The 71,415-nt window shown below is 50.1% G+C and overlaps 1 protein-coding gene across 1 annotated transcript; it reads right to left on the minus strand.

Annotated features, from left to right (window-relative positions):
• Window positions 1-6,146: 6,146 nt before the first annotated feature.
• LOC130017145 (tyrosine-protein kinase HCK) lies at window positions 6,147-55,516 on the minus strand. Its single transcript, XM_056107848.1, has 13 exons — window positions 55,319-55,516; window positions 38,881-38,995; window positions 34,949-34,991; window positions 34,444-34,540; window positions 33,549-33,647; window positions 30,209-30,312; window positions 25,065-25,214; window positions 24,680-24,832; window positions 16,147-16,326; window positions 15,071-15,147; window positions 10,829-10,982; window positions 7,664-7,795; window positions 6,147-6,629 (listed from the first exon to the last, which is right to left on the minus strand). The coding sequence occupies exons 2-13, from the start codon at window positions 38,992-38,994 to the stop codon at window positions 6,427-6,429; spliced, it is 1,506 nt and encodes a 501-aa protein (XP_055963823.1). The 5' UTR covers window position 38,995; window positions 55,319-55,516; the 3' UTR covers window positions 6,147-6,426.
• Between the last annotated feature and the right edge of the window lie 15,899 nt (window positions 55,517-71,415).

A 71,415-nucleotide genomic window follows, 5' to 3' on the forward strand; every position in this document is an offset into this window, starting at 1 on the left:
AGAAGCCTTTCTCTGGCCTCACTGCAGGCTGAGAAAAAGCCAGTTCACCCAACGTTCCGTTCCGGGAAACACTCAAGTTGAATGGTGTACTTCAAAACCCAGACCAGGCTACACACTGCGGACTCCAGTCAGCCGCAATTCAAGGCACGGCTGGAAACAAACTTCCAATTTCTCTCCAATTTTATCTGATATCATTTTTTCCCACCCTCACTCCTTGCATCAGTGCCTCAGTGTTTAGTTCCTGGGACATACCGAGCTCATTCCCGCCTCTGCCCTTTCCTCTTCCCTTTCCTTTGCACATTTCCTATTTCCCTTTCACTTCTAGTTCCTATTGCTGAACCCTTTTTGTCAGTCAAGTCTCAATTCATGTCACCTTCTCTGACCAGTTAATCTAATGTTGCCTCCACTACAACATTTCACTTCTCTGTATTCATGGGACTAACCACTGACATTTTTTTTTAATGTATTTACTTGTTCACTGCCTTTTTTTTTTTTTGGTCACACCCGGCGATGCACAGAGGTTACTCCTTGCTCTGCACTCAGGAATTACCCCGGCAGTGCTCAGGGGACCATGGGATGCTGGGGATCGAACCCGGGTCAGCTGCATGCAAAGCAAACACCCTACCCGCTGTGCTATTGCTCCAGCCCCCACTGCCTGTCTCTTCAGATAGAAAAAATTCCCCAGGATGAGGACCTTGAACCTCTAGTTCACAACTACATCTCTAGGTCCTGGCAGAGAGCAGGGACTCAAATATTTGTTGATTAAGCAAATGTGTACCAGAAATAGGGCAGGAACTTCCCAGCAAAGTGAGATAAATGCCATTTTATTGAACTTGTCCCCATGGCAATAAAATTGTGACTTTCCCTATTACATTTTTACGCCATCCTTGTCCTGAAGGTGCTCCACATAAAGAACTGGGTCTCAACAAAATACTTTGGGGACTTTTTCTCCCACTTGCGGTTCAGACCAAAACTTAGAAACCAGGCAAGCCCATGATGCTACCCTGACTTATGAGGTTAGATTCTAAATAAGCACTCGCTCACCAAACTAGGACAACCTGTTATCAGTTCCTACTGGAGTCAGGTTATGGAGAAAACCAATTCCAAAGGAATTGAAACAAAGAATTTCCCTTTGCTAAGGTCAATGCCACTTCCTCTTCTCTCCATCTTCCTTTGCATTCCCTCCCAGAACAAAATGATCTGTCGGAAGTCACACAGGAAGGGCAGGCTGTGACTCTGGGCTAAGAGACTTGAACGGTGGTTCTGGTCTTCTGACAGCCACAATGCGGGCAGACTGAACTTCCGGAAGAGAAGTCCTTCCCGGGTCTACTTCCTGGGTTCAATACCAGTAGGCAGCCTGGTCTGACCCACTCTGGGGCATAGCTTTCACCTTGCAAACCTACCTATGCACTCGGTGCTTCTTGCTAAGGAGCCTGCAACCCAGATGGGCTGAGCTCCTACAGAGCTGTCAGAAGGGAAAGCCCCTGAGCGGCGTTATGCACAAGGTCCTGCACGGACCAACACCACGATGATGTCTAGGTGACAGCACCAGAGGCAGAGACCAAGGCAGAAGCGAGGGTTCTCTGCTGACCCAGTGGCCTCCCACCAAAACGCTGGTCGCGCGCCAGGGCAAAGCTGGGAAGGGGTGTTTCTAGGCGTCCTTCAGACCAGAGGCAAGAGATCTCAGTAGTGCTTGTTTAAAAAAAAAAAAAGTATAAAACCTTTGGGCATCACCCGGCCGGCGAATCCCTGGGAGTGGGGCTCGGGGAAACTGCATTTTAAATAGAAAAAGGACCTCCCCCTCCAAATCTAATGCATAGTAAAGTTTGATTTGGGGTAACACCCCCCCAAGAAGGGAGGCAGAGAGGAGACCAGAGACAGGGTTGGCGACGACGGCGCCGAGGTGATGAGAACATGCTACGGGTCCGCGACAGTCAGGCCAGACCCCAGCCCCCACTGCGTGCGGCCGGCGGCGGGGAGGGGCGGGGGCGGCGTCCCGGAAGGGATCAGGCGGGGCTGAGGCTGGGGGGGTGGTCAGCAGAGGGGTCGCAGGAGCCGACCGGCCGGGCGGTGGGGAGGCGGGGGGTGACGGGCACAGGGTCTGGAAGTGATGCCGGAGGAGCGAGGGGGAGGACCAAGGCGGCTGAGAGGGGGGTTGGGGGGGCTCTTCGGAAGGGGCAGGGCTGGGAAGGGGAAATTGGGGAACCGGGCTCGCCGGGGGCGGGGCCCGGAGCAGGACTAGGAACCGGCCAAGGCGGCGGCGGGGCTCGCGGTTCCGACCCGGAGCCTCCCTCCCAACTCCAGGCCCTGACAGGCCGGAGAGCGGCGCCGAGGCCGCGAGACGGGGCTTAAGGGAGGGAAGTCTGGTCGGGGGCGTCCCGCAGGCCCGAGTCGCGGGCGTGGGGGAGGGCTCGGGCCAGGCCCGGGCCCCCCCGCACGCCTGGGGACCCCCCGGAGGGCGCCCCGCTCGGGCTCCGGCTCCCGGAGTCTCCTTCACTCACCATCGCCGCCGCCATCTTGGATCCACGTGTCGCCGCGGTGACGTCAGCGGAAGTGGTCGGGGATGCCCGGAGTCGGCGATGCGGGCGGCGCGGCCCGCCGGGCGCGGGGCGGCTGGCTCTGCCGCCCGTCGGGCGCTGGTCGCGGGCCGTCAGGTCGCGAGGACGTGGAGAGAGAGGACAGGGGTCGCCACGGGAACCATAGTGACTCCTGGCAGGGACTGCGCCTCCCCTACGCGTCCACTGCATTGTGGGGAATGCGGGGGTGTAAGCGGGCGTGTGCTCTGGGCGCCATTTTTACTACTGGCAGGAAGACCCGTTGCCAAGGTTACCCGGGACCCAGGTTTGGGGAGGCTGGGATCGGTACCAGGGCTCCCAGGACTGCCCTACTCGAGAATTTTCAGTCTTTGCATGGCCATCCGGTAGCCTCTCCGATGGCATGCGGATAGAAGCTTGACTTTTATTCACCCTCACTCTACCGCACTCTCATCTGTATAATGACATCAATGCCTTTGTCGTAGGCTTAAGATGAGGTTCCAATGAGCGAACATTCCAGTAGAATGCATTTAATAAATAACTTATATGCCTATAAGAGATTCCTCCTTTATACTCTTTTGTGCACATAGTAGGTGCCCAATAGACTTTTTTTTTTCTTTTTGGCTTTTTGGGTCACACCCAGCGATGCTCAAAGGTTACTCCTGGCGTTGCTCGGGAACCATATGAGATGCCAGGGATCGAACCTGGGTTGGCCACGTGCAAGGCACACAAGTCCTAGCCCCTGTACTATTGCTCTGCCCCCAATACACTCTTAAATGATTGAACCGTGTGGTAGGTAGTGGAAGGAGACATCTTTGAATGGGAACCTCACCATGTGCTAGTTAAGTGCACCTTCCTAAACCTCAGTTTCCAATCCCCCTGAAAGGAAACTCAAGGAATCTTGATATTAAAATTGGAAGAGTCTTGAAAAGTTCATTTGGTCCATGGCTTGATTCTCTATGGATATAGTACCAGGAATATATGCAACTAGTTCTAAAAGAAACAGTTTTTGAACAGTTTTATTATTCAGAATAATGCTGGATAATAACTAGCTCTTCCAGCATTGCCACCTGAGCACTAGCCATGTGATTGAAGGCATCTTGGATATAACAAACTATGCTGACCCATCAGCTGAATGCAGTCAGTTTCATAACCTCATCCAACAGCATGTGGCGCAGAAAAGTTGCTCAGGTGAGTCCAGTAGTGTCAGATTTTGCAGAAGGTTCTCATGCAGCAATGGACCATTAAAATACATACCTATTAATTCTTGTAACTCATACACTTAGCCTTATGATCAGCAGCACAGATAATATCCCCAAAAGAGAGGAAGCAAGATAGAGAAAGAAATGAGAAAAGTTCAATGACCGCCCCCCATTAGTCCTCTTTTAAGAATGGATCCTGGTTGGTATTACCACACTAACCTCCACTTATAGCTCATTGAGTGGAAATTACTCACGTGTGCCCATACTTCACTGCAAGAGGGAACACGACGTGTCACTGTCATTCTGGATAGTCACATGACTCTGAATGAAAAAAATTTCTATTGCTTTAAAAGAATTGGGGATGTGGATAGAGAAATAACTTCATATACTACCAACTTCTAAAAGGAAGGGCTGCAAAGAGAATGCAAAGTGATACAGCCTTCCATCAGAATACATGACAAAACTGAGAGCCCAGGTAGAAGAGGAAGGCAATTTTATTCTAAACCATAGGGAATAAATGAAACAAGTGCTTTCTCAATATTTAAGCTCAAGACCACAGCTAGATGTTAGATGGACACAAGCTACCCAGATCTTAGAGGGGGCACCCCACCCTAGCCCTCCCTTGCCATCTTTCAGGGAGTAAGTGCACTCAGGTTTCCTATAGAATGGTTAGCATAAGACTTATTGTTGTTGGGGACAGAGCAATAATTTGCCTTGCATGTGCCTGACCCTCATTTGATCCCTGGAACTCCATATAGCCCCCAAGCTCACTCAGAGGGATCCTTAAGGATAGAGCCAGGACTAAGCCTTGAGCACAGCCCAGTGTGGCCCAAAAACATAAACAAAAAGAACAAAGGTTTATTGCTATGTTTTTCATTTTTAGAGCAGTTTTGGGTTTGTTGAAAGATGACTAGAAACGGAGCTGGAGCTATAGTACAGTGGGTAGGACATTTGCCTTGCATGTGGCCGACCCGGGTTTGATCCCCGGCATCCCATATGGTCCCCTGAGCACCGCCAGGAGTAATTCCTGAGTGCAGAGCCAGGAGTAACACCTGAGCACTGATGGGTGTGACCCCCCCCCCAAAAAAAAAGAAAAGAAAAATGACGGGAAAGTACAAAGTTCCCAGATACCTCTCCAGGCCCTTCCCTTTATTCTGCTATCATTTTTTTATCTTCATGGGTAAAATTGTACATATATGTTACAGTTGGTATTATTACTGACTTAAGCCCATGATTTACATTATGGTTCACTATATTATAAACCCAATTTACATATAGTTAGTTTTACAGGTTACAAAGATGTGATCCACCATTAGGAATGTCAGACTAAAGAGTTTCACTTCTCAGAAGTGCCCTATGTTCCATCTGTTCCTCCTTCCTTCCTTCTTGCCAACGCCCTGGCCAACACTGATAATTTTGAAGGGCAGGTGCATCTGTCTTCTTTGCTTCCTCCCTTCCACTGAGCTTCCTATGCAGGGTATCAGCCATCCCTCAGCAGCCTCACCTCCGTACCACAGGACCCTTGCAGATGTGGATGCCAGCTTCCCAACCACAGTGCCTGCCTGCTGGTGGTCGAAGTCCCCAGCCCTAGAACTGATCTGTACCAACCTGTTTGCATAGTGCCATGCCTTGGCTTTGCAGAAGAGGCAGGGTCCCCAATCATGAGAACTCACACCTAGCATTCCAGCAGAGCCAGCTCCCAGGTGGCAAAGAACCCCATGCAGTGCCCTGTGCAATGTCAGTGTCCTAATCCCTGGACCCTATAAAAATATTGCTATCCAAAGGAATGTCTCGGTATGATTGTGTGTCTCCAGAACGAAAGGGTAGACTGGGTTAGCCAGGTGGGTCCTTAGAAGTGAAAGGAGGCAAGAGGATCAGAGTCCGAGAAGGAAAGGTGACAGACGGTTTGGAGTAATGCATAGAAAGGACTTTGCCTCCAGGCCACACAGAAAGGATTCTTCCCAGAGTCTTGTCAAAGGGCCCTGCCAACCCACTGTGGACTTTGGACCTCTGAAACTGACAGCTGAAACATTTGTGTTACTTTGATGCTATAACATTTATTTATAAGCACCCAGTGCTGCTCAGGGGTTACTCCTGGCTCTGTGCATAGGAGTGACTCCTGGGTGCCTGGGATCAAACTAGGCACCATGTTGGAGGCATGCAAGGAAAGCACCTTAGCCCCAATATTATCTCTCCAGCCCCTAAATCTGTGTTGCTTTACCCCACCAAGTTTGCGGTGATTCCAGCAGCTATAGGAAAGTGATAATTTGGGGTCAGTGAGGAAGCTGCAAGCATGGGACCTCACTCATTAGACTACTGGTCTCTGGAAGACTCGGTCCCGCTTTCTGACTGGTGGTCCAGCAAATGGACAGAGAGTCCACAGTGAAGCCTTTGGCAATCATATCTTTTATTTTTTCCCCCATTTTCTTTAAAGTTTCCCATGCAAGGCATGAACTGAACCAGAATCCGTTCCGGCTGTCCCAGGCAATAGAAAAATCAACTCGGAGTCTTCTGAGGACCCCAGCTTGTGGATTGCAAGAGTCAAAGAGAGATTGTCCGCAGACTTGATTTCAGAGCCAAAAGGATTGCCCTGCGTAATGGCCCCACTGGGCCGGCAGGGGGCGCCGTGGCCGGGGTGCACCGGGGGCCCCAGGGCAGCTGGCGCGTTGGGCCGTGCAGGTGCTCGGGGCTCACGGCTGCTGTTGGTACTGGCTCTCGGTGGCCGTGTAGAAGTCTTCCAGCACGCTCTGGATGTACTCGAAGGTGGGCCGCTCCTCGGGGCGGTTCTTCCAGCAGCGCACCATGATGTTGTAGAGCTCCTCCGGGCAGTGCTCAGGGCGCGGCATCCGGTAGCCGCGCTCCAGGGACCGGATCACTTCGGGGTTGGACATTCCTGGGAAGGAGCCACGGAATCAGAAGGGGGTGGGGGGAGGGGGAACCTGAGCCCAGGGGTGCGGACCCTGCTGCCCCCTCCCTGCTCCTCAGTCCCTCGCCTCCTACTGAGGGCACAGAACAGCCCCCCTCCACGCCCAGAGCCTGTTTATGAAAAGCCCCCCCCCCGCCCCAATTCTCACCCACCTTCAATGTGAAAAGAGGATCTGGGGTCGGGGTGGAGGAGGGGGACACCCCAAGACAGTAGTGGAGGGAAGAGGAAACTGGCGGTAAAGCATGATGGAGAGGTAAAGAAAGGAAAAGAAAAGAGAGGCCAGAGTGTTAGTACACCTGGTGGGGGGCTCGCCTTGCTAATGGCCAACCCAGGTTCGCCCCATGTGGTCCCTGAGCGCAGAGCCAGGAGTAACCCCTGAGTATCTCTGGGTGTGGCCCCAAAACAGAGAGCAAATGAGGAAGAGGAGGAGGAGGCTGGGAATTTGCCCTAATGGGTCATGAGAAGCCATTAAGGCATTCGAGGAAAAGGGGCAAGATCAATACAGATTTTTTAGGAAACCCCTCGGGCTCCTGTGGTGACTGGCTCGGGGAGAGAGGGGACAGGCAGGAGGCCACTGGGAGGTGCCGTGGAGGAAAGATGCTGTGGGCTGGAGACGAGAGGACGGAGGTGGTTCTGGGGGGGTCAGGGGTGCATTTATCAAATGGACAGAACCCTGTGTGTTGTAGCTGCCTGGTAAGGGGTGAGAAAAACGGAAGGGCTAAGGGCAGACCCCAGTATCATATGGAAGAAATAGGGTGAATGGCGAAGCCCTTCCTGAGTCGGGGCCGACAAGAGGCATTTGGGCTGAGGATCAAGAAATCAATGCAGCGTGTCCCCATTCTGGAATTCACCAGTATCTCCACCCCTCGCCCCCTCCTGCCATTTCCTGAATGAAGATCTTTGACTTAAAAGCCCCAGCAGATCCGAATGGACACAGGATGCAGGGAAGACACCAGGTGGGGCCGGCAGCAGCCCCAGGAGGGCGGCTTGCCCTGTCCTACCCGGGTAGGGGATGCGACCGTAGGTGACGATCTCCATCAGCAGGATGCCAAAGGACCAGACGTCAGACTTGATGGTGAAGGAGCCGAAGTTGATGGCTTCCGGAGCAGTCCACTTGATGGGGAACTTGGCCCCTGTGAGGTTAGACAGAGCCAGGTCAGGGAGAACAGGGACGGTGCCTGCAGGGGTGAGGGGTGGCGTCCTGGCAAAGCTGGCTGAGGTGGGGAGTCTGGCAGGGTGCTCCCTCTCTGGGCCACTCCTTCAGGCCAACGGCTACCCCACAGGCCTACAGCCCTGCAGGAGTGCGGTCCTGTAGGTCTATGGCCAAGGGGACTTTAGGGGACCTTGAGTCCAGGTCATAGTCCAGGCCGCTGCCCTCCCAGCAAGGGGGGAGGGAATCTTTATTTATTTATTAATTTGTGTCTTTTGGGTCACACCTAGTGATGCACAGGGGTTACTCCTGACTCTGCACTCAGGAATTACCCCTGGTGGTGTTCAGGGGACCATATGGGATGCTGGGAATCGAACCCGGGTCAGCCTCGTGCAAGGCAAACGCCTTACCCGTTGGGCTATCGCTCCAGCCCCAAGAGGGAATAGCTTGACTCCTGTTCCCCCTGCTCCCAGGTTTCCAGCACTCTCTGGGGTTCCCCATCCTGCCTCCCTGCCTTCCACCTGGTCTGGGGCAACTAGTCAAGTGCTATTCCACAATTTCTCAGTTTCTCGCCTGCGTGGCTCACTGTGCTTGCAGATGCCCTTGAGGATGCGTATCCAGGAGTGTGCTGAGACCCGCTGATGTCCCAGCACACAGTCACCTTTTCCCAATGTTCTGTGTGGTTTTTCTCCTCCTCCTTCCTTCCCGGGGAATGAAAACTTTGCTGTCTTCCCGCTTCTCTTCTCCGGGACAGCAATCAGCTCCTCCCTCTAGGGTGGGAGCTGAGAGTTCTCATCATAACTAATAAATGAAGGAAAAGACACAGATCCTTCCTTGGCAGTGGCAAGGGGGTCTGTTTCTTCACATTGCTGTTGGGGCCGTGCTCAGTGGAGCTTATGGGGGTGAGAGAGCCACTGCTGGGGGCTGGGGGGCGGTGCTGCATGTCACACCAGGGATCAAACCCAGGGGCTGGCAGGGACCAGGGAGGTGGCTCTGTGACAAGGCACAGGGCTGGAGCGCTTGCTAGAGTTTCAGGTTCCGTCCCCGACACGACACTGCCGCTCATAGCCCCCGCCCACAGGCAGCGAACCCGGAGCTTTGGACATGCCTCACCTATCCCTTCCCATGGGAGCTGCACCCAGTAGGTCTGCGGGGTTTGGGTACATGTACACGCCCCTGAAATAACCACTCAATGGGGGAACATTTAGCATCTCAGAAGACGCTGCTGCCCCCTCGCTAACCGCCCCCTTTGCAGGAACCTCTGCTCACCTCCATTGCTAGAAATGACTTTGGCTTTTCTTCAAGAGTTTTATGGGGCAGATTTAGAGACCAAGCAATTCATCCATCCCAAGCATGCAATTCCGGGAGGCTGAGCTGTGAATGTTAGCTGTGCAACACCCCCTGCCCACAATACCCCCTTAGCAATCCCTCCCCCATCTCCCCACCTTATTCCTAGGCAACCACTAATCTACTTTGTGTCCACGGCTTCCCTTGCTCTAGACATTTCATATAAATGCAGTTTTGCAAAATGTGTGATTTGCGTCTGGCTCTTTTCACTTAACATAATGGTTCCCGCTCTCCATATTCAGCAGGGATCCGCACGGCTTTTCTTGTTGGCTGAGTGGCTTCACGTGGTACAGCCAGACCACAATCTTGTTGACTTGTCGGCTGATGGACATTTTGGCTGTTCTGAATAACGCTGTTCTGAACATTCCTATGCGAGTTGGCCTGTTTCTCAATGGTATGTAAATGAAACCGTCCATCGTGTCACTATTTTTCTGGTCTCTTTCACTTTGATACCAAGCCTGTGAGATTGCATAGAGTTGGATTGCATAGAGCCTTGGTTTGTAAGTCCCCATTGCTGAATGCTATGAATAAATCACAATGCAAAAGGGCTATTCAAGCTTTATTTATGGATATTTGGACTCTGCTCAGCTTTGATCTATTACGCCTACAGCTCTTCAAGATGGATTTGTCAAGACTCAATATAAAATTGAGGGGGCTGGAGCGATAACACAGCAGGTGTTTCTTGCCTTGTATGTGGCCAGCCTGGGCTTCATCCTCCCTGGCACCATATACAGTCCTCAGAGTCCCAGCAGGAGTGATCCCTAAGCACTGAGCCAGGAGTAAGTCCTGAGCACCATGGGGTGTGGCCCTCAAACAAAACAAAATGAAGATTTAGTCAGAGTTACTCAGTGCAATTGCTCTGGCCAGGCGATATATCCTGGTAGGTGCCATTAACCTTGATGACATACTGTGCATATTGGGACAGAGATTTGCAGGTTTTCCTTTTTTCTTTCTCCCCTCCCCCCCCTTTGGTTCCAAGCCTGGCAATATATGTGGCCCAAAAAGTATTTCTAAAAATTTTAGGCATTTTCTTTTTTTCTTTTTTTTTGGGGGGGGTCACACCTGGCGATACACAGGGGTCACTCCTGGCTCTGCACTCAGGAATTACCCCTGGTGGTGCTCAGGGGACCACATGGGATGCTGGGAATTGAACCCGGGTAGGCCGCGTGCAAGACAAACGCCCGCTGTGCTATCACTCCAGCCCTCAAGCATTTTCTAAAAATTTCAGAACTCAAGCTGACTCAGGCCCCGAAGTTCCCTCTATTCTCCTGGCTCTGCACTCAGGAATCACTCCTGGAAGTACTCAGGGGACCATATGGGATGCCAGGGATTGAACCTGGGTCAGCCACATGCAAGGCAAATGTCCTACTGCTGTACTATCACTCTGGCCCCTTGCACTTTCCAAAAATCTTGTTCTATTTTAATATTCTCTTTGGCTTTGGGACCACATTTGGTGGTGCTCAGGTTGTTCTAGGGTTGCTCCTGGAGGCTCTGGGGGACTATGTGGTGCCAGGGATGGAACCGTGGGCTCCTGCCCGTAAAGCACAACTCCAGCCCTTTAAATCATATCCCTGACCCCATAAGTTTGCGTTTCGTACCGGTCACTTTTCACAGGTATGGACTCTCAACACACAGAGAGGCATGCAGGTGCCTCAGCAGCCTTCCTTACCTTCCCGAGCCGTGTATTCATTGTCCTCGATGATCCGCGCAAGCCCGAAGTCAGCGATCTTGCACACCAGGGACGCAGAGACCAAGATGTTGGCGGCGCGCAGGTCTCGGTGAATGTAGTTTCTCCGCTCGATGAAGGCCATGCCCTCTGCAATCTTCACCCAAACGGACACACCCTCAGCCTATGACCTGGCCCAGGCCAAGACAGATCCCCCCTACCCCACCTGTAGACACTCGTGGGATGGGAACTCATGTGATAGCAAAATCCCCGGCACTCCTGGCATTTCTTACTATGCAGATAGGGGGACCCTCAGGGCCCGAATCAGCTTGAGTTCTGAAATTTTTAGAAAATTGTTGAAGAAAAAGCAATGGTCGGGGCCAGAGAGACAGTAAAGTGGGTAAGGCACCTCTTGGGGGCCAGAGCAATAGTACAGTGGATACTACATTTGCCTTGTGTGTGACCCACCCTGGTTCAATCCCTGGCATCCCATATGGTCCTCAGAGCATTGCCAGAAGTAATTCCCGAGTACAGAGCCAGGAGTAACCTCTGAGCATTGCAAAAAGAACAAAAAACAATTAAAAAAGGGCACCTACCTTATACTTATACATGGCCAACCTGGGTTAGATCCCTTATGGGGCCCCCAAGCCCCACCAGGAGTGATCCCTGAGCACAGAGCGTAACCCTTGAACATCGCTGGGTTGGCCTAAATACACCCCTCCTCAAAAAAAAAGGGCGGGAAAACCCAGAAAAATAAAAACAATGGCACGATTTTTCCAGGAACCTTCCTCCCCTAACACACTTTTCCACCCCCAGGACACCGTGAAGAACTTCCATTCCTAATCTTCTTTCTGGGTACAACCTAGACTCACTCTGATAAATTTCGCATGCCACCTTCTTTCTCAGGCTGCGTAGGGAATTTATTGACTTATTCATCCAACAGATATCCATTGTGTCCTGTGAATGCCAGACATGCTACTGGGACAGGCAGTGAACCAAGCCAAGCCCTCGAGGCAGAAATAAGTACTAAAGCAGGTGAAAAAGCAATGTGTGTGTGTGTGTGTGTGTGTGTGTGTGTGTGTGTGTGTGTATTCCTCAGGGACAGCTGTTTAGAGCAGGTGACCTTTTAGCAAAGATCTCAGGAATGATGATAAATAAGGGTGTCCGAGAAGGTCATTCCCAGCAGAGAGAACCCCAGGAGTGAAGGCCTGCAGGCAGGAATGAATGTGGATGCTCCGGAGAGCTGAATGGAAGGGACAAGGAGGGGGGCGGGGAGCCGAGCCTGTAGGGAGGCAGCGAACGAGGTCGGGCTGTTGGATGAGCACAGAAGGCAGCGAGCAGAAGGTCTGCACAGGACTGTGACATGTCTGATGTCTGCCTTGTGTCAGTGTGGCTGCTCTTTGAACACCGGGCTGTGTGCAGAGCCCTTAGTCACAGTGGGGCAGAGGTTGGGAAAAGGGGGTCTCTAAAGCCCTGGTCTCCCACTTTGAAAGGTGGTATAAAAGTCTCTTATGGAACAGGAGAGATGGTAGAGCAGGTAAGACACTTGTCTTGCATGTATCTGACACGGGCTCGATCCCTGGCATCCCATTTGGTCCCCCAGGCACTGCCAGAAGTGATTCCTGAGTGCAGGGTCAGGAGTAAGCCATGAGAACAGCCAGGTATGGTCCAAAATCTCCCCCCAAATAAAAAAAGCCTCCTAGGATGAGCACTTAGTCACCCCAAAGTAGAACTTTAGTTTGCAAACTGACCTTGGAGCCCCTTGAAGCAGGGTCACCCCATCTCTGATTCTCAGAAAACTGGTACTTAGTCTCGGTCACATGTGAAAATTATTATTGTTGTTGTTACTATTTTTAGGCTTCCAGGACCCACATGGCCATGCTTAGACTTACTCCTAGCTCTGTGTTCAGGAATCACTCTTGATGGCGGGACCAGCTACATGCACAGCAAGCACCTTATCTCCTTAGCCCAACACTCATTTTTCATTTCATTTCATCATCCTGTTATTCGTCGATTGCCTCGAGCAGGCCCCAGTAACGTCTCTTTCATCCTAGCCCTGAGATTATATTCAAGGCTCTTTAGGAGAATGAGACCCATCATTGTTACTGGTATGTGGCATATTGGGTACGCCACGGGGAGTTTGCCAGACTCTGCCCTGTGGGCAGGCTACATTTGATAGCCTGCCAGTTTGTCCAAAGTAGGAATGAGATAATAAGATGTCATAAAAAAGATGTCCAACACTGGAAATGGAAATTTTTTTTGGTTTTTGTTTTGGGGCCACACCTGACAATGCTCAGGTCTGGCTCTGTATTCAAGAATCACTACTGGCGGTGCTTGGGGGACCATATGGGATTTCGGAGATGGAACCCAGTCAGCTGTGTGCCTTACCCAATATACTATCACTCCAGCCTTGCAACACTGGAAAATTCTAATGTTGGACTCACTGATATTCTAACATCAGTGCCCCAGGCTGCCTCTCATTCGTCAGAGCACCAGTATCTGGAGGACAGAAGCTGGGTGCACTCTGGGGAGATTATTAGGGAAAATGGGAGGTCTACCTATGCAGTTCAAGGCTGAGGGAATAGGTGATGCACTTTCACGAAGTGGCCAGCAGGGGACACCCCAGAGCCACTGGAACTGAGCTCCAAGCAACAGCCATCCAGAAAGCCTGATGACAGGTGAGTGAGATGCTGGGTATGGTCCTGGGGAGCAGGGGAGATTTACCAGGCATCCTGACACAGCTAACAGTGGCCCTTATGCAAACTGCAGACACTGTTCTTTATTCATTTATTATAAAATTACACTTACATAAATTACACTTACTTAAATTACAAAGGCTATTTACTTTGTGTGGGGGTTGGGCATTGGGGAAGAACTATCGCTCTCGGGCCTGCTTCACAGTTGAGAAAACCGAGGTTTAGAGTAATAAGTAGCTGGCCCAGGAGGAACCCTGGGCTGGAACTCAGGTAGTCCAGTTCATTACTCTACTGAACTTTGTTTTTGTCTGGGAGCCGTACTCGTAGCTCTGTGCTCAGGGATCACTCCTGGCAATACTCGGAGGACCATATGCCGAGGGTCGAACGCGGGGTTGGCCTTCTGTAAGGCAGATGCTGTAAGTGCTCTAGTATCTCTTCAGCCCCATTGGCCTGGCATCTACTCACCCTTCAGAGCACAGACAGAGGCACTTCCTGACAAACCTCCTCTAATTATTCTCCCCCAACAACAAAACCCAGGCTAAGTGCTCCAGCGATGTGCTCCCCAGCACTGCTTTCCTCCCATTTTACCATAGTGGGGAGAGCCTGAGAGCTCAGAGAAAGGGGGGGGGGTGAGTCATCAAGCTGGGGGTCAGAGAGGGTGGGAAGGTGAGAGAGAAAGGGGGTGCAGGAAGAGAGCTGCTACGATGTGGGCACAGTATTCGGGGGATGTAGGGTTCTTTTACCCTGACTGAGACCGTTGGGGTGTCTGAGCTCGTGAGAGACCGGGGGTTCCCCTTTCTTCCCCTCTGCATTAACCCCTCAAAGGAACAGGTTCCCTTTGGCTCCTTTGCTCCAACTTCAAAACGGAGCTGTCCCCTGGCAGGTGCCTGGCTTCAGGGGCCCAAGTTTCTCCCCTGTGCGCGGCTGTTCTATGCCTCCAACCTCTCTTCCGTAACCATGGCCCCAGGATGCATGTCCGGGTGTCCCTCCCACACCAGGCTGGCGGGATAGGGGCTCCCTATATGCCCAGGCCGGTAGGCTTGCCAGCCTCCTGGGACTTTCCGTCTCTTTCTCTCTCTGAACCTCACCCACACACGGCTGCTCGATGCCGGTTGGCTCCTGCAGGCGGGGCCCCACACCGAACGAGAGAGAGAAGGAGCCGCCATCTCGGACATCCCAGCCCCATTGGGCGCTCAGCACCCACACACGAGGCTTGGTTCCACCAGATGGAAGAGAAGAAACTCCCAGCCGACCCGAGCAACCCCCCAAACCAGGAGATATAGCCTGATCCCTGCCATGAGGGGTGGGAATGTAAGATATTGGGCAGGGACAGAGGCCAAGGTTGCACCCTAGCAGGTCGGGTCTGTAACCAGAAGGCACACACTGAGCATCTACTTTCATGCCGAGCCCCCATAATCTGGGCTTTGGTTGTTGCCACTGGCACTGCAAGTGATCAATAAACATGGGATGGGGAAAAAATGGAGTTCTGGTGCCCCGAGTCCTCCCACTGCAGCTCCTCCCCCTTACCAAGTCCCCATAAGACTCTTACCTGGGCTGAGAAGTCAATGAGTTTGGGCAGAGGCTGCCTGCTGCCCTCATCGCTTTTCAGGAAATCCAGCAGGCTTCCTGGGTGGGGGGGGGGGGGGAGAGGAAGGAGAAAATGGTATTACCCTCCCTGCTAATGTGCTGAAGTTTCTGTCTATGGAAACCCGGGTAGGAACAGTCATTACCCTCTCAGCTGACATGAAGGGTCTTCAGAGAAAGTGTCTAAGTTCAAACCTTTACTCCTTGGCGGATAACATTTGTTTGTATAGGGGTCACATTGGTAGTGCTCAGGGCTTACTCCTGGCTCTCTCTGTGCTCAGGGATCACTCCCAGCAGGGCTCAACGTGTGTCTCTCTGTGTGTGAGTGTATGTGTGTGTGTGTGTGTGTTGTTTTGTGTTTAGATCCACATGCTGCTGTGCTCAGTGGCTATTCTGCACCGTATTTGGGTCACCATGAGGGGCTGGGGATTGAACCCTGGCCTCCTGCAACACGCGCTCAGCCCCTGGGGCCTGGTGCCTGACCCCAGAATTGGAAGTTTTTTCCAAATGAATTTAGGATTGCCAGACTGGTTCTTCCAGACAGCTTTCCGGGCCTGCACCAGGGGTGGGGCCTGGCTCTCCAGGGGCCGGCACAGTCACATCTTTAGAAACGCAAAAGCTCAGGTCACACTACATGAGGCGGCAGGAGAAGCTTCTGTCTGTGGAAACCCGGTTGGAACGCACATGATCGTGGCCTAACAACCTCAGAGGAACCCTGGGTCATGGCCAGGCGGGGAGGTGGGGGATGACCTGGCCTGGACAGAATGCTCAGCTGGTGTGGGAGAGGGTCACCCAGCCTCTAGAGCTCTGAGGGGCCCCTCCCGCTCACCCGCCGGGGTTATGGCCCCACTTCCCCTCCCAGGAGCCACAGATGCTCCGTAAGTCCTTCACCCATTGGCCAGAAGGGTCAGGCACAGGAGGAGCTCGATGGCGACCCTCACCAGTGCTCCTGGCCCGCCTGGGGCTGAGCCCAGTGGGTGGGGGTTGGGGGGAAGGCGCCCTTGGTGTGTGGGGGTCTGGCCACAGCCCGCCCGCCCGGACCTTTGGCCATGAACTCGGTGATGATGTAAATGGGCTCCTCGGTGACCACCGCATGCAGCTTCACCAGCTTGTCGTGCTGCAGTGTCTTCATCAGGTTGGCCTCCGCCAGGAAGGCCTCCACTGACATGCTGCCCGGCTTCATGGTCTTCACGGCCACCTTGGTGTGCTTGTTGTAGGTGGCTGCAGGAAGACAAGGGACAGGAAAGGGGTCAAGAGCCATGCTGCTGCCCCGCCAGGTGAGCACAATGTAGACCGGCCTCCCCAGAAGAGCCCGACTCCTCACTGAGAGGGGAGCGGAGAGGCGGGCCAGGGCGTCACTTCTAGCTGTGTGACCTCAAGCCACTCACTTAACCTCTCTGAACTGTGGTTTCCACACGCAAGTAGAAAGGATCAGCTCTGCTGCTTTGTTGGGTTTTGGTTTTGATCCACATCTGGTTCAGTGTCCGGGGGTCACGCCTGGCTGTGCTTGGGGACCAAGAGGTGCTGGGGATCAAGCCTGGGCCGCCCATCTGCAGAGCAGACTGGCTCAGCCCGGGAAGACGTCTCTGCCTCCAAACCTGCTCTAACAGGGCTACTTCAGGGATCGGAGCGAAGGCAAGGAGCTCAGAGACAGAGCCCGGGCTGGCCCGACCCCCAGAACTGTGTGGTCTCCTAAGCACCACTTTAGTGACCCCTGAACACAGAGGCAGGAGTAGCCCCAGAGCACCACAGGGCACTCAGGTGGGGCAATAGTACAACAACAACAACAAGAACACAACCCCAAACTTCAAAGCATCAGAAGCACGCATGTGCCTGCACGCACGCACGCGCACACACACAAACCTACACACACACACACACACACACACACACACACACACACACACCACCTTTACTTAAATGCTTTGATCTTAACCTTTTTGGGGTTTTGTTTGGTTGGTTGGTTTTGGGCCACGCCCAGCAGTGCTCAGGGGTTACTCCTGGCTCTGTGCTCAGGAATCACTCTTAACAGGGTTTGGAGGACCATTTGGGATGATGAGGATCGAACCCGGATCAGCTGTGTGCAAGGCAAATGTCCACGTGCTGTACTATTGCTCTGGTCCCACCATCTTAACACTTCCCTCAAAGTAAACGCCAGTCTCGTCATGGTCCCCCTAAAGCTTTCACCCCATTAAACACAGGGGCCAGAGAGTGATCTGGCCTCGCCATCCTTGTCAGCCTGGCTCTTTACCGGACTCACTCCCCTGCCTTGTGCAAGCCCATCACCTACATGCCCCTCACCCGCAGCGCCCAGATATCCCCCCTCACCGCAGGGACTTTGCACCTGCTGTCCTTGTCTAACCCCCACTTATTCGCTGCCGGAAGCTCCCAACCAGATTTGTGTCCCTGTAGTCAGTCTAGAGCGGCATTTCCCACTGTGAGCAAGAGGTGCTTCAGGGGTGCTGGAATAATCCAGGCATGGGGTGGGAGTAGTCTCGGGTATAAGTGTGGGGAGTTTTCTGTTTCAAAAACATGGATTTTCAATCATGAACAGCTTTGTAAGGGCCTATCTCACAGTGATTCAATAAAAAAGCTAAAAAAACAAAAAAAGAAGAATGTGGATTTTGCAGAGGGGTGGGGGTGATTTTTTTTTCTGAAAAGGGGGGAGAAAGCCAAATAAGTTTGGCTCCAAAGACATATACTTTTGCTTGCCTGACTTCCTTCCTTCCTTCCTTCCTTCCTTGCTTTTTTTTTTTTAGTGAAGGAAGATAATTTTTTTCTTTATTTATATTTGGTTTTGGGGTCACAGACAGTGGTGCTCAGTGATCATTCCTGGCTCTGCACTCAGGAATCACTCCTGGTGCTGCTTGGGAGACCATATGGGATACAGGGGGATTGAACCCAGGTCGGCCGCATACAAAGCAAGAGCCTTATTGCTGTGCTATCACCCCAGCAAGATAGTTTTTACTGAATGAAACTTACTTAAAAGATATGAGGCGGGGGGGGGGGGGGAAGAAAGAAAGATGTGTTCAAGGAAAATCACAGGCTTGAAGAGCAAAGTCTGTTCCTTCCATTCTTCCTTGTCCCGGGGATTGAACTCAGGACCTCACACATGCAAGCAAGGGGTCTACCACTGAGCCACAGCCCAGCCCTTTTTGTTTGGTATTTGTTTCTTTCTTAATTCCAGACCTGTCTGACCTTCTTCTGCATATTTTCTCTGCAGAAAAATCAGTGCCTGGCACACAGCGAGCTCTGAATGCAGTGGAAATACATGAATTTAAGCTTATTTCATTGTTTTCCTTCACTGTTTACCTCTCAACTGTCTTCATTGCCATTTGGAACGTGACACAGAAACAGCACAGGCCCGGGGCCAGGCCTTGTGTCTGCCCCTCAACTCTGCAAAGCTGCCAACCCTTTCGGAGGACCAAAGGCAGGCGGCCCACGAAAGTGCCAAAGTGGCATGCTGATTACTTTGAATAGAAGTCAACTGGACAAAAACAGATTCAAGAATGATGGTTTGGGGCTGGTGCAATAGTACAGTGGGTAGGGCTGACCTGGGTTTGATCCCCGGAATCCCATATGGTCCCTTGAGCACCATGAGAAGTGATTCCTGAGTGCAGAGCCAGGAGTGACCCCTGAGCACCACCAGGTGTGGGTAGCCCCAAAACAAAAAAAAAAAAAACAAAAGGGATGATGGTTTACTTAATTATCTGTGACCTGAAAAAAAAAAACAGGAAATTAATCCTCTCTGGTGGGCTTGCAGGTAGGACAAGGGCTTGAAAGGTTTGCTTTTTCCCTTTTTGGGCCACACTCAACGATACCCAGGGGTTACTCCTGGCTCTCCACCAAGGAATTATCCCTGGTGGTGCTCAGGGCACCATCTGGGATGCCGGGGATCCAACCCTGGTCGGTCACATACAAGCCAAATAAATGCCCTACCTGCTGTGCTATATCACTCCAGCCCTCCAAAGTCTGCTTTTGAAGTTATGTGGTTAATCCTGCTGAATTCCCCTTCGTCTGCTGAATTGTGATTTATTTTTTTATTTATTTATTTATTTATTTTTGAACTCAGACAGTCTCTCACCCTGTTCGTTCCATTCTAGGCCATGGGTCCCGATGTGAAGTTCTTCAGCTGATCTTCTCGGTCCTATCTTGGCATTAAAATCACCCACAATGATCTTGTAGAAGGTGTGGTCTTCTTTATAGAACTTCTCTAGCTCCATGTAGAACTTCTCGATTTCTCTTTCATCATGAGATGTTGGTGCGTAGACAACTAAGATAGAAACTGCAGGCAGTGAGCCACATCTATTCAAATGTAAATGTCCGATTCGGGTTGTTAGGCATTCGAATGAATCAATGCTCTTGGCCAAGTTTGTGTTGACAAGGACACCGACGCCTCCAACACCTCTTTTATCGCATGTTCCAAGGAACAATTCTTCTCCAGTGTCGAAAACGGCATGGTGAGATTCGTGCCTTCTTGTCTCGGTCGGACCAATGATGTCGTACTTGATCATTCGCGCTTGTACCATCAGGTCCTTGATGGATGCATCTGATGCTAGCGTACGTGCATTGAAAGTACAGACGATCATTTTTGTCTTCCTTCGTTGTGGCAGCCTAGGTCGGCCTTGAGATTTCGTCGGCCTCTCCTTTCTCATCCTTCTCAGTGCTGCCATGTCGGTGAAGCCTTCAGGGTCAGGTGAATGAGACCAGTTGTAGTTACTGGTTTTGGCATATCGAATACACAACGGATAGCTTGCCAGGCTCTTCTGTGTGGGCGGAATACTCTCGTTAGCTTGCCAGTCTTTCCGAGAGGAATAGAGGCTTTTGGGGCGACCTCTAATCACCCTTGTAGGTGTTACCATATTTGAACCCTATCAAATACGGTACGACAATTCCAGAAGATGGGTATTTAGCCGCGCGGGTCCGGAAAGCATCCTGGAGTGTGGCGACGGCTGGGTAGTGGAAGTAGTGTCGAGACTATCTGAGTTCATCATGTCGACCAAGACCATTCATGGTAACTCACAGTTCCAGAAGGCAGAATCTAAACGATGGACATGGGAGTCTCCCGGTGGACGATTCCACAACGAAATAGACCACATCATATTCAATCGATGGTTTTGCCTGACTGATGTCGCTGTTGTCCCAAAATTTCGAACGGGATCGGACCACCGTCTCCTTCGTGCAAAATTCTACTTCACAGAGCGGGGAGAAAGGGCTGCAAAGTTCAAAAAGAGAACTCCCAGAATGACCACCAACTGGGAACTCTTTGGTACTATTGCGGCAACATGGGAAGATGCCATTGTTGACAACATTGACGAGGAATACAATCGACTGGTTCAGCACCTCCATGAATGTGCAAGGAACGCCAAGAGAGATAGCCACAAAAAATCGCCTATCTTCGAAAACTCTTGAGCTAATTCGCCAGCGTGGTTTGGCGCATGCCTCAGGCAACCGCAAGCTAACGTCCGAGCTCGCAAAGCAGTGCAGAGATGCGATCAAGGAAGACCTCAAAGAGAGAAGAGCAGAAGTACTGGTAGATGCGGCAGAAGCCGGGAAAAGTATTCGTAATGCCCGCCTGTCCTTCGCCAACTACAAGACCAAGATGACTGCCCTCCGACGTCCTGATGGATCCATCACATCCTCCAGAACGGCAATGGAGAAGATTATCCATGACTTCTACTCAAATCTCTTCGATAGCCATGTCCACTTGCCGACATACCAAATTCCACAGGATGGATATGTCGTTCCCAACGTTCTCCCTTCCGAAATCCGACATGCCATTTCATCTGTAAAGAAACAAACAGCACCCGGCCCAGACAAGGTCAGACCTGAACACCTGAAGAACCTGCCGTCAGTACTCATCAATACACTGGCTCGGCTCTTCACTTGCTACCTGTCTGAATGCAAGGTTCCGTCCCAATGGAAAACCAGCAGGACCGTACTACTGTTCAAGAAGGGAGACATCCATGACATTGGCAACTATCGCCCGATCTGCCTATTGTCTGTCATCTACAAGTTGTTCACTCGAGTTATCCTAAATAGGATTGGCAGAACACTAGATGAAGGACAACCATGCGAGCAAGCCGGGTTCCGCAAAGGATTCAGCACCATCGACCATATCCACATGATAACCAAGCTCATTGAGGTTTCTCGGGAGTTCAAGATGCCACTCTGTTTAACGTTCATTGATTTAAAGAAGGCCTTTGATTCTGTTGAGACGGAAGCGGTCATTGAAGCCCTAGCCAATCAGGGCATTCAAGCCCAATACATCAGGATCCTCCGTGAGCTGTATTGCGGATTCACTACCAGGATCTCACCATTCTACAAAGAAGTGATCGTTGATGTCAAGAGAGGGGTGCAGCAGGGTGATAGCATTTCACCGAAACTCTTCAGTGCCACCCTCGAGAACATCATGAGACGACTGGAATGGGAAGGAATGGGAGTGAAGATAGATGGTCGGCAACTACATCACCTCCGCTTTGCTGATGACATTGTTTTAATAACACCAAACATCAGCCAAGCGGCACAAATGCTGGCCGACTTTGACCGTGAGTGTGGAAAGGTAGGACTACAGCTGAATCTTACGAAGACAATGTTTATGAGAAACAACCTCGTTCCTGACGCCCCATTCGCTCTCAATGGAACGACCATCTCCGAATGCAACAGCTATGTGTACCTAGGTCGAGAGGTCAACATGACAAATGACCTGGCACCCGAGCTGCGCAGGAGGAAGAGAGTGGCTTGGAACGCCTTCAAGAACGTCGAAGAAATAGCTAAGAGGACGAAGAACCTCCGGCTCCGGGCACATCTCTTTGATTCCACTGTTCTTCCTGCATTAATATATGCCTCAGAGACCTGGGCCCTATGCAAACAGGATGAGAATGCTATTCAGGTCTCTCAAAGAAGAATAGAAAGAGCTATGCTTGGAATATCACGTTTCACTCAAATGAGAGAAAGAATCCGGAGTTCTGACATCCGTCGACGATCAAGAATCAGGGACGCTGTCTCATTTGCCAAGGTGTCGAAAATCAGATGGGCTGGTCACGTAATGAGATTTAAAGACGACAGCTGGACTAGAGCTGTTACCAACTGGATTCCACGGGATGTCAAAAGACCGCGTGGCCGCCCACCTACCAGATGGTCAGACTTCTTCGTCAAGATCATGAACGATCGGTTTGAGGCCCTTCATGTTCCCAGAGCGAACAGATGCCATTGGGCTACACTAGCACGCGACAGGGACAAATGGAGACGTTACTGGCGCCCGCTCGAGCAAATCGACGACCAACGGGAAGTTAAGTGATTAAGTGATTATTTATTTTTACAGGGGCCATGCCTAGCAATGTGGGTCTGACCTCTGAGTCTTAGGTCCAGGGTTGTGGTCATTTGGGGCTGGAAATTGTATTCAGGGTCTCAAACACGTTTGGCACCTGCTTTACCAGCTTGGTTATCACACAAACTTCCTCCTTCTAATTTGCAAAACTCTGCTGGGTTTCTGCTTCCCAACAGAATCACCACCTACCCCTTCGAAAAACTGTATCACGTCACCGGAGCAAACAGATCAAAGGTCTCATTACTCCATGCCATCAGTTTCCTTTTCTCTTATTCATCTGTCTTGTTGGGCTGGAGCGATAGCACAACGGTAGGGCGTTTGCTTTGCGCGTGGCAGACCCGACTGACCCGGGTTTGATTCCTCCGACCCTCTCAGAGAGCCCGGCAAGCTACTGAGAGTATCTCACCCGCACAGCAAAGCCTGGCAAGCCCCCTGTGATGTATTCGATATGCCAAACACAGTAGCAACAAGTCTCACAATGGAGATGTTACTGGGCCCGCTAGAGCAAATCGATGAACAGTGGGAGGACAGTGATAATGAATCTGTCCTGCATCTGTTGAATTATTTTCCAGACACATGGAAGGGCAGAGTGGAAAGGGTAAAGGGAGGCTAGCTTCCACCTGTGAGAGTTTTGTTTGTTTGTTTTGCTTTTTGGGTCACACCCCGCAATGTGCAGGGTTTACTCCTGGCTCTGCATTCAGGAATTCCTCCTGGTGGTGCTCAGGGGACCAGATGGGATGCTGGGAATAGAACTCGGGTCAAGACAGCCCAGCGGTCACAGCACTTGCCCTGCACAGGGTGGATCGAGGCACCGCATATGACCCCAAGCACCACCAGGAGTGATACACGAATAGTACAGCCAGCAGTAAGCCTGAGTATTGCTAGGTGTGGCTCAAAGCCTCTAAAATAAAATAAACAAGTTTAAAAGGAACTTCTGAGTGTAGGAAAAACAAAACCTAAAAACCCTAGGCTTGTCCCTTGGACTATGGGACAAACCCACCTTCTCCTTACATTCTTCTGGTTCTAAATGGGTCAAAACCCCAGAAAGCCAAGAATACTTTGTACTACCATTTCTCCCGGTAGAATTTTCATGTCTAGGCTGCTCTTTGAGACGGTATTTATAATATCTACTTAAGCTCTTAAAAAAAAAAGACCCTTAATATCTTGGGAAAAAAAAAAGAAAAAGAAAATATTTTCCTTCTGATAAGAAGTTTGGCTCCTGGGCGGGACAGCACGGAGCGGCACTGAAAGTGCACGGAGCTCGGAGCTCGCCCTGACCTCCCATCACCTTCCTCCTCATCACGGCCTTACATACACACTAGGGATGATGTCTCTGCCGGTTGCCTTACAAAGGCTAGGGTCTCGGTCTGCTCCCTGACTGCGCATGCTCAGGCTCTCCTTCATGAATACGCACGAATCCCTCATGAATATGTATGATCTCTGGAAAAACCTTTTAGCATATGAATAAAGCAGCAACATTCCTTCTCTCCTCCTGGCATAGAAAGCAAACCTCTCAGCAAACTGAGAGGTTTCTGGGGCTTGGTTCCCTCTCTCTGAACCACGTTCTCGAGCCCATTCTGGGGAACACCCTCTCTTACTTAAGTTGTTTCTTTGTCAATAAAGCCCCTCTTTTCTACTCAGTTGTGCTTTTTTTGGGGGGGGGGGCACACCTGGCGATGCTCAGGGCTTACTCCTGGATCTGCACTCAGGAATCACTCCAGCCAGTGCTCAGGGGACCATATGGGATGCCGGGAAGCAAACCCAGGTTGGCTGCGTTCAAGGCCCTCCCAGCTGTACTATCTCTCCAGTCAGGTCAGTTGTTCTTTTGGTGCTTTTCTGGACGATACCCCCCCCCCCCACACACACACACACTGTTGTCAAATAGGGGAGGCAGGTGGCTCTTTGGCTGAACAGCTGGTTCAGGAGTTGTCAAAGCTGAGCACACCTGGGACTCCCTATCCACACTTTCATCCTGCAGCGAGGCCTCTGGCCCCCTCAGCCCCCAGGCTGGTGGCAGCTTCCTTCCTCAAGTCTGCTTCCCTGAAGAAAGTTCTGGAGCTAGCAGATCTTGCCCTGAAGGCAAATCAGCCTTTGCATTAACAGGAAGATTTGGTTTGCTATCAGAGGGATGTCCCCTCTCTGGTTCTTAGTCAAATGTCCTTCTGCCCTGGTGGCATTCCCCTATGCCTGGGATCTGCCCAGAAGCACTGGCCGCCAGGCCACTCCCGTCCGTGGGGCTCTTACCCATCCAGACTTCCCCAAACTGCCCAGCTCCGAGCTTCTTCTCCATCTTGAGGGATTCCCGGGGGATCTCCCAGGCGTCTTTCTCCCATGGTTTCTGGGGCTTGGGGGACACGCAGGGTACCGTCAGCTTCTGGCACAGCCCGTCGCTGCCCTCTGCAACAAAGGCCCTGGTCAGTTGGGGTGGAGGGTGGGGGATGGGGAAAGGTGCCCCCTCTGTGGTCCTGCCCCACAGGGCAAAGGTTTCAGGAGAATCTCAAAGCCTTAGTGTGCCTGGGAGGGTCCGGGTAAGGCCGCAGTGCATCCTGGTATAGGATTCTGTGAGCCAGGACCCCCTTCCCTGCTCCCCCCCCGCTGGCCCCGCAGACCAGCCCTGGTCAGGACTCACTCTTGTAGTGGGCCACCAGCTCCTGCAGGGTGTTGAAGGTGCTCCTCGGAGAGATGTAGAAGCCCCCATTGTCCAGCGTCCGGATCTTGTAATGTTTCACTGCATCCCTGTGCTGGGGGTCATAGTCTCGGACGGACAAAGAGTAGCTCCCTGAGTGGTCAGAGATAAATCAGGCATTCAGGAGTGTGACCTTAGAGTTCTGTCGTCTGTCTCGGCACCCTGAGGGCCCTGGGAGGTCCCCAGTGGCCCAACTGGCAGCTGGACCCAGTGAGCAGTGGCCTGGCTGCTTTTGTGCCGCTTTCCTCATTTGTAAGATGCAAACAGTCATTATGACCGGAAGGGAGTGGAGGGTGGAGCCCCCCGGAACTAATTTATATGACTGATCATAGGTATCCAATCAAAGTAGCCAGTGGATGGCTGGGCTGAGAGATAGCACCTGGTAAAAGGGAGCCCCACCCAGGCAAGTGCTCTTCTGCCCAGACAGACAGAACAGCAGGGATCTCATCCACGTACACGTGCCATGGCAGGAGACTAGAAAAGATGAGAGGCCAGGGGACCACTGGGGTACAGTTCTACAGAGGCAAGGTGATAAGATTTTAGACTAGGAAAGTGTACAATGGATAGAGAATGGCCTAGGAATAAGACCAGGCCATGTACCCTGGACGTGAGATATGGTGACGCGCAGCATTTAGGACTTCGTACACTGGACGATGGTGAGGAACCTGGACTCCCCCTACTTAAACTATACAGTAAACTACTTTTTGGGGGGCCACATCTGGCAATGCTCGGCGGTTGCTTCTGACTTTGTGCTTAGGAATTACTCCTGGCAGTACATGGGGCACCATATGGGATGCCAGGGATCAAACCCGATTGGCCACAAGAAGACAAGTGCCCTACCCACTGGACTATCTCTCCAGCCCGACACTTAACTTCTTAAGATTCTGAGGTTTGTTTTTCTTTGGGGGGGCACATCCAGTGGTGTGGCTTACTCCTGACTCCAGGCTGAGGGATCACTCTTAGCGGGGGCTCAGGGTACCATACCACACCTGATACTGGGACAGAAACCAGGTCAGCCATGTGCAGCCATATGATAAAATGCTCTACATCACTAATCATCAGGGAGATGCAAGTCAAAACGACAATGAGATATTATCTCACACCACAGAGACTGGCACACATCAAAAAGAACAAGAACAACCAGTGCTGGCACCGATGCGGGGAAAGAGGGACCCTTATTCACTGTTAGTGGGAATGCCAACTGAGCCAAAAACAATGTGCACATTCCTCAAAAAACTAGAAATGGAGCTTCCATATGACCCAGCTATATCACTTCTGGGAATATACTCCGGGGGCCCAAAAATGCACAGTAGAAATGACATCTTCCCTTTGATGTTCATTGCAGAACCTCCCACAATAGCCATAATCTGGAAACAATTTGAGTGCCTGAGAACAGGCGACTGGATAAAGAAACTAGGGTACATCCACACAATGGAATACTACACACAACCACTGGGATAAATAAAGTCATGAAATTCCCTTATAAATGGATGGAGAGTATCATGCTGAGTAAAATGAGTCGAAAGGAGAGAGACAGACATAGAATGATTGGACTCATCTGTAGGATATAAAAAAATGTAATAGGAGACTAATAGAAACAAAGGACAGTAGAAACAAATGGACAGTAGAAACAAAGGACTGGTCCACAGCTGGAAGCTTGCCAAAAGGAGAGGGGCAGGGAGGGGACAGTTAGGATAGAGAAGGGACCACCACGACAATGATAATTGAAAACAATTACTCTGGACAAGAACTGAGTGTGAGAGTAGGTAAAGGGATAATAACAATAATAATAATAATAATAATAATAATAATAAGGTAAAGGTAAAGGCCCTCCCGTTGATCGTCGATTTGCTCGAGCGGGCCCAGTAACGTCTCCATTGGAGACTTTGTTGTTACTGTGTCTGGCATATCGAATACTCTCGGTAGCTTGCCGGGCTCTCCGAGAGGGGCGGAGGAATCGAACTCGGGTTGGCCATGTTGGCTGCATGCAAGGCAAACGCCCTACCGCTGTGCTATCGCTCCAGGTAAAGGGATATACATGACAACCTGTCAGTACCTGTATTGCAAATCATAATGCCCATAAGGAAAGAGAGTGGGACCGAGAGAGAGAGAGAGAGAAAGAAGAAAAGTACCTGCCAGAGAGGCAGGTGGGATAGGGCTGGGGGATAGGAGGGGTTGCGGGAGAGAAACTGGGGACATTGATGTTGGGAAATGTAACCTGGTGAAAGGATAGGTACTGGAACATTCTATGACTGAAAGCCAATCATGAACAACTTTGTAACTGTGTATCTCACGCTGATTCAATAAAAAAAAAATTTTTTTTAAACCCTGGAATTTTGATTTCCCTGAATCTGAATGAATGAAAAGAAATAACGAGTAACAATTTCAGGTAGGATATTAAAAAAACAAATAAAAACCCAAAAGGGCCTTACCCATTATACTATCTCACTGGCCCTACTTCTGAGTTTTGCATGTAAATCTAAAATTCTCAAGAACTCATGAGCTCAGGAAGAATTCACTTTGCACTAACAATTACTGCTCTCTACCTCACTGCTGATAATAAAGAACTTGGGATGGTTGGGGCTGGAAATGCCATACAGTGGGTAGGGAGAAAGCCCTGTACACAGCTAACCTGGGTGCAATTCCTGGCATCCCATATGGTCCCCCAAGCACCTCCAGGAGTGATTCCTGGGCTCAGAGCCAGGAGTTATTCCTAAACATCACCAGGTGAGGCCCCGAAATAAAAATAAAGAACTTGGATGGAAGCACTCGGAAACCTTGGCTCACATCCCCATCACTGTTTTCTTCCTGCTTAATTTGTATCTGCCGATCCCTTGATCCATCTCCCTACCTCTGAAGAAAAGCATGGCACCCCACTCATATGGCAAAGCAGATGGGATGCAGAAAGGAACAAATAAACAAAAGACAAACAGAGAGAAATCCCAAGGACCGTGAAATAATCCCTGACACGTCCATGTGAGCATGAGATGCTATGGTTCTGAATGGCGGCCCCAACACGTCTGATCTCTGGGGCCTGCAGATATGCACCTAAACATCACCAGGTGAGGCCCCAAAACAAAAATAAAGAACTTGGATAGAAGCACTCTTGATAATAAAAAGAGACTCTGAGGAAGTGATCTGGCAAAGGATCTGTTAAGGAAAGAATGTACTGAATTTATCCAGTATGTCCACGGTCATCAGAAAGGTGCTTAGTGAAGGAAGACAGTCAAAATCCAAAGTAGGTTATGGCAGAAGAAGACCCAGAAGAGGGAGAGGTATGAGAAAGGAGTCACAGTGGGCCCAGGAATATGGAAACATCTAGAAGCTTCAAGGGTCTAGGAAACAGATTCTTTCCTAAAGCTTCCACAAGGAACCTGCCTTGCAAACAATTTGACTTAAGCCCCGTGAGCCTGAGTCTGGACCTCTGCCTTCCAGAATGGCAAACAAAGACATTCATCATGCATTAAGCCACCAAGCCTGTGATATTTGGTTACAAGAGCCTTGGGAGCTTATATCCATGGCATCACAGAGACTAGGAACACAAGTTCTTTCAGACCTACCAGATGCAAGCTGTGTGTTTTCAGGCCAATGATTAGCCTGTCTCTCTGTTTTCACTACCATCATAAGTTTTGGGGGAGGCTGGAATTAGTAAGGAATAAATGGTGACCATTCTAAGGACCTGGGTGAGTGAACAATGAATGAAAAGAAATAATGAGTAACAATTACATGAACTCTTGTGACTCACATTGTTCATTACAGAGTCTGAACCACCCCACAAGATAGAGGTTTTAGAATATCATCAATGTTGGCGCTAGAGTGATAGTACAGTGGGTAAGATCTTGCACATGGCTGACCCAGGTTCGATCCCAGGCTTCCCATACGGTCTCCTGAGTACAGCCAGGAGTAATTCCTGAGTGCAGAGCCAGGAGTGACCCCTGAGCATCACTGGTGTGGCCCAAAAGTAAAGGAGGCAGGCTTGGGGAGATGATTTAACTCACCTACCAGCAGATCTAGGATTTACACGGTATATGGGGGCTCAGGCCCGGAACCCCATTCCTAACCATCAACCCAGTCAAGAGGAGGCTGGGAGACAGAGCAGAAGCCAAAAACCAGCAGAACGGGGCTCCGAGGCTCCTGACATCACTTTAAAGCAGCACCCCCCCCCCCCATCTCTCTGCCTGCACCTCTGGAGGGACTGTGCCAGTGGGCCAGAACCCCTTTCTGTCTTTTGTTTTTTTGGGGGACTTCACCTGGCAGGGTTCAGGAGTTATGCCTGGCTCTGGATTAGGGACTAGCCCCTGGCTGTGCCAGGGATCCCAAATTCAACTGGCAACATCCAAGGCAAGTGCTTAAGTCTCGTGCTTTCTCTCCGGCTTCTGTACTGGTTTGTTTGGTTTCTCTGTAGGATGGACCTGTCCCAGCTGCTGTCCAGGGTGGGGGAGAGGAGATACCCCAGACTATATTAATATTCCCTCTTTGTTCTGTTTCTTGGCTCTGGGGGCTGGGAAGAAGTAAAGCTGACATATGACAGATTTGTGTCAATATGATAGATAAAAAAGCAAGTGGCCTTATCTGAGCCACAGACAGAGACACCACTTTAAGAATCCAGGGTCAAGCCGAAGATGACAGGGATAGACGCATTTGACCAAGGTCCCCCAAACTGCTCAGGGTAAGGGGACTTGATGTACTTGGACCAAGCAAGCAGTTTTGAGGCTAGAGCGCTCAGTGAAGTGTAGAACATAAAATCCGGACCCTGCTTTTCGCCCTCATTCATCTGGGGACATGAGCCAGCCACCAGCACTTTCTGGAACCAGGTCGCTCCCTCACAGCAGGGTCATGGAAAGCAGGTCCTGGGTCAAACTCACGGATGGATACCACAAAGGAGCCCTGTGTCACAGGAATAGGAGGGCTGGCACCACTGAGGGGTGTTGTAAACAATACTCATGGTGGGGAAGCAGAGCTTTGGAAGGGTGTTGTTCAGGGGGCCAGAAGCACCCAGGCGAAGGGCATGAGAAAGCCTGGCAGCCCAGGTGAGCTGGGTGAGTGGTGCGGCGAGGGGGGGGGGGGGTAGTGTGTGGGAGAGGCACCTTTGGTGGTCTCGCTGTCCCTGATCATGAAGGAGCCCAGCACATTGCCAGGGGCCAGCAGGTGGCGCTCTGCATCCTTCCGGCTGATGCCCTTGAAGAACCACCTGGAGGAAAGAGGAGGAGGCACATGTGAACCCAGAGTGGACAGTACAACCTCCACCTCCCTGCCCCACATGGGACACAGCCATCCTAGGGACATCAACGGTCCGCAAAGAGGGCTTAGGGTGATAGTACAGTGGGCAGTGCATTTGCTTTGCACACGGCCGACCCAGGTTCGATCCCCAACACCCCAAATAGTCCCCCGAGCCCACCAGGAGCAGTTTCTGAGTGCAGAGCCAGGAGTAATCCCTGAGCACCACTGGATGTGACTTAAAAAAAAAGTCCTCAAAGATTCTTCGGGGAAGAAATTGGTATTTACTTGATTTTTTTTTCTTTTCATTTTTTTCTGTTTTGTTTTTGGGGGGTTACTCCTGGTGGTGCTCAGGGTGTTACCATATGGGGTACGGTATGCAAGGCAAACACCCTATCCCCTGTAATACCGCTATGGTTCCTCTCTTTTGGACAGAGGAATCTCATCCAGCACTTACTCATGGCTCAGTGCTCAGGGATGACTCCTGGTGGGACTTTGGGGACCAGATGGGGTGCCAGGAATAGACCCTGATTGACTGTGTGCAAATGCCCTCCCCACTGTAATATCTCGCTGACGCTGATATATTTTAAATGAGATGTTTTGGGGGACTGAAGAGAAAGTATGGCACGTAAGGTGCTTTCTTTGCACATGGCCAACTAAGTTTCCATCCCCAGTACCCTGGTTCCCTGAGCCATACCAGAGGTAATCCCTGAGCACAGAGCCAGGAGAAAGAACCTAATACCGCTGGATGTGACCCAAAACATAGAAAACATGAATTTCTAAGCCACAAACAAGATTCTCACAATCCAGGTTATTAGGCCTTTGTTGGATGTGTGGTATACACACATTTCCTCTCATTCAATGGGGTCTTTTTGTTGTAATAATAGTTTTTTTGCACTGTGGAAAAGTGTTCGTTGTTTTGTAATTTCTATTGTTTTGTATTTTTTTGCTTTTGGAGTTGAAGCCCCAAAGACACTGCTGAAATACATACTATGGTGCCAACATATGAAAAAACGCGTATTTTGCGATTTCAGGCCTAAGATCTTGTCTTTAATAGTGAACTTTGTTCATGGTGTGAGAGAGTGGTCCAGTTTCATGCTTTTGCACGCGTTTCCAGTTTTCCCAGCATCTTTTTGTTTTGAGGGGGCACACCTGGCAGGGCCCAGGCCTTATTTCTGGCTCTGTGCTCTGAAGTCTCTCCTCGTGGTGCTTGGGGGACCATACGCACGACGGGGATTGTGGAGATCAAACCGGGGTTAGTCATATATCAGAGAAGCGCCTTAGGCTCAATACTCGCGCTCTCTGGCCCTCTTTCCCTTGTTTCTTTCCTTGCCTGATTGCTCCAAGCCAGTCTCTTAACCTGTTCTCTGGGTGATGCTGAAATGCTGGAATTTGCGAAGCAGCTCGTTAGGCTGTTTTCGTCTGCGTGATAACCCACCATACTCGCCTTCACTCTACCTTCTCCATTTGGCACTGCCCTTTCCCTAGAGGAATAATTCCGGCTCACGGCTGCTATGAGGTGCTATGCAGTGAATGAAAGGATGCTCTAAGTGATTGTCTAGAACCTGAGAGCAGCACTCCAGATGCCCAAGGAGAAAATATAGGAGAAAACAGCAGCCAAGACACCCTCCACTCCTGCACCCAGCAAAATTGAGGGAGCGCTGGGGAGAAGCCTGGGCAGAGGGTCAGCAGAAGAGAGGACTTCCTCCTCCTCCAGTTGGGGAGTGCTCACAGGTCAGAGAGGCTTCCTGGACACTAAAAGGAGAGGGACTCCAGGATGGGGGAAGCCCAGACGTGCGCTCATTGTTACCAGATAAGCATTTTACAATCCCATTGAGCTCGAGGAGGAGGCGGAGTCAATAAAACCACAAGGAATGTCATTTTCCTCCTCCTTTTTCGTCTCCTTCAATTCCTGTATGGTTTAGTACTATCCTTAATAGTGCTCAGGAATAATTCCTGGTTGTGATTAGGAGTGACCATTCCGCCCTCGGTTTGACCTGGGGGCTCATTTGTGGTGCTGGGGATTCAAATTGGGGTCAGTGGGATGCGAGGCCAGGGCCTTAACCCCTGTACCATTTCTCCCACCCCAGGATTGTCATTTTCCAATGTCCTGATTAGCGGGTTCGGAACTGGATCTACTGTCACTCTCCCTCTCACTCAAGGCTCCTCTTTACCTTTCAGTCTCCCCTACCACACTGAATGTCTCCATCCTGGGAGCCGTGGGGAGGTCCTGAGGGTGGTTAGTAGTGTCTGTAAATGACAGACGGATAGGTGAGGAAGGAGAGATGGTTGATGGAGGATGGAAGGATGACAGAGGATGGAAGATTGATGAAGGATGAATGGATGATGGATGAACATGTGGATGATGGAGGATGTATGTATGTTGGAGGATAAAAGGACGAAGAAAGATGGAAGGATGATGAAGGATGGACAGATGATGGATGGATACATAGATTATGGAGGATGGAAAGATGTTAGAGGATGGGTGGAGGATGGATGGATGATGGATGTGGATGGATGATGGATGGATGGATGAAGTAAAACTTTTCAGAGCCAAGCTAGACACAAAAAAGAACGTGCATCCAAAGGTGAGTTACAGAGAGTCCCTTAAGAAAAGGCGCTGTGTCTCATTTGTTCTTCAGCCCCCTGCCTGGCACAGGGCATGGTCACACGGTGAGATTCCTAGTTCTTGAATGGACCGAATGAGAAATGAAGGACAGGTGTGAGCTCGCTCCCATATTCAGGAGACCCTCCTTCACATGACCCATTGACTTCATCCAACAAATATGTACTGACCTCCTCCTATAGGCCAGCCTGGGCCAGAGATGTAGGCGGGGACAGACAGGTCCCTGTCGTCACATGCTCCCATTCTAAGTGGGGAAGTAAACAAGTGCATCAAGCATGGAAACAAGATAATTTTTGCTAGAGTGAAGAGTTCAGAGGAGAATATGTCCAACTTCAGAGTGAGAGAGAGAGAGAGAGAGAACGCAAGAGAGCGAAAGAGAGAGCAAGCAAGAGACAGCAAGAGCGAGAGCAAGAGCAAGAGAATGAGCGAGAGTGAGTGAGAGAGAGAGAGAGAGAGAGAGAGAGAGGTTCCATGTTCCACCTGCAGCCAGCACACAGCTCTCCAAGAGTGTTCCACACCCCAAGGGCCAGCACCAAAGCGGGTGCTCCCTTGGGAAGGGCGCGGGGAGAGAAGGGAACACTCACTCTTCTGTCTCCAGAGAGTTCACGTGGGCGACATAGTTGCTTGGGATGTAGCCCTCCTTCTGGGAGCTCAGGGACCGAGCCTTCCACCACTCCCCGGACCTGTGAGACAGAGTGCAAGAGGGTCAGAGGGCAGAAGGGTTCCTCCGCTCCCTGTGGGGTCCCATTAGCATTGGCTGAGAATATCCCCAACTCCCAGGAAGCTGATCGGGTCAGGGTCACCCCGTCCCGGTTCCCAGCAGAACACCCCAATTTAGGGTGCGGAGCTTTCTATCAAGAGCTCCTGGAATCAGGGCTGGAGCGATAGCACAGCGGGTAGGGCATTTGCCTTGCATGGGGCTGACCCGCGTTCGATTCCCAGCATCCCATATGGTCCCCCGAACACTGCCAGGAGTAATTTCTGAGTGTACAAACCAGGAGCAAACCCTGTGCATTGCCGGGTGTGACCCAAAAAGCCCCCCACCCCCCAAAAAAAATCAAGCACTGAACTGCAGCTAAGGTCCATGACCCTCTCTGCCCTCATGAGCGTAAGCTTCCTTGCCAGACCCAAGGGGTGGTTCAGCGAGGTCCCAGGACCCCGGGATGGGGGTGTTAGCGGTCGGATCCCTGAAGATGGAGATGCAGAGCCCAGAGCACTGGGAGTATGGAGCCATGCCCCAGACTGTCCACACGGCAAGTCTTCAGGTCCTCACGGGCACCTCCTGGTCTGTCTGCATCCCTGCTGCAGCCGGGGGCTCTCATCCAGGCTGCGGGCAAGGCCGGCCTCCCCACCGACAACCAGCCTGCATTAGCCTTCACTCTTGCGGGAGCTAGTCCATCAGGGTCTCTACTGAAGCATAAAGGGGCTGGATCGGGCCTTGGAAGTCTGTAGGTCGGAGGAGGCAGGGATGGGACTTACTCCTCCAGGACCAACATCTTGTCCCCCTTCTTGAAACTGAGGTCCTCATGGTGAATGGCCTCATAGTCATACAGGGCGACCACCACATCATCGGAGCCTGTGGGAAGAGAGATACGTGGGGAAGGAGGGCCTGTGCTGTGCTGTGTGTCCTCTCTAGAACCCCCGCAGTGCTGAGGTGCTTCCCACCCCGCTGAGGTCTGCATCTGCGTCCCTCCTTAGCCCACCCGACAGCCCTCGCACTGCCCTGGACCCATGGACACGTCTGTCTCCTGCTCTTTCTGGCATGCAGGGTACCAGCCTGCAGTTACCAGTATTTCATCCACGAAACAGAACAGTGTCACAGAGATGCAGTGACCTGTGCCCGGGGGGGAAGAGGGGAGGGTAACTTAGGGGACACTCAAGGTTGATTTCGGCCCCTGGATGTTACCGCCAGTCTCTCTAGTGGAGAAGCTGCCTGAACCCTCTACCTACCACAGGCCTCGCTGCGCACCCAGTGGCCACTTACCCTCCGTGGACCCCGGCGGGTTGCTGTTGTAACTACTAGCCTTCTGTAGGGAAGAAAGAAACGGGGTGAAAATCCGAGTGTGGTTGCTGCAGAAGGTCAGTGCTGACCAGGAGATCCAGGAGTGTTTCCTCCGAGCACTGGGGTTAGAGCAGAGGCGGGAAGGCTGGGGGCAGCCCCCAGTCTCTACCTCCCCAAGCTGTGCGCCGTCAGCTCACATGGACCGGGTCGTAGAACTTTTAAAATAAATTCCTTTATGATTCATTATCAATTAGACCTGTTTTCTAGAGCTATGTGCCCCAGCGTAGGATAAGATTGGTTTACCCTTCCTCCCTGGCTGCAGGGAGCTGGGGTTTGTTGATTGCTCCCCCAACCTGTCAATTACCTTTGTCTCCTGATCAGACTCTGTTGACTTGTAAATACTGCTTTTCTCTTCTCCTTAAGTGCTTTGCATAGTTAACTCAGAGCAATGTCCTTTTTGTATAGACACAGGAAGAGATACACTGAGCTTGTAGAGTGGCTCTCCTGGGGAGGTCTTACTATAGATCTCAGATTATAGTGTTCAGGCCAGATTAGCACTGTAGCACTGTCCTCCCTTTGTTCATCAATTTGCTCGAGCAGGCACCAGTAACGTCTCCATTGTGAGACTTGTCGCTACTGTTTTTGGCATATCGAATACGCCACGGGGAGCTTGCCAGGTTCTGCCGTGTGGGCCAGATACTCTTGGTAGCTTGCCAGGCTCTCTGAGAGGGACGGAGGAATAGAACACTAGTTGGCCATGTGCAAGGCAAACACTCTACCCGCTGTGCTGTCGCTCCAGGCCAGATTAATCTTTCCTAATCCTAGAAGAGTTCTAACCTAGATGTTACTTTTTGGGTCTTGACAGAATTTGTCCATGACCATGCTCTTACTTATAGTTAAGTATTACGGCGCTTTGGCCAGGCCCATTACAATGTCTGGGTAACTCACAGCTTGCCCTGGATCCATTCAGTCCCTCATCAGGACTCTGCTTTTGGGGTGCTAAGAAGTAAGGGCTCCTGAGGCTTAAGTAAAGAGAACAGATGCCCAGGAGTGAATATCATTTGGAGTCAATTAAGTTCCAAGTTACAAAAGTATAGCATTAACTGTCTTCCTGTGTCTATACAAAAAGAACATTGCTCTGAATTAACTATGCAAAGGACTTGAGGAGAAGAGAAAAGCAATATTTACAAGTTAACAGAGCACAAAGAAAGAGGTTCCAAATAAACACAGAGGAATGGGAGCACTGTGATGGGAGTAACCCAATAAACCTAAGCTCCCTGTGGCAAGGCAGAAAGAACAAACCAATGTATTCTACACCCCAGGTTGTGTAAAAATTTCCTGGGCAGAGGGGCTGGAGTGGCAGTACAGTGGGTAAGGTATTTGCCTTGCATGTGTCTAACCCAAGTTTGATCCCTGGCATTCCTATATGGTCCCCCAAGCCCTGCTAGGAGTGATCCCAGAGTGCAGAGCCAAGAGTGTAGCCCCATCTAGGTTAGAACTCATGAGCAACGCCAGGTGTAGCCCCAAAACAAACAAGCAAAATTTTTGAGCAGAAAGGGGCCACCAGTGGAAAGTTTCACAGGTTGGTATTGGCACGCGCCCTCGGGAGCTCACTCGTGGCTCTGGATTAATGGGCACAGACTGCAGAGTGCACATCAAGGTGTGAAGAAGCTGAAAGCCAGACCCTGCATTCTGGGCACAGTCAGTGCAAGAATCCGGGTTTCCTGGGCTATAAGTTCTGCTCTTGGCCTTGGACACCTGGGAGACACTAACTCCCCTCAGAGAAGATCCCCAGAACCGGGTGGGGGAAACCCTCTCAATCCCTTTGGGGCCAGCTGCAGGGTCTTGGGAAAGCTGAGCAGGGATGGAGCAGACCTGGGAGCAAGTTAGGTTCAGGGTCAGCTCAGTGTCCCCAGGGAAGGCGCCAGCGGCCGTTGGGAGGACACGAAGGAGCAGGCAGGAAGGTCAGTTGACACAGGCTCTTGTTGGCCAAGGGAAGGGCTGCGTGAGGGGCACTATGGAGGGGGAGTCGGGGGTGGTTAAGCGTATTATTGGGGTGAGAAGCTCTGGTCAGCCAACAGGAGGAGTCATTTCCTGTGCCCCAAGAGGGGAGCACCCCTGCGTCCAGAGGCAATCAGCATCCCTGGACACAGCAAATAAGGGGTGAACTAGAGGAAGGACCCCAGAGGAGGAAGAAGTTCCGACTTTAGGGCTCCAGCATGCCTGGGAGTGTGACCCACTCTGAGCCAGCATCTCCCTGTGCTGCTCCCTGCCTGGTCGCGCTGAGGAGAGGCGACACAGACATGCCCGGGGCTGGAGCCTGGCACTGCGGCCACAATGGCTCTCAGGACCACCAAAATGCCTCTGTAGAAGGGGCTGCTTCTCACAGCCTCAGCCACTCCCACTGCTGTGAGCTCTATTATGACCTGGATTACCACCGCTATTACTCCTGTTGGCACCAACCCATGACTCCTACTCTTCCCACCTCTATTACAACCATCATTGCCACCCCCTGACCACTGCTAATCGCCATCACTATGACCACTCCATTTTTTTTCTTTTTAGGTCACACCCGGCAATGCTCAGGGGTTGCTCTTGGCTCTGCACGCAGGAATTCCTCCTGGCGGTGCTCAGGGGACCATATGGGATGCTGGGAATCGAACCCAGGTTGGCCGCGTGCAAGGCAAACTCCCTACCCGCTGTGCTATTGCTCCAGCCATCTGACCACTCCCTTTCCTCCTGTTATTACCACCTCACCACTGTGACTACCCCCATTTCCACTTTTTTTTTTTTTTTGCTTTTTGGGTCACACCCAGCAAGGCACAGGGGTTCCTCCTGGCTCTGCACTCAGAAATTACTCCTGGCGGTGCTCGGGGGACCATAGGGGATGCTGGGAATTGAACCTGGGTCGGCCAAGTGCAAGGCAAATGCCCCACCCGCTGTGTTATCGCTCCAGCCCCCCCCATTTCCACTATTACTGCCATTATTACCACTGCTATGGTCACCCCTAATGCTTCTATTACTACTACATCAGTTACTACCTTGATCACTGCCCCCTCCCTCCTGTTACTCCCTTCTTGTGACTCTCCCGTTCCTAAGCAGCAGCTGCCGCCTCTGCCTCTCTTACTCTTGTTCCCGCCCGGTCTGACCGGATCCTGGCTCTTCCCTTCCCGACCACGCGGTCCTCGTGAGTCACTCCATCCCTCCTTGCTTCCTCCATCACAGTGGCACCACAGTGACCGGGAGCGGCAATGGGACGACCGTGAGGAGGAAAGGTGTTGGCAGCCCAAAAGCGCTGAGACCAGCCCCTGGGTGGATTCTCCCTCTGGCTGCTCCTGCTGGCGTTTCCCCAGAGGCACGGCTGTGCCATCACCATTGCAGTTGCCAGTGGCGGCATACATGGCCAAGGTGCCGTGTCTTCAGCGCGATCTCAGTGAGCCGGCTCACAGACAGTTCTCAGCACAGCCGAAGCTCCTGCCCCATCCCCAGTGGCATTAGTCACTGGGACCTAGTCACAGGCACGCAGGCTGCTGGCCTGGGGGCAGGACAAGAATTGAGGTCTTGGGGCTGGAGCGACAGCACAGCGGATAGGGCCTTTGCCTTGCACATGGCAGACCTGGGTTCAATTCCCAATTCCCATAGGGTCCCCCGAACACCGCCAGGAGTAGTTCCTGAGTGCAGAGCCAAGAGGAACCCCTGAGCATCGCTGGGTGTGACCCAAAAAGAAAAAAAAAAGAATTGAGGTCTTGGCCCTGAGTGCTCAACATAGATGCATCCTGGCCAGTTACGGCGCGGCCCTTGGCCAGTCCCATCCACCCAAGTGCTTGTCCCCACGGGAAAACAAGGGGATGGAGAGGTATTTGGGGACAACGTCCACTAGCTGGTCCTCCAGACACACACCCCCCTTTACTCACCCGCTTGCCTGATATGGGGTCCGGCACATACACGGGGCTTTCTGGTTTGGTGCTGACCTGTGTTTTTGAGGCTTTGCTCCTTTCCTGGAGGAATCTGGACTTCATGCACCCCATGCTGCGGCAGAGAGAAGGGAAGTGAGCCCCCCGTGGGGCTCCTAGGTCCCCCGATAGGTTCCCCCCTAACTTCCACCGCCCTCTGCCTTTCCCACACACCCACCGTCAACACCTGGAGCTCGGGTAGCCCCTGCCTTCCCTGGCCCGTCCCACGTCCACATGTGCCCTGTGCCCCCCAGAGCCGACATGTTTTCAGTCAGGCGACCAGGGACGCCCTGCGATGGGTGGTCTGTTGGGACTACCAGCCATGAGGATGAGCGTAATCCTAAGGGGAAGCTGCAGAGACGAGGGGTGACGGGGCAAAACAATCGTCTCTGAGCCTGGCCTGGTGGTTCACCATCACCGGCCCCCCCCCCCCCGGCCCTGGGTCGCATCAGCAAAGTGGGGACAAAAACCGCTCAGAGTGTTGGAAAAATGAGAAAGCACAAGCACCAAGAGAAACTCAGCCCAGCATCTGTCTCAAACCAACAGGAAAGTAAAAGAGGAATCCGTCATTGAACCACTGCTTCATATTCGAGGACAAAGATGAGGTCACAGAACATGGTTCAAACAACTTGAATAGCCGAAGCAGCTGATGCCTGGGCTCACTTTATAACAACTTTTTATTTATTTAGTTAGTTAGTTTGCTTTTTGGGTCACACCTGGTGATGCACAAGGGTTACTCCTGGCTCTGCACTCAGGAGTTACTCCTGGCAGTGCTCAGGGGCCCATATGGGATGTTGGGAATCGAAGCCGGGTCGGCTGCATGCAAGGCAAACGCCCTCCCTGCTGTGCTATCACTCCAGCCCCATAACAACTTCTTACTTCTCCTCTTGCTTCCTCTGCCTCCCTTTCCCTCCCTTTTCTCCTGGATGATTCGGCCATTGGTCCGTTCATTCGCTCAGCAAACACGACAGAGCACTTTTCTAAACCACGAACGGGACCAGCAGGCTTTACTTTTACAGTAACACAGTGACCGTGAACAGGAGACTCGGGCAAACGAGTGAATGACAAGATACATTTACTGCTGGGTATGACCGCGGAAGAGAATATGAGGGGCCACACTGCATGGGGTGTCCCTTTAGACAGGGCTGTCAGGGAAGGCCTCTCCGAGGAGGTGATTGTCACCTGGGACCTACATGACTCCACGGAACCAGTCATGGAATATTGAAGGAACACGGAATATTAATGGAAGTGCCAAGGTCCTGAGGCCAGCGTGTGCTCGGAAATAGTGAGAGCACAGAGTGTGCAGTGAGAGGACAGAGTGTGCCCTGAAATCCCAGGCAAGATGGACCTGGCTGTGACCAGGATGCCATAGCTCAGATAAGCCATGAAGAATCTGTATCATCAATCCTAAAATGACAATAAATTGTGGCAAGGCTCAGGTGAGAGAATTATGGAATTCAATGACTCGGGATTTTGGGGGTTTTTTTGTTTGTTTGTTTTCATTTTAGGCCACAGCTTACTCCTATGCTATCGCTCCAGCCCGGTGCTCCAGCTCAGTTGGAGCAATAGCACAGCGGTAGGGCATCCGCCTTGCGTGCAGCCAGCTCAGCCGAGCCGGGTTCGATTCCTCCACCCCTCTCGGAGAGCCCAGCAAGCTACGGAGAGTATCTCGCCCGCACGGCAAAGCTTGGCTACCCGTGACACATTCAATATGCCAAACACAGTAACAAGTCTCAAAATGGAGACGTTACTGGGCCTGCTCGAGCAAATCGATGAACAACGGGAGGGCAGTGTTTGACAGTTCGACAGCTTACTCCTGGCTCTATGTTCAGGGATCACTCCTGGTGGGCTCAGGGGGACCATAGGGGGTGCCAGGGACTGGAACCCAGGCTGGCAGCATGCAAGGCAAGTGCCCTGCCCATGGTACTATCTCTCCAGCCCCTGAATCACTGGTTTTGTTTTTGTTTTACATTGGGATCACATTCAGCAGTGTCAGAGGTTCATGGCTTAGTGCTTGGGGATTGTTCCCAGTGGTGCTTAGGCAGACAAGTGGTACTGGGGATCGAACCCAGGCCTCCCACAAGCAGAGCATGCACTCAGTCCTTTGAGCCATCTCCTCGGCCCTCACTGGTTTCTGAAATAATCCCACTGGCTACTGGATGGAGCATGAGCTATGGGAACAGGGCACTGAGCCCCACTCACTGCAGGAACACCTTCATTTGTATCTGACCGTGGCAGCCACTATCTCAAAATTCAGAAAAGGGGGGAGGGCTCACTCCTGGCTCTGAGCTCAGGGATCACTCCTGGTGGGCTTGGAGGACCATATGGGGTGCCAGGGATCAAATCTGGCAGCATGCAAGGCAAGCACCCTACCCGCTACCACTCTGGACCACAATTCAGGGACATTTTAAAAAATTGACAGATGCTGTTAATGGGTAATAAAATTCAAAAACCCTCAAGAAAACCACATTGACCTGAGTAGAGTCAACTCTTCATTGCATAAGCAACAGAAATATTTCATTTCTTTCCCAAAATGCATGTCGGTTTGGGCTAAGCAGACAGGACCCAAGTGACCACACACTGAAGTATTTCCTTGTCTCTGCAGTCACACTTTCTTCTAAGGCAGTGAGAATACAGTTAGACTCATCTTGTTAAACACATATATAGGGCCGGAGTGATAGTACAGCGGGACAGTAGGTAGGTCTTGCACGCAGCCGACCCAGGTTCAATCCCTGGCATCCCATATGGTTCCCTGATCCCTGCCAAGAGTAATCCCTGAGCATCACTGGGTGTGGCCCAAAAACCAATAAATAAATAAATTAAATTAAATAAACACATGTTTGTGATCTAAGAGGGGGAAAATCCCAGATTCCTAGGGATAGGGACGTTATTTAAAGAAAGGAAAAAATAAGATGAGCCTTTTTTTACAAGGAAGTATTTGTCTGCCTTGGTAGGATATGGCAGCTACCACCTCCTGATATTTTCAGTTTGTTTTGGGGCCACCTCAGGTGGTCAGCTTCGTGCAAGGCAAACACCCTCCTGGCTGTACTATTGCTCTGGCCCCTATCACCCAATTAAAGAGGTTTCTATTTCATTTTCCTCTTATCAAGTGAGTATTAACTTGGATTTCTGGAGTGCCAAGTCAAAATTATGGTAATTAATCATTACTTCATAATGTTCTTTTTGTTTTTTAGGTAGTGCTCGAGGCTCTTTCCTGGCTCTGAGCTCAGGGATCACCCCTGGCAGGGCTTGGGAGACTACCTGGGGTGCCGGAGATCAAACCCAGGTTGGTTACATGCCAGGTAAGCACCCTATCTGCTGTACTGTCACTCCGGACCCACACTATGATGTTCTTGGAGGCATTCAAAATCGAAACCCACACCTCTTTTTGTTTTTGTTTTCTTCTTTTCCTGTAAGATATTTATTGAATTTGTTATGTGAAGTATGTATTATATAACTAAATATTGGATACTAATCACATACATTAAAATATATTCAGATATTTATTGATTTTATAATACTTAGCATTTAAATAAGATTGCTATCTATTTTTTTTATTAGTGAAACACCATGAGGTACAGTAATAGACTTACAAATTTTTGTGCTTGGGTTTCAATTATACAATGATCGAACACCCATCCCTCCACCAGTGCCCATTTTCCACCACCACGGGTCCCAGTATCCCTCCCACCCCCCATTCCCCCCATTCCACCCTGCCTCTGTGGCAGGGCATTCCCTTTTGTTCTCTCTCTCCTTTTGGGTGTTGTGGTTTGCGAAAGAGGCAATGAGTGGCAATAATGTTTGGTCTATAGTCTACTTTCAGCATGCTTCTCCCATCCTGGGAGGATCCTCCCAACGCCCTTTATTTGGTGCTCCCTTCTCTATCTGAGCTTCCTTTTCCCCTAGCACTTGGCTGGCCTCCACGTCATGGAGCAAAATTCCTGGTACTAATCTCGGCCACTCCTGGGTGTTAGTCTCCCATTTTGTAACTTTATGTTCCCCAGATGAATGCAATCTTTCTGTGTCTATCCCGCTCTTTCTGACTCATTTCGCTTAACATGATACTTTCCATGTAGTACCACTGCCACACCTCTTTTTGATGTGCCCCAGATTCTGAGTAATAAAGCTGCACCTTGGGTAGTGTTAAAATGACACAACTTCTTTTGGGGGCCTGGAGAGATTGTACATTGTGTTAAGGCACTTGCATTGCATGCAGCTGATCCCAGTTCAATCCCCAGCATCTCATCTGGTCCTCTGAGCTCTGTCAGGAGTGATTCCTGAACTCAGAGTCAGGAGTAAGCGCTGGGCACAGCCGAGTGTGTCCCCTCAGCAAACAACATTAACAAAATGACATGATGTTTCCTATTGTGGTCAACAACAGGGTGACTGGGAGGGGCCTCACTGGGGGATGTTGGGCCACTCTCTTCCCCGATGCGAGCAACCACTTAAGGATTCGTCCCCATCCCATTTGCATTTTGGACTGGGCCAAGGGATCCTGGGCCTCGCTTAGTTAGAGAGAGGGTGGACTCCTGCCAGCCAGGGTGCTGGCACGCGCTGAGCTGACCTACAAGCAGGAGACTGGTGCCCAGCACATATTATAAAAACGGTCACCACGACCCTTTCGCTCTTTTTTTTTTTGCATCCCACCCGGTGATGCAGAGGGGTTACTCCTGGCTCTGCACTCAGGAATTACTCCCGGCGGTGCTCGGGGACCATACGGGATGCTGAGAATTGAACCTAGGTCAGCCGCGTGCAAGGCAAATGCCCTACCCCACTCCAGCTCCGACCCTTTCTCTTTAGTGGCAAAGGCGTTGCTGCCCTGGAGGCCAAAGCCAGGCCACTTGCCGTTCCTTAGCCCTCCAGTTAGGAGATACAACACTGGAGAAGCTTTTCCAAGCAGGGGGTCTAGGGGGCCAGGAAGAGAGCGCATAGCTAGTGTGCTGTTTATCGCAGCTCAATCCCCAGCAACACTGAGCACTGCCAGGAATGACTCCTGAGCCAGGAGTTATCCCCGAACACCACCAGAAAACCCAAAACCAAACCCAAACAAAAAGATGCAAATAAAATCGGGAATCCCCATGAGCCCTATGTCCACACGGGTCAGTGTGCTTCTCGAAGGCCACCTATCAGCAACATGCACTGGAATCAAATGCAACTGCTTCCCTCCAGAGGCTACTGAGCTGATTTTGTCTACCCTCCCCTTCCAGGAAAAAAAGAGAAAGAAAATCACTCAGAGCCCTTCGGCCAATCGACCTTGAAGTGGACAGAAAGCATCTGCAATTCCATTGGAGGCTGTCACAATCTCCCTGGGTGACTCCAGCGCCCCCTTGTGGTGATCGTGCCCAAGCGGGGAGCCACTGCAGCTCAAAGAACCAGGCTACTGACCGGGAAGGGAGGCAGCTTCAGAAACGTTCATTTTCACGACCACGAGAACTAGAAACGTGAGCTATAAATGTAATTAAACCTTTGATGCAATGCCACCCTCTTTTTCTAAGTAAAAAGAAGCATGTGCATTCGTTTTAAGATGATGTTTTTTCCCCAGGTAAACATATTATTAACTAGCATAAGCGTGATTCTTCTTTCACGTTATTAGTGTACTTGACACTTGTTCTTTTCTCCATACTAAGTCTTCAAATCCCGGTGTGTATTGGGGTATAGTGTTTGGCCACACCCAGCAGGACTCAGCGATTACTCCTGGCTCTATACACAGGAGTGACCCCTGGCAGAGTTTGGGGGAACCCTACGTGGTGTCGAGGATTCGAATTGCAGTCCATGGGACGCAAAGTAAGTCTTAAACCCTGTCCTGTCTCTCTGTACACAACCCCCGCAACAGACTGTCCTGTACATATCCTGCATGCCACATTTCAGGAGATCCTCAGGGGCCCTAGTGCTCAAAGCTGCTGTTATTAACAGGAGCAGGCACTTTCCAGGACTGTGACTTGTCGGAGACTGGGCTGGCTCCCACCTGTGTCCCCTTGCCTGAGCTCTGCCTGCACACAGCAGGGATGCGGTGTATGGCTCACGGGATGCGGCACAGGAGAGCTCCTGTGCGGTCTAAGTGAAACTATCCAAATGTGGTTTCTGCTCCGGGGACTGAGCAGAGGAGGAAAGACTGGACATGGGGAAGTACCTTCCAAAGCCACATCCAAAGAAGTTGTCAAGGATGGTCACAGAGAGCTTGTGAAGTTACCTTTTTTTTTTTTTTTTGCTTTTTGGGTCACACCCGGCAATGCACAGGGGACACTCCTGGCTCTGCACTCCTGGCTCTGCACTCCTGGCTCTGCACTCAGGAATTACCCCTGGCAGTGCTCAGGGGGCCATATGGGATGCTGGGCATCGAACCCGGGTCAGCCGCATGCAAGGAAAAGGCCCTACCCGCTGTACTATTGCTCCAGACCCTTGTGAATGAGAAAAGCAAACTGCAAAACATACAGAACATGAGTCTATGGGGCGGGGGGTGGGGACGGCAAACCTGACTGGTGGTGCTCAAGACTCTCCTGGCTCTGTGCTCGGGGATCACTCCTGGTGGTGTTTAGCTGGCCGTGGGAAAGGCGAGCACTCTGATCCCCATGCTCTATCTCTGGCCCGTCTCCTCACGGATTCTTGCCTCCTCTTGGGCCACACTGGACTAAAGGAACCAGACATCCCAGGGCCTAAGAGCCTGGAGCCTGCATTTCCTACAGTTCTGCAGGATAATTTCTTATACACGCACATCAGAGACCCACCAATGGAGTGGGGTGAGGTTTCAATAGTTGTCTTGGGAGCCTGGTTCTGGCCATCTTGGGAAGGTCAGTTCCCCACCTGGAGCCTGGCCATCTTGGGAAGGTCAGTTCCCCACCTGGAGCCCCCTTAGCTTCCCTGTAAACCGGGGGCTGCCACACTTCTCAGGCTTGGCCTGCGCTCCTGCAGAGCAGGGATGTGAAAGGCTTTTTCAACAGTCCAGAGCACACACGCTTGTGGCTCCAGACCAGGCTCTGAGTGAGAGTAGACGTGGTCTGCCCCGCTGCTCAGCCCTTGCAAGAACACTTCCTCAGATCAGGGCCAAACCCCTGAGACCAGAAATTTGCTCCTCGCCCCCACAACGTCATTGCATGAGAAGAAAATGAGAACATCGATTGATTCACCTCCCCCCTACCCCAATCAGGGACTTCCCATAGTCCCAGATTGGCTGCTGGGGCCCCGGAGCCATCTCCTGCTCCTCAGTCAAGGCCCCTCCATGCTCTGGGCCTCAATTTCTCCAAAGAGGAAGTGCAACATGATGGTTTGTTCTTGAAAGGGACAGCTGCGGTGGGGCTCTGCAGAGCCTCTGCACCCTCTGACTTTCCCTTGGGGGCCACCTCTCCCTTCTTCTCAAGTCAGAGACCAGGGTAGACTGGAGTGCCACCCCTGTCAGTGACAGGGTCCAGCCAGAGTTGCAGAAACAGCAGCTGAGACGGGCAGGAGAGCCAGCCCTGGCCAAGGAGAGCGAGCCGCTGAACTTGGGCTGGAAGAGAGAACTGAGTGACCAAGCAGAGCCGTGAAACGCTGAAGCAGATTCCCGAGGCCTTGAACGCAGCCTGCCTGCGGCAGAGACATGCGTGGACTCATGGACTCAAGCAGGTTCAGAACCTGCTTGAACCTCTTCGAGTTGGATTTCTGCTCCCTTAAGCCTCAAAGAGTACGAGGCATCAGAGAGCACAGCAGGACAGAGCATATGCTTTGCATTTGGGAGGGCTGGGTTTGATCCCCAGTATCGGAATCGCCTGGTCCTGAGCACTTCCGGGAGCAACCTTTGAACACCGAGCTGGGAGTAGCCCTTGAACACCTCTGGGTGTGACCCCCAAACTAATTTTTAAAAAAGAGTAAGAACACTGCTTGGTACCCAGGATATTCTTGCAGGAGACTGCAGTTGATACTCAAATGTAAATGATTTCTTGATGCCCAAAAGTAGAGAGAGAGTATGGGGGAAACTGCCTGCCATAGGGGTAGGGGGAGGGGTGGAATGGGGGGGGGGATACTGAGGACACTGGTGGTGAAAAATGGTGGTGAAAAATGTGCACTGGTGAAAGGATGGGTGTTCAATCATTATATGACTGAAACTCAAACACGAAAGCTTTGTAACTGTATCCCACGGTGATTCAATAATAAATAAATAAATAATTTTTGAAATGTAAATGATTTGTGATAAACTTTTTTTTTAAGATTTGAGGACTACCCTCTTTGGTTCCTCGAGCCCACCGGAGTGATCCCTGAGCTCAGAGCCCAGAAGGAAGCCCTGAGCACTGCCAGGCATAGCCCTCAGCCTCTGCCCCCTGAAAAAAAAAGAAAAGAAAAGGCTGTAGCCCCCTGACACAGCCCTGACGATGGACCACCTAGATCTCCCAGCACACAGAGCCGTGTGGACCGAGAACCCTAGCTGCTGTGCGTGGCCACCGCTGACGCCAGGGCGAGTTCCAGGCAAGGACTGGGCTGCAGGGATACTGAGAGGACCCTGAGCTGGCGGGCTTCCTGCCAAGTTCCCTCATCACTGCACTGCCATCTGAGGCATCTCCTCTCTCCCTTTCCCTTCCTGCTTCATTCGGAGTCAACTCCACCTTCTCCTCAAGCTGGCCTGGCCTGGCCTGGTTTCTCCCCCAGGTATTCTCTCAGACAACTGCAAACAACTTAACTCTGGTTCTAGCTCTCTTCTCTACCCCAATCTTAATTTTTTCCCCCCCTGTCTGGAAAGGTGTATGCTTTACTTTTCTTTTTTTTTTTTTTTTTTGGCTTTTTTTGGTCACACCCGGCGATGCTCAGGGGTTACTCCTGGCTTTGCATTCAGGAATCACTCTTGCCAGTGCTCGGGGGTGACCATATGGGATGCTGGGAATCAAACCCAGGTGGGCCGTGTACAATCAAACGCCCTACCCGCTGTGCTATTGCTCCAGCCCCTATGCTTTATTTTTTGAGATTACCTTTTATTGAAGTTTTAAAGTTGGAGAGAGTGCAAGAGCTTCAGGTATTTACCTGTGTGCAGTCCCCCAAATAAAATTACTATTTTGTTGGGTTTTTTTTTTTAGGCCACACCCAGAGGTGTTCAGGGTTTACCCCTGGCCCTACGCTCAGGGATCACTCCTAGTGGGTTCAAGAGACCATGGGAGGTTCTGGAAAAACCCAAGTTTGCTGCATGCAAGGCAAGCATTGGTCACCTAGTAAAACACTAGGGTATTGTCCTTGCTCAAAATAAAAATATTATGGGGGCCAGAAGGCGGCTCACGTGCCCTTTCAATGCCTGCACTGAAGGCAGAAAAGCAAAGATGACAGACATATGTCACTCACCTGTAGTCACCCCCTCTATAGGTCACCCCTCTGCCTCTGCATTTACACACGAGCCCCTTCGCTACACCCCTGCCATTTCCAAACTACTTCGGCATGTGCAGCTCCTGTCCGAGAGTTCTCCACGGTCACTAGGGCCAGCTCTGCCCATGAATTTGTCACATGAAAATGCTAGGGAAGTAACCACCCTCCCCCACAGTCCTCCATGGCAGGGCGCGGGTGTATCTGCCGGTCCCCGCACCCCGGAACCCACTGGCTCACAGGCTCCTTGTGGCCTGAGCATCAGGGGAGCCCCGTGGTAACTGATTTGATGGTGACCCCGCCATTGGCCACCTCCTCTTCTCTCTCTCACTTCCCCACTCTCCTACCACGGCCTTCGGTGACCACATATGTTGTGTGGTCCCAACAGGTCATTCATGCCTTCAGTGGAACATGTGTGGCAGGCCACGCCAGCTCTGTGTATGTGTGTGTGTGTGTGTGTGTGTGTGTGTGTGTGTCTGCAGTGAACATCATTTCATTAACGCCATGTTCTCAACCCTTTGAGCTTTCTTTGGCCTCTCTAGGGTCTTCTTGGTTGGAAAACTCCAACTAAAACTCCACCTCCCCTACCCCATGCAAAACAAGTGTTACTACTGCACGTGTGTTATCACCAAAGGACTCACCATGGGAATGGTGAGGTGACATCCCGTCAATTCCTGTTTTTTTTCTTTTAAAATTCTTTTTTTTGTGGGGGGGGAGCACACCTGGCGATGCTCAGGGTTCCTCCTGGCTCTACACTCAGGAATTAGTCCTGGCAGTGCTCGGGGGACCATATGGGATGCCGGGGTTTGAACACGGGTCAGCCGTGTGCAAGGCAAGCACCCTACTCTTTGTACTATCACTCTGACCCCCGATTCCCATTTTACACATGAGGAAGTGGGGACTCAGAAGGGGAGAGGTTGGGCCCAACCCATCATGACCTGGAGCACAGCGCTCGAACCCAGCTATCCCTGACACCCGCTGCTCTGTACTCCTCTGGCAGAGATGAGAGTGCTTCCTGCTCTCTCTTCTGCATACGTGTGTCCTGGGTCACAGGATTTAAGGACAGAAGGTCTGTTTGGGGGGGAGAAATGGAGAAACAGGATGGGAGCAAAGTGCCATGGGAGATTATTAAGAAAGAGGCTAAGAGCGATGGTACTACTAATTTGCTGTGTGACTTTGGGAAAGTTCCTTACCTTCTCTGAGACCAACTTTCCTTTTCTTTTATGTATATGAAAGAGCAGGCCTTCCTTTGTGACAGGAAGGCTAGGGCTGGAAACTCACAGGGCTTTAGGGAAACATGGGCTAATGACCTTGAGAAAAGTGGTCCAGACAGGGTGGTACTAACTGGACAGCTCAGGGGGAGCCCAGGAGCAGACACCTCTTTGGCTTTAACAAAGTTGCCCTGAGCAAAGATTAGGGGAGCGAGGGCGATGGGGTGCTAGTCTGAGGGCTGTCACCTTCCAATTTCTCAACAGAAGAGAGAAGTTCTGACTTCTGTGTTCTTTCTTGATTTTATTTTATTGTTGTTGTTGTTGTTGTTAATATTATTATGGTTTGGGGGCCACACCTGGTGATGCTCAGGGGTTACTCGTGGCTCTGCACTCAAGAATCACTCCTGTTGGTGCTCAGCGAACCATCTAGGATGCCGGGGATCGAATCCCGGTTGGCTGCATACAAGGTAAATGACCCCCCAAGCCGCTACCGCTATACTACCACTCCAGCCCCTCTTCTCGATTTTATTCCTTTTTTATTTTAAGTTGTTGGTTTTTTTTTTTGTTTTTTTTTTTTGCTTTTTGGGTCACACCCAGCGATGCACAGGGGTTACTCCTGGCTCATGCACTCAGGAATTCCTCCTGGCGGTGCTCGGGGGACTATATGGGATGCTGGGAATTGAACCCGGGTCGGCCGCGTGCAAGGCAAACGCCCTACCCGCTGTGCTATCGCTCCAGCCCCATCTCTCCTTGATTTTAAATGTGGCAACTTCTTTAAAAGAATCGCTGTGTAGAGCCAACTGATATGGACTTAGGGGCTAAACTAACTCCACAAAGGAGAGAAGTTGCCCACTGTGAATTCAATATCTGGAGACCCAAGTCTATGCCAGAACCCCCCAAAACATTTACAAATAATTGCAAATTAGATTAAAAATCCCTGGTTAAATGTTAAACAAACCACAGTGACTCCACCTTGGGACTGGAGGGATAGTATGGGGGTTAAGGTGTGCACCTTGAATGTGACCAACTCCAGATAGACCCCCGGCACTGAAGAAGGTACCCTGAGCACCACCAAGAATGAGCCCTGAACACAGAGGCAAAAGTAAGCCCTGAACACAGCTGGTGTGGTCCCAAAACCCAATCATCCCTTCTCTAAAAGAAACAGACTCTTCTTTCTTTTTTCCTTCATTTTCCTTTCTTTCGATTTTGGGGGCAGTTCTCTGGGCTTATTTTGTAGATCTGCACTCAGGAATCATTCCTAGCAGTCTTGGGGACCATATTTGGTATCAGGGTTAAAACCCAGGTTGACTATACAGCAAGGCAGGTGCCCTCCTCACTATACTATTTTTTCCAGACCCGAAGAAAAAAAAATTAAAAACTCTTTAAAAAAAATTATAGGGGTTGGGAGGGAAACTGAGAACATTAGTGCAGGGAACTTTACACTGGTGATAGGGCTATGTTGAAATACTGCATGCCTGAAACTCAAGTACAAATAAGTTTATTGTTCATATAACATACATTATATTCATAAAACACATTACAGCCTTAGTAAAAGTATAGGTAAAAGGTAAAGGCCCTCCCGTTGATCGTCGATTTGCTTGAGCGGGCCCAGTAACATCTCCATTGGAGACTTTGTTGTTACTGTGTCTGGCATATCGAATACACTCGGTAGCTTGCCGGGCTCTCCGAGAGGGGCAGAGGAATCGAACTCGGGTCGGCCATGTTGGCTGCGTGCAAGGCAGACGCCCTACCCGCTGTGCTATCGCTCCAGTAAAAGTATAGTGCATCCAATATGTGGAATCATGCCTATCCATTACAAATTCAGGGGCCAGAGCAATAGCACAGAGCATAGAGGTTTGCCCTGCACATGGCTTACTCGGGTTTGATCCCCGGCACCACCTAAGGCACCCAGACCCACCAGGACTGGTCCCTGAACGCAGAGCCGGAAGTAATCCTTGAGCACCACTGAGTGTGGTCCCCAAACAAACAAACATACAAACAAAAAATTCAAGGATATAGAGTCCCAGAGATTTCCCAGCTAAAGCACCTGCCTTGCAAGCAGGTGTGTCTCCCAGTGTTGCCCCGTGCTGAGTGAGACTCTGGAGGCTCTCTTTGTGCCCTGATGCTCTTCTCTCTGAGACACCTAGTGCAGTGAGTGACTTCTGGCCTCACCACAGACAGGTGTGTGAGCACTGAAGGAAAAGGGGTGCACAAACACTGAAGGACTGTACCCCGCCAAACACAACTACCTGTGCAAGCTGTGCAGGTAGTGAACTCAGTCACCACCACGGCATCCACAGAGAACAGGGAGTACGGGGACGTGAGGACATTTTAATGACGTGGGAAATGTTTGTAATGGGATGCAACTTGAATAAGTAGGATACAATTTGTATCTGTGGCATTGTCCTAATTGTGTTCAATTTAAAAATGCATGGAAAAGACTAAAAAGATACTACATTGGGGCTGGAGCCACAGTGCAGCAGGAAGGGTGTTTGCCTTGCACAGGCTGACCAGAGTTTGGTCCTAAGCATCCCATGCGGTCTGAACACTGCCAGGAGTGAGTCCTGAGTGCAGAGTCAGGAGTAACCCCCAAGCATCTCTGAGTGTGACCCAAAACACGCGAAAAAAGGACACTAATTTTTTGGAGGGGTTACCCAGGGATGCTCAGGGGTTACTCCTGGCTCTGCACTCAGAAATTATTCCTAGCAGTGCTCAGGGAACCAGATAAAGGTGTCGGGCATCCATCCTGGGTCAGCCACAGGTAAAGCAAACACCCTACCCACTGTATTATTGCTCCAGACCCAAAAGACACTACATTTTAAAAAGCCAATTGAAAAAAAAGAATTTTTGCTCTTCCATTGTTTGAGCATCTACTAAGTGCCAGAGCCAGGGAGTTAATTTGCTGAATCTCTTTGTCCTTCTGCAGCTGAGAATGTGAGAACTCGAGGGTGGCCGGGAGGTTAACAAAAGCAGATTTTTTCCCCTTCTGCCCCAGACTCCCTGGCCTCCCCATTCTAGCAGGGCTCAGCCGTCCTCTTACACAAAAAGAATATAAGGGTTCCCCGCTCTCGGGGAGCCATCTAGGCTTGCAGCCTGTCCCCCAAGAAGTACTGCTCATGACAATACATCCAACAGATTGCTGCAGTCCACTACTGCATATAGTGGGCAGACACCTGGGAGAGGCCTAATGTGTGCCCACAAGGGAAAGAGAAAAATGCAGATGGTCACCCACTGGAACACCAATTTAGACGGAATGGCCTGGACCTGGATTTCTCCTAATAGATAGATTCTGACAACAGAACATGAGGAAACAGCTAAAATGGAAAGCACAGAAACTCACCAGTAGCATTGATATAGACATTTAAGGCACAAAATTATAGGGCTGGAGCGACAGTACAGCGGGGAGAGCATTTGCCTTGCACGTGGCCAACCTGGGTTCAGTTCCCCAGCATCCCATATGGTCCCCTGAGTTAAGCCAAGAATGATTCCCGAGTGCAGAGCTAGGAGTAACCCCAGAGCACCTCCAGATGGGGCCCCGAAACCAAATAACTAAAAGCACAAAACAAACTGCATACGTTGTTTGTGCTTGAGTATATAGGTAACACACTAAGGACTGTAATTCATGGCAGGCGGGGTCCCTGGGATGGAAAAGAAACAGGACCAGGGCAGACATGTGGGAGACACTTCACTTTTATTCTAAACTCTTAAGTTTAGAATTTTAGTTTTAAAGATCTGACGAGGGGCTGGGGAGATGGCTCAAAGGTCTGGAGGACATGCTTTGCATGCTGGAACCCCCAGGTGAGATCCCTAATACCATAGTCCCTGGAGCTGCACCAGCCCCCCTCCACCTCACATATAAAACCGTGTGTGTGTGTGTGTGTGTGTGTGTGTGTGTGTTGGGGATGTGTGTGGCTGGAGCCATAATCCAGCGGGTAAGGCATTTCCCTTGCATGCCACCGACCAGAATTCAATCCCCTGCCCTCCCTAATGGTCCCCTGAGCCCAACCAGGAGTGATCCTTGAGCCAGGAGTAAGCCCTGAGCATCACTGGGTGTGGGCCCCCCCAAAACCAATCTAAAACAGCAAAAACACAGGGGATTTAGCCAGTGCTACAGCTCTTGCCTTGCGTGTGTGCGTGTGTGCGTGTGTGCGTGTGTGTGCGTGTGTGTGTGTGTGTGTGTGTGTGTGTGTGTGTGTGTGTCCCTGGATGAAAACCTCAACAGCTTCAAAGGAAATCTGAGGGAAACAGGAACAATGTTAACATCTGATCTTTCCAGGTGTGGAGTTCTTGGGGGGATATATAAGGTTCCTCGCTTTTCTGTATTTGAGCCTCTTCCCTCCAAGGGATTGGCTGATAGAAACTGGATTAGGGAGCTGGTCCCTCTTAAGGCCTTTTCCTGTGCGAGCCGAGCACATCCACTTCTCAAAGTGAGAACCCCACACAGCACCACCCGGCAAGGAAAATCCTTCCGATCCTAAGTCAGACCTACCAAATCAGACAGGCAGAGGTGGGGGCCAAGAGATGGGTTTTCACAAGCCTTGCAGGTGGTTCTAACATACATTAAAGTTCATCTGTAACAGAGATGCCACCGCGAACGGGCATCAGCAGCACTGAGCAGGCAGCCTCTCTCCGCAACTCAGGCCCAGGCCCGGGAAAACAGCACGTTCTTGCAGGTGTAGGATCTGGTCGGATCCCAGCACGACTTGCCACATCCCGGCACCTCTGGGTGTGCTGGAGGTCCTGACTCCAGCAGTTCCTGTCATGGAGGCCCTGGGCAGCACCACACCTTTGGGCCCTAAGCACTGAACCCGGAGGCCCAGTTGGCTGCATTAAGAACTGCCCCCGGGGCTGGAGCAATAGCACATCGGGTAGGGCGTTTGCCTTGCATGCGGCCGACCCGGGTTCAATTCCCAGCATCCCATATGGTCCCCTGAGTACCTCCAGCAGTAATTCCTGAGTGTAGAACCAGGAATAACCCCTGTACACTGCCGAGTGTGACCCCCCCCCAAAAAAAAAAAAGAACTGCCCCAGCCCCTAGCACTGCTTGGGAGACCTCCACCCCGCAAAAAAGACCCAAATAAAATAAGTCAGTAGGCCAGCGGTCACTGTCTTTCATGGCCATGCCACGAAACAGGCGGAGAGGTCCACTCCCCAAGCCCCAGTCCAACAGCATCTGCCCAGCAGCCCCTTTTCCCAAACTGCAGCCTCGGAAGAAATGATGGAGGGGGAAGGAATTCAGAGAGGGGTGATTCTCACAACGCCACGGCCACAGGGCCAACCAGCCTGGAGCGTGTGTCCAGAAGCTTTTGGAGTTTGACCTGGACCTCCTGGGGACTGGGCCGAGGGGCGGGGCTGGGGGTGTAGGGGAGGCCCTAGCTGCTGCCGGGCCAGGGTGTGTCGCTTTTGAGGTCGAGGTCACGCCTGCAGCTAGCTGCCCTCCTCCACTCCAGCAGCAGTCGCCCTCCGGCCACCCCTCTATGACCCATCACCCCCTTCCCCCTCCGCTACCGGGAACCCTAAGGGCCTTCCCCTCCTGGGCTCAGCTCTTTGCTTCTCTTTTTTTGTGTGTGTGTGTTTTCTTGTTTTGCAGAAGGGGAACCTAGACGACTCCAGTTTAAAGCTTCCTTCCCCGGCTCGCTGGCTCTCCCGGACTCGCCACCTGGCAGGTGGGCGCCGCGGGTGCCCCGTCTGCCCGAGCTGGGCGGGTCAGGTCCAGCGTCTCGCCTGTCCACCGCGGCCCGACGGCGCCTCCATCCGCCCGGCCCCGCCTGCCCCTCGCCCCCAACTCGGGCGCCCCCCGCAGTCCGTACACCCTCGGGTCGAGCTGGAAGCCCGGGGTCCGGGTCCCCGGGTGCCCTGCCCGCCGGACTCACCTGGGCGCCCGCTGGTCGTCGGGCGGGCAACCCGGATCCTCGCAGCTCGAGCGGCCCCCCAGCGCGGCAGCCCGCGGGGTCGTCGGGCGCGCCCCCGGAGGAAGAAGAAGGGCTGCAGCACGAGGGGCTTCCGTGTCCTGAGCCCCCTAGGGCTGTTCCCGCCGCCGGCCACTCGCACCTCCGACGCGCGCCCGGACTGGGACCAAAGACCCGGAGGCGCGCACTGAGCCACCCGCGGCCTCTGCAGCAGGCGATGCTAGCCCCGCCCCTGTAGCCCCGCCCCGGCCCCGCCCCCGACCAGCTCCAGGAGGCCACGCCCCCAGGCCTCGCCCCGCCCCAGGGAGCTTCCGCCCGGTCCCCACCTACGGGAGCCGAATTCCTTAGCAGGTTTTTCTCAAACAGTGCTCTTGGGAAGTTTCTAGGCGAGCCCTCCACATCCCACCCCATCCCTAGGATCCTAACCCTTAGAACCCCGCCCTCCCCCAATTGAGATCTGACCCCAAAGATCCTAACCCCGAAGCCCCTTTCCCAAATACCCTAACACAACACGTATGGCACACCCCAGTGTGTTTTGTTCCTCCCACCAGATGCTGCAGATGGAGCCCACACATGCAAGGACCGTGCTCTGCCTACGGCTCGCCCAGCCCTCCCTCATCTAGTCTGGTCCCTCTTCTCCCTGGAGCCTCAAAGATGAAACCTGGCTATACCCCATTCATCAGGCATCCTAACCCCCCTGCAGAACCCCAACACATCTTCCCCTGCCAAGAGCCTAACTCTACCCCGGAAAGGAATTTGAATTCCACACCTGTATTATTGTGGTTGTTATTTAGGTAACATGGTTACAATAGTGTTAATGTTTGCTGCCATCTCCAAAGTACCCAAGGCACTTATAACTGTCCCTATGTCACCTCTAGTCTGCCTCTTCATTATCCGCCCCACCCCCCTCCCCCCAACAAACACACACTCCTTGGTAAGCTGAGTTTTACAATCCAAGACCAGGCAGAAGTCACACAGTACAAGGTCTGGCATCTGAAGGATGTGTAACCACACCCGTGGGAGATTTTAACCCTGAACCCAAATTTTTTTTTAAAAATTTTTAATCACTAGAAGAATCCTAATTCCTCTCTTCAAAGGAGCCTAACTTGGCTCTAAAGATTCATCACTTTAACCCAAGGATTCTAATCGCTTTTCTAAGCAGTCCTCACCACCCCCCAACCCCCCTCCCCTCACGCGCGCACCCCCCCCCCCACACACACACACATCAATTCTAAGGGCCTACGGAAAGACTCCAACCTGCTCCCCAGGGGTGAATCCCACCTAGCAAAGGATCCCAGTCCTGCCTCTAAGTACCCACCCTGGACTCCCACCAATCCCATCCCCTCCTTCTAGTTGGGAACCTCCCTTACCTCCCTCCCTAACCCTTCCATGTCTTTCTGTGGTAAGATGGTATCAGCGCCCCAGCCCGTTGCTATTCAAATGTCATGCAAAGTTTCCTGCACCCACAGGAACTGCCCTGCTTATTCCTTGTGCCCTTTGGGAGACAGTTCCAAGGACTTCGCACTTTGAAGCTGAGGAAAATCAGGTTTGAGGTTCCTGCAGTTCCTGTGTCCAGGGTGGTTAAGGGCAGGGCACAGCTGTTCTTGGAGAAAGGAGGACCATCTCCCTGAAATGTGCTGAACACTCCCAGAACGTGCAGGCTGCCGCCATCGGGCTTTCCCTCACTTGTTCCACAGTTCACTGACATAGTGCCAGGCGTTCAACTTAGCCCTGGTGATTTTGAGGTGGCATCTCTGTGGTGAGACTCTATCCTCGGTGTGGATGGATTGTAAGCAGCATTTCTGAACTCTGTCTTTTTTTTTCCTTTTGGGTCACACCCGGCGATGCACAGGGGTTACTCCTGGCTTTGCATTCAGGAATTACTCCTGGTGGTGCTTGGGGGACCATATGGGATGCTGGGAATCGAACCTGGGTTGGCCATGTGCAAGGGGAATGTCCTACCTGCTGTGCTATCGCTCCAACCCCATTTCTGGACTCTTTACACCCCCAGCTACACCCTCCCCCAGTTGGAATAACGAAAATTGTCTTCAGAGGTGACCAAATGTTCCCTCGTAGGAACATGAATGAGATGTCAGTTATATGGGGACCGGAGAGGTAGTACGGGGGTTAAAGCACTTGTGATGCACAGGCTTACCCGAGTTCAAATCATCTGCACCACATATGGTTTCCTAAGCAGCACCAGTGACCCCTGAGCACAATCAAGTGTTGCCCAAACTCCCCACTCTGAAAAAAAGGAAGAAAGAAAGAAATATAGCACTTACAAAACAGAATGCTTTTAGTTGTCTTTCACTTACCGGAAGGCAGTCTATTCAGTTTTGTATCCTTTTTCTGTCACAATTAGTGATACCTGTCCACAGTGCTGAAGGTAATGGTCCTGGGATCATTGTCTACAGCCTCTGTGGCTTATCTGCCCATGCCCTGAGTCATGAATATCTAGGTGGCATCTAACTGTACATACCACCATCAACAGAATAATGTTCTGTGGGCCCGGGTGAGAATTTTGTACACTCTTTGCCAAGAAGAGCAGATGCATGGGGGAACCTCCTCTTCCCGGGTCTCTTTCTGTCTTCACTGGCTTGAGGGGATCATCCATTGATTTTTTTTAAAATTTTTATTAGTGAGACACCATGAGGTACAGTTGTAGACTTACACATTTTGTGCTCGGGTTTCAATTATACAATGATGGCATACAGAGATGCCACCTCAAAGTCACTCAATAATCAAATACCCATCCCTCCACCAGTACACCACCATGGATCCCAGTATCCCTTCCACCCCCCATCGCCCCCACCCCACGCTGCCTCTGTGGCAGGGATTCCCTTTTGTTCTCTCTCTCCTTTTGGGTGTTGTGGTTTGCAAAAGAGGCAATGAGTGCCAATCATGTTTGGTCTATAGTCTACTTTCAGCATGCTTCTCCCATCCTGGGAGGATGTTCCCAACCCTCTTTATTTGGTGCTCCCCTCTCTATCTGAGCTCCCTTTTCCCCTACCATGTGTATCTGGCCTCCAAACCATGGAGCAAAGTTCCTGGTACTAATCTCAGTCATTCTTGGGTGTTAGTGTCCTATTTTGTTACTTTATGTTCCCCAGATGAATGCAATCTTTCTATGTCTATCCCTCTCTTTCTGACTCATTTTGCTTAGCATGATACTTTCCACGTAGTACCACTTGTATGTAAATTTCATGACTTCATCTTTTCTAACAACTACATAGTACTCCATTGTGTAAATGTACCAAAGTTTCTTTAACCAGTCATCTGTTCTCGGGCATTCAGGTTTTTTCCAGATTTTGGCTATTGTAAAGAGTGCTGCAATGAACAAACAAGTGCAGATGTCACTTCTACTATACTTTTTTGCCTCCCTGGGACATATTCCCAGGAGTGGTATTGCTGGGTCAAATGGGAGCTCAATTACTAATTTTTGGAGAATCGTCCATACTGTTTTCCAAAAGGGCTGAACCAGTCCGCATTCCCACCAGCTTCCCCAAAGCTGACCCTTCACCTGGATCCAAGTGACTGAGTTATTTGGAAGGTGGCTGCACTAACCACTTGAGCACCCATCCAGTGGCAAAGTAAGTTATTTGGGAGATGCAATCCACAGAGTAGGGGAGTGGGTGGGTGAGACAGGGAAGGGATGAGACAAGTGAAGGGAGGGAGTTACAATTGTGGGCACCCAGAACTCAATGGGAATTGGGTATGCTAATCACCTCAGTTACCCTCCTGAGAGCCCAGGGAGCCCTGTCATTTCACACAGGCCGTACTGTCTGACGTCGCTGGCCTTCCGGGGCTATTTGTCCGCCAGCACTACCAGCCTGCCCAGACGTACTCCAGGAAACATCCTCCAGGAGAAGAGAAACATACAGGTTATGGGGATGTGAGAGGAAGGTTAGCAACTTCTCTAAATTTGATGCCAAAGGACCTGATGGAGTAGAAATACTCTCTTAGCAACAGCCAATTTCCTATCTATTTTATTATTACCTTAATGCTAATAAAAAAACATTCTTTTTTTTGGCTTTTTTTTTGGGGGGTCACACCCAGCAATGTACAGGGGTTATTCCTGGCTCGTGCACTCAGGAATTATTCCTGGTGGTGCTTGGGGAACCATATGGGATGCTGGGAATCGAACCCGAGTTGGCCACATGCAAGGCAAACACCCTACCCACTGTGCTATTGCTCCAGCCCCATAAAAAACATTCTTATACATCTTCTCCAAACTTTCACTAGCTGGGGCTGAAGATATAGGATATATATGCTTCCCCAAATAATACCAGGTATGACTCCTGAACACAGAGCTAGGTAGGAATAAGCCTCAAGCAGCCCTGGGTGTGCCCACCTACACCCCCCTACCCCGACACACACAAAGGAAGAAAACCTCATCAACTTAATTGTAACAAAATTTTATAAATAAAATGCACCAGGTGTGCCTAATCTCAGCTGGTACACTGAGACCCCTGAGTGCTGATCTTAGCACTCCCCCCAGCCATTTCTGCTCCAACAAGATGAAAGAAATAATGCACCAAGAGAGCTCCCCAAACTGCAAGCACTGATGGGAAAGGAGCTGCTCACAGAAGGAAGAAGGCAGTTCACAGAAGAGCAGATGATAAGAAACTTCAGTTCTCCTTAAAAAAGTTAAAGGCGCAAACCATATGCCGGTATTAAAGAGGTGAATATGCTCACAAACCAAGGAATAGGGATCCACTTTCACTTGATCACTTGACATCCCGTTACTCATTGATTTGCTCCAGCGGGCGCTAGTAACATCTCCATTCGTCCCCGTCGCATGCTAGTGTAGCCCAATGTCATCTGCTCGCTCCAGGAACACGAGAGCCTCAAACCGTTCGTTCAGGGTCTTAACAAAGAAGTCTGACCATCTCGTAGGTGGGCGGCCACACGATCTTTTGACGTCCCGTGGAATCCAGTCGGTAACGGCTCTAGTCCAGCGGTCGTCTCCAAATCGCATTATGTGTATAGCCCATCTGATTTTCAACAAAAATCAGATTATTTTTTTGTCCAGCTCATCTGATTTTCGACAAACAAGACAAATGAGACAGTATCCCTGAATCTCGATCGTCGTTGGAGGTCAGAACTCCTTCTCTCATTTGAGTGAAGCCTGATACTCCAAGCATAGTTCTTTCGATTCCTCTTTGGGAGACCCGAATAGCATTCTCATTCTGTTTTCGTAGGGCCCACTTTCACAGTTACGGTCTCGGTCCTCCCATTGTTCATCGATTTGCTCCAGCAGGCCCAGTAACATCTCCATCACGAGACTTGTTGTTACTGTGTTTGGCATATTGAATACGTCACGGGTAGCTTGCCAGGCTCTGCTGTGCGGGCGAGATACTCTCGGTAGCTTGCCGGGCTTTCCGAGAGGTGCGGAGGAATCGAACTCGGGTCAGCCATGTTGGCCGCTTGTAAGGCAAACGCCCTACCGCTGCGCTATCGCTCCAGCCCCAGGGCCCGCTTTAATTACTCTAAAGTTCAAGTATCCCTGGCAGCAAACACTTTCACCATTACAGCCCATGCTGAGACAAAGCAACTCACAGAAATGCTTCCCAGCATCTTAAACCAGCTGGGTGCAGTCTAAGGAGACTGGCTGAAGCTCTGGCCAAGCAGTCCACTTTCTGTTTTTTTCTTTTGTTTTTTTTCTTTGTTTGATTTTTGGGTCACACCCAGCCATGCACAGGGGTTACTCCTTACTCTGCACTCAGGAATTACTCCTGGCAGTGCTCGAGGGACCATATGGGATGCTGGGAATCGACCCCGGGTCGGCCACATGCAAGGCAAATGCCCTACCCAGTGTGCTATCACTCTATCCCCAAACAGTGCACTCGCTACTGGAGAGGATGAGGGTGATGAAGTTCCAGATCTCGTGGAGAATTTTGATGAGGCTTCCATGAATGAAGCAAACGGAATTGAGTCAGCTTCTGAGGAAGACTAAACTTGACAAAGTTAGTAAGAGCTGCTATTTTATATTATGACTGCTTTTTAAAATTCTGTTTAAAAAATTTGTTAATAAGATCTGGATTTAATATTTTTAAGCTCAAGCCCCTTGGACACTGAGCTCTTTTCAGTTTTGGCTTACATAGAAGCTATTCTTTACAGCTAATTAAGCTGAAGAAGCCTGGGAATAAACGTTGAAACAAAGGTTAATAAAGTTCTTTGCCTAGTAAAACAAAAAAATAAATAAATAAATAAAATGCACATTATAAATGTCCTGCTTGGTGAGTTTTAGCAAACATCTACACTGCTACCCAAATGAATATACGAAGAATTCCTATCACCTCCACCCCCCAAAGTTTTCTTATAGGTAAAGGTAAAGGTAAAGGCCCTCCCGTTGAGCATCGATTTGCTCGAGCGGGCCCAGTAACGTCTCCATTGGAGACTTTGTTGTTACTGTGTCTGGCATATCGAATACTCTCGGTAGCTTGCCGGGCTTTCCGAGAGGGGCGGAGGAATCGAACTCAGGTCGGCCATGTTGGCTGCTTGTAAGGCAAACGCCCTACCGCTATGCTATCGCTCCTGTAATAAATTTCTAACATTCATTGCTGTAGTGAAGGACTGACTGACTTTTGGTCATAGATTCCTATTTGTTACATGTCTCAGGATGTTGCTCCTTTCATTACTGGGTAGCACTGTAGCACCGTCTCCCTTGTTCATCAATTTGCTTGAGCAAATTGTGAGACTTGTTACTGTGTTTGGCATATCAAATACCTCACGGGTAGCTTGCCAGGCTTTGCCATGCGGGTGAGATACTCTCTGTAGCTTGCTGGGCTCTCTGAGAGGGGTGGAGGAATCGAACCTGGGCCGACTGGGTTGGCTGTGTGCAAGGCAAACGCCTTACCCGCCGGCCTTTTGACAAAGGTCAAGTGTAGTATCATTACTGGGTATTATTCCATAATTCCTATATACCAACACTATTTGTTTCCTTTGTTTGGTCCCATATCAGGTGATTCCCAGGGGATCAAACCTGGGTCTGGGGCATGCAAAGTAAAGGCACTTTAGCCCTTTGAATTATCTCCCCAGATCACCACCACAGTTTTTAATGAATTTCTTGTGGACAGGCATTTGGGTTGTTTCCCATTTTTGGCTGATCTAAAAAAAGCTGCAATAAACATTCATGAATAAGTCTGTGTGAACATGTTTTCATTTTTCTATAGTCACTTAAGACTGGAGTTTCTAAGTTTTTTAGTAAGTATATATTTAATTTTATAATAAATTTTTGGAGCCAGTGAGGTAGTACAAGGATTAAGTCACATGCAAGGTATGTGACTGATCCTTGGTTCAATATCTGGCACCACACGGCCCCCTGAGCATTTCTGGGTACAGCCCTGGTGGTCCCTGGACACCACCAGGGGTCCTGGATAACCCCTAGCACCACAGGAACTTGCACCCCTGGGCTCTTGCATTGAAATACGGTGCGGCCCCTGGGACCTCCTGAGCACCTCTTGGGAGACCCCAGAATAAAAAATAAATTAAAACATAAATATATATCATAAACATTTAAATGGTTCATATACTATTTTATCTTCCCACCAATCATTTCTGATTTCCTGTTTTTCCACATCCAGACCAGTTTGATATTGTCATCCCATTGGTATTCTTTTTGAAGGCAGTGGTGCTGGGGATTGAACCCAGTCCTCATGCACACAAGACATTGCCATTCAGGGGTTGGAGCGATAGTACAGCGGGTAGGGCATTTGCCCTGCACGCAGGCCGACCCGGGTTCGATTCCCAGCATCCTATATGAGCACTGCCAGGAGTAATTCTGAGTGCAGAGTCAGGAGTAACCCCTGTGCATTGCCGGTGTAAGCCAAAAAGAAAAAAAGACATTGCCACTCTTTTTATTTTATTTATTTGGTTTGTTTTTTGGAGGCCACACTTGGCTATTCAGGGCTTACTCCTGGCTCTACACTCAGAAATCACTCCTGAAGGTGCTCAGGGGACCATATGTGGTGCTAGGCATTAAACCCAGGTAGATCTCATGCAAGGCAAGTGCCATGCCTGCTGTTCCATCTCTCTGGTCCCAATTCTTATTCTTTTTAATTAAAAAAAACAAACAAAACAGAAAACAACAACAGAAAAACCTTCCTCCATCTAACAGTAGCAGCAAAAAGCACAATTATAATTTTCTAAAATTTTTATTAAAAAATTTGGGAGTGGGGGACTTGAACCATACTTAGTAGTGCCCAGACATTTCTCCCACTCTGTTAAGGGAAACACATGGTTCAGGGGATCAGCCAGGGATGGCTGCATGCAAGTCAATCCCTTGACCTGGGACCATCTCTCCACCACTATAATGCAGTATATTTATTGGTCTTTTTATAATATCTTATGTTTTATTACATACTTCCTAATTTAAAAAGTCCTAGATGATTTTCAATATTTAACAAAATATGCTAGCTATGGGTTGAAGAGATAGTACAGTGGACAAGGTGACTGTCTTGCATGCAATCAACCCAGGTTTGATACCTAGTACCCCATATGGTCCTTTGAACACTACCAGGTGTGGTCCAAAACTAAAAAAAAATGCTAGCTAAGAGAAGTAAAAAAAATAGCACACTGAAAACATGAGAAATAATATTTTTTAATTCCTGAATATTAATAGATATCCTCATCTTGGCCATAAAATCTTTATGTTTTCAAAAAGAATTAGCTTGTAGTCAAATAAAGTTCACAACAAAACTGTGAGACTATAAATCCTAAAATTTTGCCCTTAAGCACGGTCTCACCAGTATGTGAGAAGATACTCATTATCTCGGAGGATAGAGCTGAACCTAGAATTCAAATGACACTCAGCAGCTGAGTAACAGCATAGAGGTCAAGCCACCCCTGGGGTCTCTGATTCAACATCTACCAAATGCAAAAGATCAGATTATTGACCTCACTTCAGTCTGTGAGAACAGGCTAACATTTCATGTCTGAGGATAATAGGGCTATAAGAAGAAACAGACCTGGGCAAGGGGAGAGTTAGTAAGTGGGAGGAATCCAAGTGGTGGTATGACTTGTAAATTCTCTCCGAAGAGGGCTCCTGAGCAGAGAGCTGCTGAGCTGGGGAGTGAAGCATGTGAAAGTGTGAGCCTGGTGCCTTGTGCAAGGAGCAGTGGTGGCAAAGGTCTTGGTGCAAACACACTCTGGGGGTTTTAAGGATTCCAAGGAAGCCAGTGTAGCTGGAACAGAATGATTGCAGGGAGCAATAATTGTCAATGATTGCAGAGATGTGTTGGAAAGGTTGTGGGGCCAGACGGTGAACCCAGGAACATCCTAGAATTGATAGTGGAATTTTCATTGACATTGGGGAATTTTGAGAAGAGAAGTGAGCCACACTGGCCTGTGTTGTGATAGGATCTCTGGTTCCTGGAGATAAATGGGAGGATCCAGAGGGAGTCAGGGGACCTGGTGGCAGGCTAAGGGCAAGAATATGGTGGCAGAGACCAGGGTGACAGCAACTAATGATTGTTGGAGCTGAGGAAGAGCAAGATTTGAATGTTTGAGATTTCAAGGCTATGTCCAGCGACAGTCATTACTGTAATACTTTCTTATGTAAGTGCTCATCCCAGGAGGCTAGGAAGATAAGTGATAATACAATAATGCAGTACCAGGCAGGTGTCATAAAACAATAATGATGTAGACAAACCAATTGCATCTCTATACATTAGCAATGAACAATCTGAAAATAAAGTTAAGAAAACTTTTTTGAGGGGAGGGAATCTCCAAACCTGCCGGTGCTCAGGACTCACTCCAGGCCCTGCCCTCGGGATCATTCCTGGAAGTTATTAGGAGAGCATATGGGGTGCCAGGGATTGAACCCAGGTTAAACACGTGCAAGGTAAGGGGCTTAACCCACTCTAACTATCACTCTGGCCCCATAAGAAAACATTTTATTTATAATATCTCAAAAAAGAATAAAATTCATAAATAAATTTAAACAAAAAAACATACTCTAAAACCCAAGAAAACATTCTTGGGAAAAATGAAGAAAGATGTCAGTAAAGCCATCCCATTTGATGGGAAAGAAATCCACTGGCAAACACATCCCTTCCCAGATTGGAAAACTTCACATTGTTAAAATGATGGAACTCTCCAAACTAATAAACACAAACTGTCAAAACCTCAGAGGTTTTCCTTACTTATAGAAATAGACCTGCTCATTCTAAAATTCACAGGAAAATGAAAGAAAACCCAGAACAGTCTAAAGTATCTTGAAAAAAAAAGTAAAACAAAGTTGGAGGACTTGCCTCCCAATTTCAAAACTTCCTACATAGCTATAGTAATCAAAACTGTGTGGTGTGGCCTTAGTACGAAATTATAGATCCATGGAACAGAGACCGGTAATAAACCTTCACATTGATGGCTAGTTGATTTTCATAACAAAGTTGTAAAGAAATTTCACTGGGAAAGGGGAGAGGAATTGTCTTTCCACCAAATGGCCATGGAAAAAACTGGATACCTGAAGGCAAAATAATGAAACTGAGGGGCCAGAGCAATAGAACAGTGTCTAAGATGTTTGCCAACATAGTTTGATCCCCAGAACTCCATATGGTCTCCCTGTCAGCCAGGAGTGACCCCAAGAAAGGAGGTGGTGGTGGAGGAGGAGGAAGAAGATGAAGAGGAGGTGGAGGAAGAAAAAGGACGAAAAAGAGGAAGAAGAAGGAGGAGGAGGAGGAAGATGATGAAGAGGTGGAGGAAGAAAAAGAGGACAAAAAAAGAGGAGGAGGGAAAGAAAGATGGCAGCCACATGGGAGCCTTGTGGAGAGCCAGGTATGAGCTGGTGGTGATGGGGCGACTAAAACCTCCTGGGAAGGGGGCGTTCCGGCGCGTCCTTCACGCCCTACCGAGGTCACCAGTTGCCCCCCACGAGCGGCTCTCCAGCACAGCCATGGCTCCAGAGCACAGAAATCAATCTCTTAATTATCTGACTCTCAGTACAAATACTTCCAGGGTTAATAAGTAAAATAGCAGAAATCCAAAACCGCACGGCCGCAAAAGCCATCATTTAATTCTTGAACCCAGCTGTAGAAAGCAAATCATTTCACAATGCTTTTTCAGCAGGTCTGATTTTGGGGGTAAACTCTAAAAAATAATGGTGCATCTTTTATTGAAACAATGAATCTAGTCAAAGTAGATAGAGTGTTAACTAGATTTCATCTGCCTCACAGGCATTGGGAGGGATGGGGGGTGGAGGTTTATTGGGGTTCTTTGTGGTGAAAAATAAGTATTGGTAAAGGGAAATGTGTTTGATATTTGCATGACCGAGACCTAAACCTGAAAGCTTTGTAACTTTTCCCACAGGGATTCAATAAATAAATAAATTATAAAAAAAAATAAAACACAAACTAACAAAAAAGAGGAGGAGGAGGAGGAGGAGGAGGAGGAGGAGGAGGAGGAGGAGGAGAAGGAGAAGGAGGAGGAGAAGGAGGAGGAGAAAGATGGGGAGGAGGAGAAGCATGATGATGATGATGATGATGATGATGAGAAGAAGAAGAAGAAGAAAGAGGAGGAGGAGGAGAAGGAGAAGGAGGAGAGAATAAGGAGGAAGAGGAGGAGTAGGAAGAAGGAGGAGGAGAAGGAATGGGGAGCAGGAAAAGAAGGGGAGGAGGAGGGGGGGAGGAGGAGGAGCAATAGCAGCTAATCTATCCATCTTGCATCCTCAACAAACCCAAAATAAAAATGAAGTTTTGACCTAAATGTATGAACTGAAACTATGGAAGTCTTAAAAGTAGGGCTTGGGGTGCTGAAGAGATAATGCAGTGTGTCAGGCACTTTCTTGCATATGGCCAACCCAGGTTCAAACCCTCTCACCCCATATGGTCCCCAGCAGAGCCAGGATCAAGCCCTGAGTACAGCTGGATGTGGCCAAAACAAACAAACAAGAAAATTAGGGACTGAGGGTATGGCTCAGAGGCAGAGCACATGCCTCATATGTGTAAGACCCTGATTCAATCCCAGGCACTGCAAATAAACAAAAACTCTTTAAAAAGCCTCAAGGGGCCTGACAGATACCATAGTGGGTAGGGCACCTGCCTTGCAAGTGGCCCATCCAGCTGAGATTCCCAGCACCCCATATGGTCTCCCAAGAATATCTGGGAGTGATCCCTGAGCACCACCAGGTGTGGCCCCGAAATAACCTACCAAAATAAAAATATAAAGTAAGCCCCATAATCTTAGGCATAGTTTTGATTTAGGCAAAGTGTTTTTAGACACGAAACAAATGACAGAAGGAAAAAACTAGACAAACTGACCTCCATCCGAATGAAAAAGTTGTGCAGCAACTGATACACTCAAGAAAATAAAAAGACAAAACATAGAATGGGAGAGACGATTTTCAGCTCCTAGATCCAATCAGGGTTGGTATCGTGACTATGTAAGTAATGCAGTCCAATAATAAAGAGCCAATACAACTGAAGAGTGGATGAAAGGTCTGAATAGATGTTTCTTCAAAAAAACCACACAATCTAAACAGATAATCACAACGGTTGATGAGGATATGAAGAAATGAAAACCCTCCTCTATTTAGTACATTGCTTTGGGACATATGTCAGTTCCTTAAAAGGTTAAGCACAGAGTTGCCATCTGACCCAAAAATCCTACTCCCAGGTGTATACCCAAAGGAATTGAAACTATATGTTTACATAAAATTTGCGTATGAAAAGTCTACAGCAGCATTATGGATTATAAAAAAAAAGTAAAGACAATGCCAATGCCCATTCAATGAATAAATAAAATGTGGTATATCCATAAACTATAATATAATAAGTGGGGCACACCTGATGTATTTAGGGGCTACCCCTGTCCTGTGCGTGGTGGCTGGTGTTTCCTCCTATGGTATTCAGGGAATCAGGTGATATTAGGGATCAAACCTGGGCTTCCAAGTCTGCTGAGCTACCTCTAGGGCCCACAGGATAGCATTATCTGACTACAGAGAGGTATAAAGTACCAGCAATGTTCCAACATGAACGAACTTTAAAAATTAGTTAAGTAAAAAACAATCAAAAAAGACCACACATTATATGATTCAATTTCTGAAATGCCCAGAATAGAAATTATCTTCTTATCTTCCTTCCTTCCTTCCTTCCTTCCTTCCTTCCTTCCTTCCTTCTTCTCTTCTTCTTCTTCTTCTTCTTCTTCTTCTTCTTCTTCTTCTTCTTCTTCTTCTTCTTCTTCTTCTTCTTCTTCTTCTTCTTCTTCTTCTTCTTCTTTCTCTTCCTCCTCCTCCTCCTCCTCCTCTTCCTCCTCCTCATCTTCTTCTTTTTCTTCTTCTGAAATTTAGAGTTTGTCAAGGGCTAGGAGCTGGAGAGATGTGACTGCTCATGGCTACAGATTTATTGAAGGCAATGAAAATACCCTAAAATTGATTGTGATCATACCACTTTGTGAATATACTTGTGCTTCTTCAAGTTGCAAATGTATTTTATGGAGTTTTACTAAATTATAATTCAAGGGGCTGGAGTGATAGCACAGTGGGTAGGGCGTTTGCCTCACACACGGCCCACCCGGGTTCGATTCCCAGCATCCCATATGGTCCCCTGAGCTCTGCTAGGAGTGATTCATGAGTGCAAAGCCAGGAGTAACCACTGAGCATTGCCAGGTGTGAAAAAAAATTACAATTCAATGACAAGTTTAAAACCAAAGCCTATAGAAATGTATGCGTCAGTGGAGAGCAAGTGGATAAATTGAGGGATAAGGAAGCAAGGTATGTGGTAGCTTCCATTATGTTTTACTAATTATAGGGAGTAGGAGAGCAAGCAAGTGAGGGAATCGGACAAATAGACTCAGAGACGTCCTGGACAAGATAAAAGTGAGACTTGTAGGGTTTCCAGATTGTGGAAAGAGCAATCCGAGGTGTGGATGGTAGAAATACAGCATTGAGACTCAGGGGTCAGAGAGGGTAGGAGCAGGGCTTTCAGGCTGGCTGATCTGCCTCTCACCACATGTCACTATTTTTTTTTTCTTTTTGGGACACACCTGGTGATGCTCAGGGGTTACTCTTGGCTCTGCACTCAAGAATTACTCCTGGCACTCTTGGAGGTCCATATGGGGTGATGGGGGTTGAACCCAGGTTGTCTGTGTGCAAGGCAAACTCTCTCCTGCTGTCCTATCACTCCAGTCCCACCAGCTGTCACTTTGGACAAGTTATTTAACCCCACTCTACCCACTTTCCTTCTCTGTAGAATGAATGAGAAGAGGATCTAGTTAAGTCACAGAATTATTGCACAGAAAGCTCTTCCGATTGTGCCCTGACTTACATACTTGGGGTATTCTAAATAGGTGGTTCAGAGAGGTGAAGACATTTGAGGTCACACAGCTAGCAAGGGCCTCCAGCCCAAGTCTGCGAGCCTCCAGTTGCCACCAAAGGCTTCGTGGGCAATGGCTACACTAACTCAGGAAGAGCACCTTGGAGACTGCAGAGAGAGAAGACAAAGAGAAGCCACACTGGGACTCGGTCCTGGAGAGAGGGTGGGTGAGAGCCAGAGAGCAAAGTGGCTTCGCCTGACAGCGGCTCCAATGCAGGCTAATTCAAAACGGATTTTCCTATTCCCAGGGACATTTGCATCATATACTTCAAATTCTTTGGCACTACTGTTGATTGTTGTGCATTCAAAACAGGATGGGGAACAGGGAAGAGAGTCACCATCTTCATCTCAGGCTCCGATATTTCCCCTTTTATTTGCAAAGTAGCCACTGTCATTTCACAGCTACCGCCCAGGCAGGGCACCATGGCTGTGCACATTCTCTGGGAGGGCCTGGGAAAATCTGAGATGTCCTCTTGAGAAAGCCACACCTGCCCCGGAAGGTCCCCGATCCCTGCCTAAAATGCCCCTCCCACATCCCTGCTTCTCTAGTCGACTCCACTCCTCACATTTCTCTCAGGAACTTGTCACCATGATACATGTTTAGTTATTCATTTGTTGTTTGTTTTGGGGGGCTCACACCTGGCAGTGCTCAAGCCTTACTCCTAGCTGTGTGCTCAGGGGTTACTTCTGATGGGGCTCAGGGGACCATACGGGATGCCAGGGATGAAACCTGGGCCTACCATAGGCAAGAAAAATGCCCTACCCATTGCACTATCTCTCCGACCCTGACACATGTTTATATATTGATGCATCTGCTGTCTGTCTCACCTATCCGTCACATTCCATGCAGGTATATTCACATACCCATTGCACAGATAAAGAAATCAAAGCTCAAGACATAGGAACAGTCAGTGAATAGCAGCTTCAGATTCAAACCCCTCATTTTTGGTTAATTATATTAATATGCCTATTAATATGAGTATATATTCGCATATTATAAATATGGTTCTAGCAATATTAATGAATACCTCTATTGATTTTCATACTAATTTATCCACATTCGTATAAAGGGCTTTCTATGAGCACATTTGTCAAGGCTTGGAGCACAAAAATAGACAAGTTAAGTCTTGGCTTATGCAATCCAACCCAAATAGGAAGATAGATTTAAGCTAATAATTTAGAGAAGTGTGTAGAAGAAAATGTGGTGGCTGGCACAGACACTGAAGGCCCAGTTCTCCTCCTGCAAGGAGGACCAGATTAGTTAAGGCTTAAAGGATGCAAGTAGATCAGAGCAGAGGGCTCTGCTGATAGGAGGAACAGCCTGGCAATAGTTTGAGGAGGACTGGCCAGTTTGTTTGGGGACCTCAATGCCTGTGTGGTTGGTCCCGGAAGCCCCAGGCACAGATAAAGGAGCACGCAGCTAAAATCCAAGCAGCAGCTGATACGAAGTTGGGATTTCCCAGAGGGCAACCCTGAGGCTGGCTTAGGTGGGTCTTGGAATTTAACCTAGACCAGTACCATCCTAGAGGGTGTCACTTCCTGCAAGGGGGTAGTGGACCTAGGAGGGGATGGGGGTCCTGGGGATACCCACAAAGTTGTTTTTCTGCTCCCAGCTGCATGGCCACCTCCAGATGACAGGTTTCCCCGGGGGTAGAGTGGGAGGAAACTTTCAGTTTCATACCCCCCTACTCTCCCCCCATTGTCCCCTAGAGACCACGAAAAGAGGAAGCACTTGGCAGACCTCCTCCAGGT

The sequence above is a fragment of the Sorex fumeus genome, unplaced genomic scaffold, assembly GCF_029834395.1.
Source record: "Sorex fumeus unplaced genomic scaffold, SorFum_2.1 ptg000178l, whole genome shotgun sequence".
In the NCBI taxonomy this organism is placed as follows: Eukaryota; Metazoa; Chordata; class Mammalia; order Eulipotyphla; family Soricidae; genus Sorex; species Sorex fumeus.

Coding starts and splice junctions, on each gene's coding strand:
- LOC130017145 (XM_056107848.1), bottom strand. CDS start 38,994: ATGGGGTGCATGAAGTCCAGATTCCTCCAGGAAAGGAGCAAAGCCTCA. Junction 34,541..34,948: donor CCCGCCGGGGTCCACGGAGG/GTAAGTGGCCAC, acceptor CTCTTCCCACAG/GCTCCGATGATGTGGTGGTC. Junction 33,648..34,443: donor AAGATGTTGGTCCTGGAGGA/GTAAGTCCCATC, acceptor TCTGTCTCACAG/GTCCGGGGAGTGGTGGAAGG.